At 42.6% G+C, this 60,948-nt stretch overlaps 2 protein-coding genes across 3 annotated transcripts; one reads left to right on the top strand and one right to left on the bottom strand.

Moving 5' to 3' along the window:
* Positions 1 to 1,141: 1,141 nt before the first annotated feature.
* On the top strand, positions 1,142 to 12,916 carry LOC309529986 (uncharacterized protein; the record flags this gene model as incomplete). Of its 2 annotated transcripts, none has more annotated exons than XM_082218430.1 (7): positions 1,142 to 1,347; positions 2,648 to 2,831; positions 5,593 to 8,895; positions 9,868 to 10,059; positions 10,808 to 10,947; positions 11,596 to 11,713; positions 12,306 to 12,916. In XM_082218430.1, 7 exons carry the CDS (start codon positions 1,142 to 1,144, stop codon positions 12,498 to 12,500), a joined length of 4,338 nt encoding a protein of 1,445 aa, XP_082074556.1. In that variant the 3' UTR covers positions 12,501 to 12,916. The 2 variants fall into 2 exon arrangements, with proteins under 2 accessions (XP_082074556.1, XP_082074555.1); XM_082218429.1 differs by having other exon boundaries at positions 10,775 to 10,947.
* Positions 12,917 to 13,033: 117 nt separating this feature from the next.
* ZC3H6 (zinc finger CCCH-type containing 6) lies at positions 13,034 to 35,787 on the bottom strand. The gene is made up of 12 exons (XM_082218431.1): positions 35,040 to 35,787; positions 28,579 to 28,762; positions 27,697 to 27,819; positions 24,840 to 25,077; positions 24,372 to 24,484; positions 23,350 to 23,466; positions 22,259 to 22,370; positions 21,239 to 21,348; positions 19,593 to 19,846; positions 18,345 to 18,814; positions 17,071 to 17,313; positions 13,034 to 15,377 (listed from the first exon to the last, which is right to left on the bottom strand). Exons 1-12 carry the CDS (start codon positions 35,129 to 35,131, stop codon positions 13,900 to 13,902), a joined length of 3,534 nt encoding a protein of 1,177 aa, XP_082074557.1. The 5' UTR covers positions 35,132 to 35,787; the 3' UTR covers positions 13,034 to 13,899.
* Between the last annotated feature and the right edge of the window lie 25,161 nt (positions 35,788 to 60,948).

Below are 60,948 nucleotides of genomic sequence, written 5' to 3'. Positions count from 1 at the left end.
CGGGGGTGCTTTCGAACTGCTAGGTGGGCAGGCGCTGGGACCGAGCAGCGGGAGCGCACCCCGCCGCGGGGATTCGAACCGCCGACCTTTCGATCGGCAAGCCCTAGGCGCTGAGGCTTTAGCCGGTATTGTTAGGTACTACTAAAAGGTAATGTTGATATGGTAAGTTTATTAAAACAGGAGTAACATACCATATCAGCATTGTGTTGCTCATCAGAGTCTGGCAGAAATATGTATAGCGTCAGAAGAGAGAGTTGGGAGGGTTTTCAGCTGAGTGTTTCAGCTGCAGCTGAGATATTCCTGCAATGCAGTTGGACCTTGGGGATCTGAAGCAGAATTAGTAGTTCTTCTGCCTGCTAACCAATGTGATCTGTTTCTGTATTGGTAAATAAGCTGTGATTACAAAGATGTAGTTACAGATAGGTAGCCGTGTTGGTCTGCCATAGTCAAAATAAAAAAATTCCTTCCAGTAGCACCTTAAAGACCAACTAAGTTAGTTCTTGGTATGAGCTTTCGTGTGCATGCACACTTCTTCAGATACTGGAAGGAATTTTTTTATTACAAAGATATAGTAAGTCCTCAGTGCTCTTTCATGACACGGAAACAGGAAGTACATATGCCCACCTCTGGAATTTCAAATTTAATTTATTTATTTATTAAATTTTATTATATTTTCCACAATTATAACAAAAACCACAAAGCAGAATGACACACAAAAACAGAAAAAAAGAAAAATACATCAAAATAGGTCAATGAACGAAAAAAGAAAAAAGGAACAATAAACAGATAAACAATAACAACAAATTTAATTCTTTACAAATCCAACCTTTTAAACATCTTGGTTGACTTCCTCTAGTGCCTCCCTTCTGAGTTTCCTTGTGGTTGAAAGTAACAGCTTTCCAATCTCATTCTTAAACTAAAACAATTTCCAATTATAATCCATCTTATTAACTTTTCTTAATATTCTAGATCCCATTTATTTAATTATAACTTAGTTTAATCCTAGGCCTATTTGTTTCTTTCAAATTTATTTGGGGGATGGGGCGAGCACTTTAGTAACTATACTGTATTAACACCCCTTCGTTTACATTGCAGAACTGACTTAGGTAACAGTGGTTTTCCTATTTCCAGAACCGAAGCAATGGAACCTTTTTCTCTGTATGACATCACTGCTGTTGTTTACACCAAATCCACCGAGAGAATTATTTCACCCATGGTTGCTGAACTTTACCACTTAATTATAGCAGTACAATGGGGAGAAGTGAATCGTGAAGGTTTGGCTGGTTTGCAGGAGGCAGCGGAGGAATTAGCCAAAGCTACTGGACAGCTTTCCTCTACTGCAAGGAGGTAATATTTATTTTTTAAAAGTAAAATGGTTCAGTTTGAAATCTGGGCTCAAACCAACCAACTAGCCATCCAAATTCCCCCGTATATTAAGTCAGGGACTGGGCTTGCCAAGTTGTCCTGCAGGGCCATCAACAGATGGGTAGAAAGAATAGGATTTTGAGAGGCCCAAGACCACCAGTGGCTCCAGTCTCTTAACGTTCATTGAAAACAAACAAACAAACAAAAAGTCAGTTGGCCATTTCTGAAGAAAGTTAGCATGCAAATTGTGGAGGTAGCTCTCATGATTCAGCACTCATCAGGCATTGCTAAGGACACCTAATCCACCACTGTTGTTAAGCCATCAGAGGAAGCAATGCTGGCTCCAGTGCTATTTTTCTAGAAAAAGAGTTATTGAGCTGAGTCCAATATGGCCTAGGACCCTCGTACCTACGGGACCGCCTCTCCTGGTATGCCCCATGGAGGACCTTACAGTCTGCAAATAATAATGTTAAGTTGTGGGTGAACATATCAGACGACACAGCGATTCTTCAAACAGCTCTTGTTAATTCACAGGCCAGAACAGAACTGAACTGAAGGGTTCAGCCACCCTGGTTATATAGAGCTCCAGTACAATGCAACTGTAACAACTTTCTGTAACTATCCAATCACTGAATGTCACTTTCAATCCCTGATTTGCATATGTGGACCTGAGTGAAAACTATCTACAGTATCCCCCTGCTGGCCCAGGGTGAGAACTTCAGTACATAACAAATAACATATTGGAGGTCCCAGGCCTCAAGGAGGTTAGACTGGCCTCCACCAGAGTCAAGGCCTTTTCGGCTGTGGCCCCGACCTGGTGGAATGCTCTGCCACAAGAGACCAGGGCCCTGCGGGATCTGATATCTTTCCGCAGGGCCTGCAAGATGGAGCTGTTCCACCAGGCCTTTGGTCGGGGTCCAGTTTGATTCCCCCTCTCTCCTTATAAGAACTTGAATGAAAGTGCCCCCCCCTTTTCTCACAGGCTCATATATGATCAGTACAAACAGTTAGACTGGTGAGCATTTAAGGTCCCCAACCCTAATCTGCAGGTTGCCATCTGACTGGATTTCACTTTGATTCTGATTTGATTTTAGGATGTATTTTAATTGATTGCCTGGTTTTATGTATTTGATGTTAGCCACTCTGAGCCCTGTTTTGGCTGGGGAGGGCGGAGTAGAAATAATAATAATAATAATAATAATAATAATAATAATAATAATGGTTGTTGTTGTTGTTGTTGTTGTTGTTGTTGTTACTATTATTATATTCTGCCTGATTCTAGGCTGGCTGAAGAATCTGATGATGAGGTGCTAAAGCGGGAAATGGCACCCGCAGCGGAATCTCTCCTGATCTCTGGAGAAAACATCCTCCTGGTTGCTCAGAAGCTTTTTATTCAACCTGATGCCAAGAACTGCCTAGAGGAATTGGCTGCATCTGCAAAAAGGATCCTCGTGGAAACCATAAAAGTACGACAAACGTATTTCCAGTGTGTTTAAACACAAACGGGCTCGCTCACGAGTGTTTCAGGGATGTCTTCTTCGACAGTTAATTGTGACAAACTGCTGGCTGCAACCTCAGGCTTCTTCTATATGGCGTCGTCATACCCTAGGCCTTCTTCCTGAGTCAGTGGGGAGTTGGGGGCAGGCCTTGCAGTATCACCCTGTTGGGCGCAGGGTGCCGTAACTGGTGGACCATGCTGCTCATCAGGGAGGAACAAAGCTTGTAGCGTTTACATACATGCCCAGACTTCATTGCACTGTGAATTTGTATTTATATTACTAGAGACTGCAGCAGACCCTCCAAGTGTCCCTGTTTTCCAGGGACCGTCCCTGTTTCCCAGAATCTGATTTGATCCCAGAATGTCTCACTTTTCCTTAGGACGTCCCTATTTTCATCAGAGAAATGTTGGAGGGTATGGAGTTATCCGACCCCCGAGCCAAGGAGATCATTAACTATACAGTGGTGCCCCGCAAGACGAATGCCTCGCAAGACGGAAAACTCGCTAGACGAAAGAGTTTTCCGTTTTGGAGGTGCTTCGCAAAACGAATCTCCTATGGGCTTGCTTCGCAAGACGAGAATGTCTTGCGAGTTCCTGCTGGTTTTTTCCCCCTCCCCCCCTTTTTCTAAGCCGCTAAGCCGCTTATCAGCTGATCCAATCAGCAGATAAGCCGCTTAAAGCCTCTAAAAGCCTCTAATAGCGCTAATAGTGCTAATCCGCTAATCCTTCAATGGGCTTGCTTCGCAAGACGAAAAAAAAACGCTAGACGAAGAGAATCATAGAACGGATTCTTTTCGTCTTGCAAGGCACCACTGTACAACCTTTAGAAGACATCTGAAGGCAGCCCTGTGCGGTAGTACCTCGGGTTACATATGCTTCAGGTTACATACATACACTTCAGGTTACAGACTCCTCTAACCCAGAAATAGTACCTAGGGTTAAGAACTTTGCTTCAGGATGAGAACAGAAATCGTGCTCTGGCGGCGCGGCAGCAGCGGGAGGCCCCATTAGCTAATGTGGTGCTTCAGGTTAAGAACAGTTTCAGGTTAAGAACGGACCTCTGGAATGAATTAAGTACTTAACCCGAGGTACCACTGTATAGGGAAGCTTTTAAATGTTTGATTATGTTGGAAGCTGCCTAGAGTGGCTGGGGCAACCCCATCAGATCGGCAGGGTATATATACAATAAAATTATTGTTATTATTTTTATGGAGTAGGACGTCCCTATTTTCATCGGAGAAATGTTGGAAGGTATGCTACAGTCATTCATGTTGCTCATGATGGGCAGGCGAGTAGTGGCGGCAGTGACCGGGGGAGCATGGCAAGGCCTGCCTACCTGCTTGCTCACGTCACCTGTTGTTGTCACACTGAGGCTCACCTCGCCACCTAGTGGTGGCCATGCAAACTACAGCATGACGACTTTTTTCTTGCAATAATATTATATAGGTAATATATGAAAATGAAAGCCCATCTTTGGAACATTAGGAGAGCGTAGGGGAATCTTTTTCAACCCAGGGGGCCACATTCCCTTCTGAGCAACCTTCTGGGCACCACCACATGCTGGTGGTGGGCGGGGCCAGATGCAAAAATGGGTGGAGCAATGGATGTAATTTTTCCCTTTGTACAGCAGCTAGTTTCTGCACCCACTCGCACACCCCTCTCATTTCTTTATCCAGGCAAGCAAGAGGCATTGTCTGAGTTTAAGGACACATTCTAGCTGGGCCAAAGCACTCAAGGTACTAAGCAGGAACAATGAGACATGTGGCCTGGGTAGAAAGAGGAGCTTGGAGGGTTGCATTCAGCTTCTGGGCTTGAGGTTCCCCATTCCTGCATTTAGGATAATGACACTATTGTTGTAGTTTAGTCGTTTAGTCATGTCCGACTCTTCGTGACCCCATGGACCAGAGCACACCAGGCTCTCCTGTCTTCCACTGCCTCCCGCAGTTTGGTCAAACTCATGCTGCTAGCTTCGAGAACACTGTCCAACCATCTCGTCCTCTGTCATTCCCGTCTCCTTGTGCCCGCCATCTTTCCCAGCATCAGGGTCTTTTCCAGGGAGTCTTCTCTTCTCATGAGGTGGCCAAAGTACTGGAGCCTCAGCTTCAGGATCTGTCCTTCCAGTGAGCACTCAGGGCTGATTTCCTTCAGAATGGGTAGGTTTGATCTTCTTGCAGTCTATGGGACTCTCAAGAGTCTCCTCCAGCACCATAATACAAAAGCATGACGCTATAATGACATTATAATAGTTGCCAAATACAGTGGTACCTCGGGATAAGTACTTAATTCGTTCTGGAGGTCCATTCTTAACCTGAAACTGTTCTTAACCTGAAGCACCACTTTAGCTAATGGGGCCTCCTGCTGCTGCCGCGCCACCGGAGCATGATTTCTGTTCCTATTCTGAAGCAAAGTTCTTAACCTGAAGCACTATTTCTGGGTTAGCAGAGTCTGTAACCTGAAGCGTATGTAACCCGAGGTACCACTGTAGATTATTGCAACTATGCTGACATTTTAAAATCTATTTTTATTTTTATTTTAATCCTGACCTTCATAAAATGAGATGACAGCGCAGGAAAGCTGCTAATATACCTGTGCTTTTAACATTATAACTAGTATTTATATGTATATCGACATTCTCAAAATGCAGGTGGTGTTTAATCTCCCTCACCCAAAATGATTATTCCAATGCAATTAAAAAATAATAATACATACGTTCTTAATTAATTTACTAGGTCCTCCAAGCAGAAGATGATGCCCTGGTTAGGAAGATAATTCAAGCTGGCCACTGGCTTTTCAACTGCCTCCTTGTACTGGAACCTGCTGAAGACGTATCCACAATGCTGGTCACTTTCCGCAGCTTTTCGGAGGCTTTGTTGCTGCTGACCAAACTGACAGAAAGACTTCTTTGGGATCTGAAAGAATCTTGTCGGAAGCACTTGGCTCAAACCCTACAGCTCCTTAAGAACTGCATTCCGATGCTGTACACAGCAAAACTCAGCAGCTTAAAGCATCCTGGTGATGAGCAAGTGGAAGTCTCGAAAAGCTATATTTTTGGCTTGGCAAGAAGCACGGTGAAGGAATTGATCTCCCAGCTGAGGAACAAGGGAACAAAGAAACTACATGAAAGAACTGGGCTCTTTCCTCACCATTTGCACAATGTTTTGAGCCTCCTGTCCAGACCTCAGTCCAACGAGGGTGAGATAAGCTTCCTTGTAGAATCGCTAGTATTCTACAGCATGCTGTTAGCTGACTCATCAAGAGAATCTGTGAAGCTCAGTCTGGTCCAGCACTGCCATCGCCTCCTGAAGTTCAGAAAGATGATTGCCACAAATGAGGGCACATTGGAGGGTTTCCCAGTGGAAAACCAGAGAGGGGGTAGTATAGAAGAGAAATGTTCTGCCATGAGAGCAGAGATGGAGAATCTTGATCAAGCAGTACGTACTGCTGTTCTCTATCAGGTTCTGGACAATTTTGTGGAGACCAAAGGACCCATGAAGAGGTTGGTGGAAGCTGCCATGCAACCATGTTCTCCTGCTGAAAATGGAGGATTCCTAAGAAAACTGAAGCCTCTCACTACTGAATTCTTCAACCATTCCAACCAGATGCTCAAAGCGACAAATTTTGTTCTAGTCACCTGCACCGAAAGGAAAACCATTCAAAGCATTGAAGGCTGTGTAGACCATCTGAGTAGACTTCTTGCCACTGTGCCTGCCCTCCTCAGTGAAATGAGCCACCCTCCAGGTCGTAAGGGTGCACCCGAAAAATTGCACTTCCTGTGTCAGACGTGGTTGAGCACAACCGAAAGCCTGCTGATGTGTTTGGACAAAGTAATTGATCTGCGTGAATTCCTCAAATTATGTCTGCAGGACATGATGGAGCACAAAGCAAGGAGTGAAAAGGCCTTAGAGGAGCAGCAGTCTGGAGAGTTTTCTCAGCACGCATCCAGTCTTTCCAAAAGAGCTGTGCAAGTTGTTGAGTTTATTAGCAGACATCTGGACAGAGCCAGAGATCCCATTTTCCGGAATGGACTGCTGGTTCTAATTAAGCAACTGGAAAATGCCATACCGCAGGTGAAGGTTGCTGCAGATCAGTGTCTGGCAAGAATGGCTAGTCTGCAAGCCAAAGATGAATATTCAAAGAGGGCAAAAGATTTGATGGAGGCTGCTTGCAGTGTCAGACTGGGACTGGATGAGTGCAATCAGCCAGATATTCTCAGCCCACTTCGGGTGGGTGTTCGAAGCGGCATTATTTTCAAAGATGTTCCAGATTGTTTCACTCCCCAGGACCTTATAGAGCTTGATACACAAAGCACCACAAAGCAAAGTAGTTCAAACAATTCAGAATTACTTGAAGAGCTCTCAGGCAGGTCTATCCCTGTCTACAGTTCTTCCTCCCCAAATCCTAGTGGCAGTGATTTATTTTCTGAAGGTGCAAGTGGAAAGATTGATATGCACACTCTGATCAGCGAGATCCTAGCAGCTACAAAGACACACAATGTCACAAGTCTGAACAGTGCTTGCTCTGACTTATTGGAGCTTTCCAGTTGTTGGGTGGATGCTGCTAAAGAGGCCTTGCAGGTTTCTAAGCTGCCTGTGTCAGAGGAACTGTTGCAATACAGAGAAATAGTGACATTAATCCCTTGTCTTATTAGCTCAGCCAGAGAGGTAGACGCAAACTCTATTCCTTGCACAGAGACACTTCAGCAAACAGCAGTTTTGCTCTCAGAGAGAATTGATGCAGTTAAGCAAGGTCTGACCGTTGTTGCGAGTTCCTGGTACAGCCTAGCTAGGCAGTTAATTTGCGTTCGATCCTCTCCCGAATTTTCTGACAATGCTAAAGTGTTAGGCGAGATCACGGAGATTTTACAGGCTGTTGTTCAGCTGGCCGGCCAAGCCACTCGTCTAGAACACGACGAGGGGCTCCCTGAGCTTCCCGGACTTCACGAAACTTTTCTGCGAGTTCAAGCTAAATTCATTTGTGTGCAAGCCAGGACAAAACTCTTGCTTGAAAAGGCACTGGCTGTTAATCAGCCCCGCTCCAGCAACAAAGCTGAGCTGGAGACAATGGATGCTCATTGCCTCTTGTGGTCTGTCACCATCCAAGCATTCCTAAACTCTGTAGACCAGTTTATAGGAAGAGACGTATTGTCCTTAACTGAGTTGCGAGCCAAAACAAAGCACCCGCCTTGGTTGCAGAGCAGCCTGGCAGCAGTATCAGAAAGTTCCCTTCGGATACAGGAAGCAAGCAGGCTGTCGCTTCTGTCATGTGCTGAACACAGCGCTAAGCATGAGGTTACAGCACTAAAGGAGCAGATGAAAATACTGACATACTCCCTGCTTGGAGTTGCCGATGTTCTGACTGCCTCCCCGCTGCCTGCCCCCAATTTGTTAGTTCGCTTTGAGCTTCTCCAAAGGGAACTTGCCATAACAGCCAAAGTCCTTCTGCTTCAGATGAGTGCGATCAATGGAGAATACTTGAGTTGCATCCGAAACATCATCAGCCGAACCCAGCCTGTGCCACGTGGCAGTGAAGGAGACAGGGGCGAAATAGACAAGGAGGCCTTTGAGAAAAATGCGGATGAGCTCCGGGCAAATGTCCAGATGGTCAAAAAGACCGTCGGTGATGCTCTGGAGAGCCTTTCTTCTGAGGAACTGAGAGGGAACTTACTCTCCACAGCAGACCACCTTCTGCTCCTCACTGATGAAGTGATCAGAAGAGCTGGGGAACTCCAAAGCCAGCTAGACAAGGAGCATCTTCTCAGAGACAGTGTTTTATACGAGTGGTCTGCTACAGCGGCTTATCTTGTGAAACAGCTTCAGTCCACAAAGGGTGCAAGTGAAGCGGCTGTGGAACACGTGAGGAGGTGCTTGCAAAACAAGGAGGGGCAGATGCCTTCCAGCCAATCTGTCTGTCAGCTGCAACTCCCCTTACAGAAAGAACTGGGTAGTGCAAAGGAACAGAGTCCTGGGACACCAAAGCACAAAGCCACTAAGACTGGGCAAGGCCTGTTGCTTGCTAGGGACGTTACCAAAACGGTAAGATGGTTCGTATCTCCGATAGCTCTTTAGCAGTTATTGAGCTTTGCTTTGCCAGCAATACCACTGCTTTCTCATGAGTTGCATCAGGATACGGTGAGAGGAGCAGAACTGCTCCAACTTATTGCAAGATCTTTTCTGAAAAATCCATTCTTTTAGCCTCACCAGTATCCCTTATGGGAAGTGGGTTTTGGAGCAAACAAATATGGGTTTTGTGTTTGAGGGCTCAGAAGCCATCTCCACCTTTCCCTCAGCTATTTACTAGCCCTTCAGTCTATCGTGCTTCTCTTCTGTGACGTGTGTTTTGTGAATCCAACTACATCCACAGGCCACATGTCCCCCCCCTTGGGATAATGTACCCTTCCCCAGCTCCAGATTGCTGCCTGGCTGGCCATGCTGGCTGAGGCTGATGGATTAACATACAAAACATCTGGAGGCACCAGGTTGGGAGGGGGCTGGCTTAGGGAGACAAATATGCAGAACTGGCCAAGCGTTTGCTTGGTAAAAAATAACCCCCACACCGCTACTTCTCCCAATAGCAGAAGAATAAACTTGCTGCTGGGGTCTGAAGAGAAACAGGTCATCCCCCCCCCCCAAACCACAAAAGAACCTTGTTGCAGCAAATCACAAATATTATTATGCCTTCTGGGCCCATATCCAAGTACAGGCCCCTCTTTACTTGTATGGCACTGAAGATGACTTTAAAAGTTGAAACACAGAATTGTTACCCTCAGAATACAGTTGTTTTGTACAGTGAATTATATTCATACCTTGTATCTCATTGATGTGTGGCTACATACTCTCGTTTGTTAATACCAGTGTTTATATATCCTTGGGTATCTGGCTGTCCTATATATGATATAGAAATGTATTTAATTTATTGAGTACCTGGATTTTCTTCTTTGCATTTTATCAGGAGGACATGCTGTATATTCTCTAGGCTGGAATTTCCTCTTTTGCTTTCTCCATCAGCCCCGGGAAGATCCGCAAAGTGGTTTTGAGCCCAGTCAGTCTGAATGCAGCTTGAGAGTCAGCCCTGCTGCCTCGCCGGGGGACTCTGAGAAGTTGGGGCACGACGGCTGTCCAATTGCACAAGTCACCCAGCAGATGACAACTCAGATGTCCTACATGGCCAAGTTTCTAAAAAGGAAGGGGCCAATCGCGGTACTTCCACATTAATGTTTTTTCTTTTGGGAAAGAAGACCAGGGCAAAAGCTCAGAAGGTCACCATATTGCTCCTTCTCAACAGACTCTGCCCTTTCTCATTTCTCTACAGTGCTGCCTCTGTTATTCTGCTGTGCAAACCCCTGGAGAAACTTCACCTATTAAATAAATATGCCAAGCTGGCTTTCAGGGTGCTCATCTGTGCCTTTTTGTTTTGCTTTCCTTTGCTGTCTTCTGGCTGGTTATGCCTTTCAGATGCCTGTTTCACTCTGGACAACATTGTCCTTAACCTCAGCTGAAATGTTTAAACAGTCCACATTCCCTTTCCACATAGAAAACTATTCTATCAGGAAGAATGCTCCAACCTAGCCCTTCTCCTTAACCTGCTGCCTTTCTAGATGTGGTGTGGGAAGGTTTGGGGCATCCAGATGTTGCTGAACTACAACTCCCACCAGCCCTAGACATTGGCCATGCTTGCTAGAGCCAATGGGAGTTGTAGTTCAGCAACATTCGGAGGACCAAGGGTTCCCTGCTCCCGTTTCCAGATGCAGGGAGCTTTTTATAATGATATTATTCCTCAGCTGCAGGTTATAGACACTGTCTCTTAAGGCCTATTCTGAGTTCTTTGGATAAAGGGTAGAGTGTGAATGTTTTAGTGGATATCAGGGCTGATTTTGTGTTGTGGGGTTTTCTTTTGGAACTGCTTCCCATTTAGACCAAGGAACAACTCATTTCCTGCGCCGCACAGATCATTTCTGGAGGGGAAACCCTGGTAAAGTTTGCAGGCATCATTGCAAAGAACTGTCTAGACGAAAGATGTGCGACCGAACTGCTGTATGCCATGGAGCAAACCAAGACCATTAGCTACCAGCTTAGCATCGTTTCCAGGTAACTGGCTTTCAGAACATGCTCTCTGATTCTTTCCATAGGATAACATGCTTTGCATTTTATCCTTGGCACAATTTATTGCTAGGGGAGAGATTGATTGCATATCTCTGTGTAGGGCTGAGGAACCTGTGACCCTCCAGATATTCATAGCCTCCAAATCTCATTAGCTGCCTGCCCCTCTGGGGAGCTGGGATGATGATGGTCTGGACTGGAGGGCAAAAGGTTCCAAGCCCCATTCTAGTGGATGAGGGAGGGAGTTGCAGCAGTGAACATACTTACTGTGAGTTTGTTCTTGTAAACTGGATTGGTTGAGCACTTCAGTGCTGGCTTTTCAGCACTAGTACCCAGGAAAGGTGAATCACCTTTCTTTAGTCGATTTAAAAGTTTTGTTTTTTTAAATCACCCTTGATCCTTATGTTTACTGGGATGGTTGGCAATGGATGATATGAACTAGCCTTATTGGGGTAGAATTACAACAATATTACATAAATAAAAGAGTAATCAACAGAACACCCCAAAATCATCCCTAGAGGGTTTAGATCAGGAAAACAATGCATGATTAGGGCTCAACACCTCTTCCTCCAGCCATAGAAGCCCCATGTCACACCTTAGGTGCACTGCATAATGCTTTCTCTCTGCACTTCCAAGGGTAAACGCATCAACAGGTAAAAGCAGATCATCTGCCGAGCACCTTGTGAGCAATGCACAGAACCTAATCCAGGCGACTCTTCAGATGTTAAAGGCTGCAGAAGTGGCTTGCGTCAAAGTAAGTAACCTTTTATTTACATACAAAGCAGGGGGTTGGGGGTCCTTACATTAAAAAGACTATGTGGGAAAGGGGAGCGAAACTCTTCCCTCGTCTTACCTCACTACACTTTGTTGCTTCAAGGCAGGAGTAGCTAGAGTCTAGACCTTTTCGGTTCACATGGACTACATTCACCCTTGGGCCAGTCATTTTAAACTGGTTTATATGAACCCATGGTTTCAAGTTGGCTTTAGCCACCAAGTCAAATTAACCACATTTTGTCAGTTGTGGCAATGCAACTAGCTTGTGGTTAAGCAAAAGTGGAAGCTTCTGGACCCCTCACAGCTGTGCCAGATGAGAGAGGAGTGAAGAGTGTGTGAACTCAAGGTTTGCTTTGGCTTTTCACATCGCACTGAACTAAGTGTTTTGATCTTGGGATGTGACATACTCAGGAAAGTGAGCATTTTCTCACTCATCTCTTGTCAACCACCCTGAGATTGTGAATTGTTTTGCTTGCATCTGCTTAGCATAATTCTAAAGCCCCTGTTTTTCCTGAATGTATAAGTTTCACTTTCAAACAGCATTACTCTTTCCTTGCTTCGCTTTTCTGCAGGGTTTGCGTCAACCGGCCCCTAATTCAGAAGAAGCCAATGTAGCTGCATTTTGCAGCAGGTGGAGGAAAAGTCTGTGGTGGCACAGGGCCAAGGAAGCTTTAAATTCAGACAGAGATGAACTGGGACTTCGCAAAAAGGGATCGTGGACCGAACCCACATTCACATCCATGACCCAAGAATTATCAGCTCCTTAGTCAGAACTGCTCTAAATCTAAATGCTTTGCTGTTTCTGCCCAGAAGCAGGTTACTGACATTGGTTATGCTCCAACTTGTGGAAAGAGACATCACACTCACGAATAATTTAGTCTGCCCATTATAGTTGCTGTGGACGTAGTGCCCAAGTTCAATGCACAAATGCACTCACCGCTATGGTCACAATTATTCACATGCTTAGCTGTTTCCTATCCTCAAAGTTGCAACTCTGCCCTTGCCTTTCAATATGCCTATCTTGTTTGTTTCAGATGGCTTCAACTTCACTACCATTCACCCCCCCCCCCATGTCAGGTAGCAGAAAGAATACCAAAGTTGGGAGACATGGGTTCAAACCGCTGCTTGGCCATGACTCTCACTATATCTCAGGCTAACGTACCACACAGGGTTATTGTGGGTAGGAGGAAATGACCAGGCAGTCCAACAAGTATATACACCTTGGGAGGGAAGGGGGAGAAAGTAGATAAAATCTACAATGCAGATTTCCCAGCCTTTTAGCAGTCCATGAAAAGTCAAGAGATTTTCACTCTTTTTTAATTTGTTAAAAATGTCAGACACATGAGTATATGTTACTGTCATTACATATCAATACAAAAAAGCAATACAAATTAAGCAGTTGAATACAAAAATACATTGAATACATGAACACCACAATGTGCCAGCACTAAATGAGAATAATGTATACATGAAAAAAGTAAATACATTTTTTACACATACAACTTATGAATTTTCTACTTAGAAATGTTTTAGCAGTGTCCTTTGCAATTTCTTCTATATACAGCATAGAATAAAATACTTTAAAAATGCTTCAGTTCCTCAATATGTAATACAGTATCTTTTAGGCTATGAGTATCAATTCATGAATAAAAAATGATGCTGTGTCAACGCTCAGAAAAGATCAATTCTTTTTGAATTTTACTTAGCAAGTTGGACTTGATAGATCAGATAATTGTCATTTTAAATAGTGTCTCTCACAGTAATGTACATTATATTGCTTGAACCTATACAATCTTACAAAAGTGGCAAACATTCTCTAAATGTTGATTTTGAAAAGACACATTACACATATACAAGTCTTCAAATTGAATCCTTAATGATTATTTACAATGAAAGTGCTTATTTCAGATCTAACATGATATACCTATTTTTATTTTTAAAAAACAGATCAATGATTAATCTCCCTGAAATGTGAAAATTATATAGAAAATACCAACTTGGCAAACACTATAGCATACTGTGTTACGGCATGTGGTTCTGAAAATAGCAGCCCAAATGTGTTTCTGGTTATAATTTAAAAATAAATAAAGCATAGAGGTAAATCAGTTACAAAACCGCAGAAACCTGCATTATTCACAATGGTAAAAAGTCTTCATAAACACACAGCTAACAAAAAGGTGAAGCCGTTGGGTCAAAAGTCTTGAAAACATCTTTCAGTGATTTGTCATCGGATTCCCCATTTGGATCACTCTCTGACGTTTGACTGATTTGCCCAGGCTGCCTTACAGGCCTCTGATCACTGTACTGTGGTCTGATTAACCCTGACAAAGCCTGGATGGGAAGGTTGTGTACTGCTGGAGCAGCACTGGAGTGTTTAGCCTGAGATTTACTGCCCACTTTATCTGGAATGGCTTCTCCAGATGTTTCCAGGCATTTTTCTATGTGCAGGGATGTTTTTTGAGGCAACTGTTCTTCTGAGAGCGTAGCTTCATTTTGGCCAGCATTTTTCAAAATACCCTTTTTCAGGTTCTCTCCATTCTCCCCTGAATTAACTGGAGAGGGGTCTGATGGAGTGTGATTTCTTGGATCATACAAGCTAATGCCACTTAATAAGGAGCTAGGGGTGCCCAGTTTAGCAGTGGCAGATGATAGCTTAGGTGCATATGGGGGTAACGCATCCGAATCAGAATGAAAGGCTGCAGCTTCTGAGGACTGTGATGTACCGGTGCTGGATTTGGCTAACCTGGGGTCAGTCTTTGGAGGCAAAAAGTCCTTCACTACTGCATGGTGAGAGTCTGTACTGGATGGCCTGTGGAGCCTGGGATCAATTATTTTCTGCAAGCGAGGGTCTCCCAATTTGCTTGTGCTACCAGGATGAGAATCTGTAGAGTGGTCCAAAGAGACACTTCTGTTTGCTAAATGTGTACTATTTTTTGCTTTTGCTGCTAATCTTGGGTCAGATGGTATTGTACTTGGGATGGGATCACTTTTGATATTCCGTAATTGATTAAATCGTTGGTCAGCTATAAGCGGAGGAAGGGGTAAGTTGATTGAAGATACTGGGTCTGGTTTCGGCAAAGGTACTGGGAGTAAGTCTTCAGGAGCCCATACAATATGCTTAGCAAAGTTGGGTTTGCTCAGAACAATGTCCATTTTAATATGGCTGAATTGCCTAAGCTGAGATCTTGGATCCCGTAGTGTTACTCCAGGCAGAGGTTCCAATGGTATTAAGAAAGCTCTCTCTCTCAGCTCCCGTTCTCCATCCTCTTCTTCCTCCTCTAATCCTTTTTGCATAGTCTTGACACCAGGGTTTGCTCCACTAGCAGATGAACTAGCATGACTGCTTTCGCTGCTCTTTAAAATTCTAGGATCTCGTGCAAGTCTTGGGTCCAAGGTTCCTGACTCTGATGGTTTTCTAGCATTTGATCTTGAAGCTGATCTTAGCCTGGGATCAACAGCTTGGCTTCCTTGACCTCGCTCTTTAGCAAGTCTTGGGTCAGTAGGCATAATACGAAGCTGTTGGTCTGCTGCCTGCTGCTGCTGTTTTCTTAATGTCTCACTTTGTTTCTTTAAGGTCTTTAATATTGATTTAACACTGCTTCCTTCTTCCTCTTCACTACTGGAGTACCAGTTTACATTATCATCTAGAAAAAGACAAGACACCATACAAATTTCAGTAGCCATAGTATATATTTTCTCTCCTAAGATAAACAAAACAGAATCTCCCAAATAGTATTGGGAATTCTTTTTAATAAAACCAGATTATGTAAAAGAAAGGAATTCTAATTTCCTATTAGGATGACAAATATGGTAGTAAGTGAGTGGGGAAAATTATTTAACCATAGTCTGTTGCCATCTCTTAGCTTATGTCAGTGATATTTATTTTATTTATTAAATATGTATATTGCCCTTCATCTGAAGATCATAGGTTCACAACATAAAAATGCAAAATGAGAACACAAAATACATAATAAAAATAAAAACAAGAACAAAAACAAAGCAATAACCTTCCTCCCACAAACACCTTTAAAGGGATATAGAATGTTAATTAGCCAAAAGCCTGTTTAAAGATAAACATTTTTGCCTGGTACCTAAAGATATGCAATGAAGGCACCAGGCAAGCCTCTCTGGGGAAAGCATTCCATAAACTGCAGAAAAGCCAATGCAGAAAAGGCCCATTCTCATGTTGCCACCCTCTGGACCTCTTATGGAGGCGGCACACAAAGGACCTCAGATGATGATTGAAGGGTCTGGTTCGGTTCATATAGGGAGAGGCTGTCCTTGAGGTATTGTGGTCCTGAGCCAGTCCATAGAATCATAGAATTATGAAGTTGGAAAGTAGCACAAGGGTCAACCAACCCCTGCAATGCAGGAATCTTTTGCCCAACATGAGGCTTGAACCTGAGATTAACAGTCTCATGAGCCACTGATTTGAGCTATGCTTCTCACTTAATGCTTTATCAAAGCCAGCACTTTGAATATGCTCAAACCCTCTTGCCCCAGTGAGGAATCTGGCCACCAAATTCTGCACCAGCTGAAGTTTCTGAATCATCTTCATATAACACATTGCAGTAATCTAACTCTAGTCACTCAACTTTCAGATCTAAGTTTAGCTTAGTGCTACACTGCTTGGATGAGAATAAAGTCTGGATACTGGGACAGAATAATCTAGCTCAGACATGTTACTGGGAGAGGGAAACCACTGCCTCCTTCTATAGCAGCTTCAAGAAGAAATGTCTGTATGACTAAACTTATAATTCACCTCTCCATATCACTCTCAGTTCCATTTTACAGAGCTCTGCTAAGGATTGAATGAACCTTCATTTCTTTGTTCTCATGAACTTCTGCCATTTCTGTCAATATGTACCTTTTCCTTTTATACCAACTATTTACATAATCAATTTTCTTCTCGGCTGCTGAAACTGGAACAAGAATTTCATTTAGCAGTTATAGGTTTTGCAGAATATAGGCACCTCCTTCTGCAGAGGGCCTACAATATGTTGTAAGCAGCCCAGAGTGGCTGGGGAAAGGCAGCCAGATGGGTAGGGTATAAATAATAAAATTATTATGATGATGATGAAGAAGAAGCAACTCTGTTACTGTGAGTTTTGCAGGCGGGTGGATAAACTAACTCATCTCCATAATGGAATCAGCCCCAGTACCCCTTCCTTGGATCAAACTGGATTCTTCAATGTGTGAAAGTAACTTTAGTAAAAGTTGCAAGGAAAATAAACACCAGTAGGAAGTAAACTAAACTCTTCACTAACATTTGGAAACAGCAAATGCACACAACTATGTTACAACATGTTATTTTAAAAGTGTAGAATGTGACAATACCTTCTTCTCTACTCAGGGATCTCTGACACTGATTGCTCATTTGCTCTCCATCGTCTTGTTGTTTTTGACTAAGCCTTACAAAAAGGGCTTTCTGCATTGCAGGAAGAAAATCTGGTACATTAATAGCTGAACTGTGGCCTGCTGCTGTAGCACAGTCTGACTCGTACTCATTGCCACTGTTATGTGAATCTGAAGACATGTGGTGAGGCTGTTGATCTGCAAATTCTCCTTGCCACGCACCATCTACATTGACAGTATTACAAACAATTAGTATTTATCCTCAACATAAGTTAAACAGAAATTACAAAGAAATGTTAAGTACTATTTGATGAGATCTCTATAAAAGCCATCAAGGTGGCACATGAAGGGGTGGGGCTGTACATATAAGAGGCTTAATTCTAGGGGGCAGTGGATAGGTTTACTTTCTCACATGCAAACGGGCTTCATCTCTCACCATCCTCAACGCAGCTGAGTGTGCAAATGCCCTCTAGCAAGCATGGAGTTACCAAGCCTTCCTCCCAATGCTTAAGCTGCAAGGTGGGCAGGGACTGCTAGCTGTGTGGTGTTCTTGCCACCTCCCTAGTTCCAAAGCTGGGAGGAAGTCAGGGGCAGGGGTGTCCCTTGGGAGCTGTGTGGCCACATCATCAACCTCTATCCCAAACTGCTCTTATCTGCTCTAGAGCAGGAAAGCCCAGAGCGGGAGGAAGAAGAGGGTTGGTCAGTGGTGCTCAGCATGTCTTCAAGTAGCAGCACCATTCCACTGGCCTTTCCCTATGAAGTAGCATCCAAGCCACCACATGTCCCTCTAGGTATGGCCAGAATGCTTATTTGTTTTAGATGCTGCTGCTAGAAGGCACCTCAAGCACTTAGGAAAGGCCAGGGGGAAGATTGTCAGGTGAAGAGATGGAGACTACTGGAGACTTGTGCACTGAGTAGTTGCTTATGGGGAAAAATTAGAAGCATCCTGGAGGGTGGGAAGGCATAATTTATCTTTCACATCTGATCTAGGGTGTCCTGAGTCCCCCATACAAGAATTCAAGAAGAGGGTGTGTGCAGAGTATACAGAAGCATACCGCACTTTCAAAACTCTGTGTTCTCCCCTCCTACACACACATGCCCCCCCCCATAATGAGTATTTTGGGAATACTTTTATAAATCTTGAATGAGAAGGGCCCAAGACTAGGTGATTTTGAGTTATAATACAGCTCCTATTCTCACGAGACACAATTGTTTAGTTCTAACTAAGGACATAATATTTATACATTAAAACTTACCACCAGTGTTATTGGTTGTCTGAAAATTATGTACAGCCTGATGCGAATAGTAATTATCATAGAAATTGGCTGGATTCTGAAGGGACTCGTAACAAGTATTTGGCAGCCGTTCACCGGGGATTTGCTGATATGGTGGACCAGGTAGGCAATGATTGTCTCTGGGCATGTTTGCCATATGTTCTTGAGCAACTGCACAGCCGTATGATGAACCAGGTGGCGTCAAAGGTGGCCCACCCTGCTGTCCATGCATTGGTCCACCGGCTTGACCCTGTGGTCCTAGGTAACCTGGAGGAACTGGCTGCAAAGGTGGACTCTGCGGCCCTCCTAGACCTATGCAAGGATGCCCAGGAGAACCTGGGAGCCCTGCTGGTCCATTATGTCCTGGGCTCGATTCTGTATTATACATATGTGGATCATTTCCTTCAAACTCTGGTCCTGGCGGTGATGTGCTGTTATAGAATGCTGGTGGACTGCAAGACAGAACGTTAGGTCAATACCACTTTTATATAAGCATAAGCGATAAGCAAGTTATGAGGAGCATAGTGGTCAAGAGTCTGAAAATGGCTACATGCTCTATTTTATGAAAATTAGTTTGCTTTCTCTTAGAAGGGAACACTACCATTCAGTTTGGTTTTTTCACCAGACCATAAACAGGTGACCTTTGGATTATTGCAAGGAGCATGACTGAAGTCTTCAAATACTTGAGTGCCTAATAAAAAGATGAAAAGCAACTGTTCTCCTTATAAGGAGTTCTTCTTATAGAAGGTAAGCATATGAAATACAAACAAGCAAGATTTGAGACATTCCTTAATACATATATTTTAAATGAGACTGACTGGACAACCAGTAGTTTTCATTTTTCTGAAAAGGATGTCAACAATATGCAATTAGTTTTTAAATATAGGCAAAATTTTAGATCAAAATAGGTAGGCAATAATTAAATGAATTTTTCATTAAGGTGTTAATTCAATCAGACATACTAGATCTAAGCAAGGTTATAAATACAGTTTTAGCTCCTTTCTCCTAAAAAATTTAATGCAGCCTTCTACCGGTATGTGTGAAACTACTTGCCACCAGCTGAGAGAGGCAAACTATGCCTGCCACCACTGTTATATTCTAGGGTCATTGTGCTTGTAACTCTCTCTCTTTTTAACCAGTCCTGTAAGATTACTATAATGCCATCATTTTCCTGAACTTCCTTATTGCCTCATTAAAACCATGCACAACTTTTATACTTCTAATACCTACGTTTTCCCAATCTTGTGGGCTAAATCCACAGTAGGCTTCACAACTATCTCAAAGAGAGATGGGATTTTCTTGAATTCACCAGAGGGATCCTGAAAGTTTTCTGCATCTTCCTCAGTAAATGAATACGGCTCTGGTGGGGTTGGCAAAAGCCCAACTCCTGGAGGAGGCTTAGGAAGAGGAACTATGCCTCGTTTCCGAAGTTCCTCCACTTCCTTTTCATCATCGTTTTGTGGCTCCTCTTCAGTATTCAGTACCTAAAACATACACAAATTATACTCAGAGTTATAAAAGTTTCTGTTGCATAATATTCTGGTTGCTGCTATACAACTCCCTAACTGGGATTCTATCTGATCTGATCCTGAAGGATCAGGGCAGGTTACAAATCTTCGAAATAGAAAAGTCAAAGCATTCATGGAATTCAAACAAGATTAAAATAACTCACATACTATACCCCAATTAATCTCAAACACCATTTTGAAGTGCAGCTCCTAAAAAAAGCCACCTATAAAGACCTAACCAAGTTTTCAGAACATTATGTTCTAACATTTAGATCAATCAGAGTAAAGTCCACCATCCAAACTTTTGGCTTCACATCTGCTCACTGCTATGAATGTTCAACTCTTTAGTACGCTGATCTGAACTGAACTGGATGGTGGATTCTCCCTCAATAGCAACAACTATTTCAACTAGTTTCAATTAGACCATGACTAAGAAATTAAATGTTGACTTTGGGGAGAATCTTTTCTAACACTGTCAATAGACAACAAGCCCATCCCAGAACCCTTGGATCCTATGATTTCATGGATAGTGTGCAGTGATGTGCACCTTGCAATTTCTGTAAGACTACACTACACCAGTATGAACAGTTAGGAGATTCAAAGAATAATACCTGAAGAGGAAAACTAAAGGGAAAAGGTGACAATGGGTTAAAAGAAAGCAGAAAGTTTAAATCAGATGTAACATTTTTACTTCAGTGGGGCTAACATAAAAATGCTCCGACCAAACATGCTTTTCCTCTTTGGGTTCTACCACTAAGGGGGAAAAGTTCAGTCCTGCCAGAAACTGATTGTCCACTTTGCTAACTAGCTGCTACCCATTAAGTGAACAAGAAACCTCTCCCAAAATTTCTGGAGCTTTGCCATTTATCCCCTCCCTCCCCATTTTAAGCGGAGGGTGAAAACAAATGGGTAATGCATAAATGCGTAAGCAGTGCTATAAAAAATAAACTGATGGTGAAACAAAGGAGGGGCAAGATCAAATGCTAAGATGGCATTTAGTTTAATGGCATGCACATTTGTGATGTGCAAGCCTTGCAAAGCTGAGGGGCGCCAGATTCACCCTTCAGCTAAGGATCTTGCTGTAAGCTCCCTTTTTATATGATGTTTGTCTTCATCATGAGATGCTGGTAAAATCTATGAAGCCTAGAATAGCTTTTTCTACATGAAAATATACTACGTTGACAGATGACACTGTACATCATGTGCAACTGAAATATCGATAAACATGACTGGACTCCTTGGAAAATCAATTTGAAACTGGGTCACCACAGACTTTTCTTAGTTTTGGAAAACAGCTTTTTTGAAATATCAGTTTCATATTAAAGTATGATGTGGTGTATTCTGTTGATACAAAGGAGTATTACTCACCTTATCAAGGAGTTCTTTCGACTCTTTAGTTAGTGGATCATGAGAAAACTTGCACTTGTCACCGTGGTAGCACTTAGCTCCTGTATGATAGAACTTGCAAGGGAACTCATGTGAGCCTGTATTAAGGATTCTAACAAGTATAACACTTTGAGAGTGGGCTTATTGGGCTCCCTAAAGGGAACTCCTCATGACTGTTAATGGAACAGGATGGATCATGATCAGCTAATGTTTTGGATTCAGATTTTCTGCCTTCTATAAATGTACTCACCTGCTTACCAGCAGAAAACACCTCTTTCCCATTTGGCAAAATTGCTGCTTGTGGAAGCCCTTTCTCTCCAGTCCTCCATGGGGGTAAAGAGATGTAGCTTCTCCATGAGAAGTTAGGCTTTTACAAACAGCTCTGGCAGTACCTCATTGCTGTTTCCAGCAAAAACCCAACAGGAAGAGAGAATTGACCCTCTCCTTTCTTGCCCATTTTGTTGAGGAAAAATGGAGCAGCCTCTTTGCCTTTCTATTAGGCTTTTGTAGGAGGTGGTGGAAGTGGCAGCAGGTTGCTGCTGAAGCTTTCTGCAAAAGTCCAATTTGTAGAAGACAAATCATCTCTCCTTTCTCCCTAGATCCTCCACCCCTCCAGAAAGGAAAGGAGAAATAGTTTCTCTCCCATCCTGTGTGGCTTTTGAACATAGCACAGGAGTAAGGAAAGGGGAAAATTAGTGGGCATCACAAATAATAGGCATGACTTGTAAGCAGAGTCAAAATTTTGGACTCCTGCTCTTTAATTGTAAGCACTGCATTTTTGATGTTTTAACAACAAAGTATAAACAATATATTAAGTATAACGCTTACTGTGACATATCAAAGACTATGAACTCCCATCATTTATCACTTTGAAAATATAATTTACATTATATATTTGAGGTCATATTTATATGTATATGTAGACACACACACACACACACACACACACACACACACACTATTAAACAAAATATCTTTAGGATATTATTTGTAAAAGGATATTATGCATGTAAATGCAGTTCTCTCCTTTGGAACAATAACCCTGTATATAAAACTTGCAGATTTCCTTTTTCTTCTCTATTTCAGCATCATGATCAAATTTACACTGGTCTCCCTGTGTACATAAAAGAGGTTATTAGCTCCAAATGTGGAATTATTGTATTTCAAGTTGAATTTTCAATGATAGTATGAGAAAGTCTGATCAAACATAGTTCGCTGCTTTTCCTCCCCCCCCCCCCCAGTGGTGTTGGAGGAAGTTATTTGTAAGGCAAACCAATCATTAAAAAAGCAGAACATGAAACTATACCTGCACTGACACTAAACAGATGGCAGTTGTTCAGAATTGTATTTATTTCAGTCATTTCTATAACACTTTTCAGGACCATAGACCTTTCCCAAAGCGGCTTACAGTAGAAAACCAAAGCAAAATAATAAAACAACACAGCTACCTAAACAATTAAGATCAATACAATATTGATCTTAAATTAAAAAACAAACAAAAACAAGCAGCAGATGAAAATAGCACGGCTAGACCTCTCACTCCCAGCACAGCATGCTAGCCACCCTAAATTAACCAAAAGCTGATTGGAAAAGAAAAATATTTAGGGCTTCTTTGAAATAAATCAAGGAGGGAGCCGAATGCAGTTCTTGGGGAGGTCATTTCTAAAAGCAAGTGAAACCACTGGAAAAGCCCTATCACACTTGCCTGCCAGAATGCATTGATAGTTTTTGAATTTTCTCATACAACTGACTGTTTAAGCTGCTCTGTTCACAGTGATGCAACTCTGTGCAATAATTTACATAGCTCACTAGAAGATATACTATATACTGTACAATCAAGCTTTTCTATTTCAATAAAAGGAGATCATGGCTGCCATTTAAATATTACACACTTCTAACATTAAATATAAAAGCCTGCACAAGAAATAAAATGACTGAACAAAATACACCCATATTTTAAATTTAAATATATTTTTAGTACTTTAAAAATACTTAGCAGTTGGGGTGGGGGCTGATAAATGTGTTGAGCAAACTGGAATAAAACCCACACATTCCCCCTACCCTTTCTAGAAAGAGTACAATTGTATATTCACCTTAATGCATCGTGCCTCTAGGAAATATTTACAGATTTGTTTTCCTTTGTGTTCCACAGTATGCTGATTTATGAATGCCTGACTCATAGTTGGCCATTTCTTAACAGGCTTTATTTCCTGTAAAAACAAGCACCCTGTTTTAATGCATCGTTACCTAAAGTGTCATTGAAGATCCAACATTACAGTACTCAAAATGATAAACTAAAATGATTTAGTCAAGCTTCTCAAAAAACATAGGGCCAAACAAACAGGTATGGTCACTGACATTCTAGTTATGGTAAATGCTAGGCATAGTGTTGAACATAGACGTTTTGCTTATGAGGAAACAAAACTATGAAGAACATGTCATTCTTTGTCTTTAGTGGTGGTGATGGAAGGTGATGGGACTGACAATTCATTCACTGTTTCCCCAAGCTGTACACATTTTACTATTACTGACTTCACTAGCCCTAGTTCTCTGTATCATTTTAATTTTGCCAATGTTGCTACCTGCCAACTACTAATATTTATCTTAGTCACATTATTTTTCCAAACTGCAAAATTGTTACTACGCCTTCCTCCAGCTTAGCATTACCAGAAGTTCATTTCATAGTGCATGTGTCCTTAGGCTGCAATACTGAAGCTACATGATGCAGAGCATAGCTGTCAACGTTTCCCTTTTTAAAGGGAAATTCCCTTATTCCAAATAGGATTCCTCACAAGAAAAGGGAAAAGTTGACAGCTATGACGCAGAGTAATAACTGAAGGGCTGCTTATTCTAAATTAAATACTGTATTTATTTGAGTCTAATGCACCATCGAATCTAATGCGCACCTCAGTTTTCAAAACCTTGAAACCAAAAAAAGTATTTGCTGACGAATTTAAGTGTGCCATTGAATCTAATGCGCACCTTAATTTTTGCAACGTAATTTCAGCCAAAAAAGGAGAGCATTAGATTCAATACGGTATTCTGAATTATCCACAGCAAACTAAACAGAAATCCCAAGTTTCAACGTAACTTAACCCACTTCCATTCCACTTACCTCTTCAGGACCTTTATTTATCCCTCTTCCCCTTCCACGGTCTTTGCGTTTCATTTTCTTCTGCATGCCACGCCCTCGGCCAATACCGTAACTATTGCTTGTCTGTGTAGCACCTATAAACAAAAACATCCAACGCATTTCAGCATAAAGAGTCTGACCTGAAAGAAGAACGTACATACATACATACATACATACATACATACCACCTGTACTTTTCTGCAGAGTGAAGAGGTCACCTAAGGAATACATGCCAGGTCAGAACTATTGTGTTTTTAAAGGTCATTTCTAAAATTATAAAATAGCACTTTAACACTAGCTTCCAAAACAGTGAACTTGGCCCCAAAAAGTTTCATTCCAGGCCATTCAATGGATAATGCTTGTTCTGAACACAATTTCACTGTAAATGCTGTAATTATGCATAGGTGGGTTTCTAACACAAACTAAGCTAGCATTAGACCAATCCCTTACCTTTCTGAATCCCTTTCATTCCTTGCTTTTTCATAGATTCTTTTGAAATTGGAGCATCTAAATCAGCATTTGAAGTTTCTTTAGCTTGTCTATACTGTTTTAATTGGTCAGCAAAATCCTCTTTTTCATCCTCATTGTAGACAAAATCATCACTGTAATTATCATAATCTTTGTTTTTTGATTTTTTAGTATGTTGTGACTTCTGTGAAGGGGTATATTTTCCTGAAATATGCCCATGCTGGACAAAAGAGAATGATAATTAGAAAACCATTAGGATATGACCTCTCACTATTTTCTCTACAAAGAAAACATAACATTTTATTGGTGTTCATGTGTTGTACTTTTCTATCCTGAATTAGGGTTGTTATTTGCAAGTCATTAAATGTGTAGTGCAGTTGCAAATTGAAAACACGCAAAGATGCCTATAGTGCTTGATTATCCATAGATAGATGGAGAGTTGGTGGGATGAAGACAGATCTGTTCACTTGGCTATGGGTGCTGTGTCTCCAAACTGTAGTAGAGCTTTCTGTCCCCTCAAACCATTGTTCCAGGGAAAGCAACAAATAGTGATCCTGAAAGACTCCCTGGTGAAGTGGGTAGATAATATAAATGGCTCACTAAGTTTCTATTTCTTCCAAATCTGTATTTCACACAAGAGTGGCCAAAGTAGAAATAACTGTTTTTAGCAGAGACTTTGGCACTACCAATTTGCTAAGCCAAGTGTGTATATGCAAATACTGGAGATGGGTGAAAGGAGAAGCAGAATTAACAGCTTCTCCTCCCCCACAGCAGCTCACACACTCTTTTTACAGGTGTTATTCTATAAATAGTTCATTTTGTGGCAAAAGACACATGACTTTATTGAACAAGTTATTTGTATCATTCTGTTGCAACGAGCAATAATAAATAAATAACCATTCCAAGGACATCATTTTCTCATGCTTTAGAGTTCAAGTTGTAACAAACACCACAGATGCATGGGCAGAATCAAGACTACCCTGCCAAAAAAGGACACACACAATTAAGTGTGTGCCAAGTCAACACAAATTCAGCTCCCCGCAAAAGTGAAATTCTGCAGTAAGTCAAAATTATGCAAATTAACATTTTTAGTATTCAATTTTAGTAGAGTAATTGGAGCACAAAGGAATGGTTTTTTGCAAGATCAACTGTCCTCATTGCTTGCAGAGAAATTTATGAAAACATGCTGAAACATAAGCATATAATACAGTAAGCATTAATTATTTCTCCAATGAGAACTACTAGATTCAAGTGAAAAAATTCTTACTTATTTTCTGTAGCATGAAGATATTGCAACCCATTTTCTGGCAGTAAGAGTGAAGCAATTCTTATGCCAGTTCCACCCTTTTTCTAGATGTAGTACATCCAATTTGATGACTTCCAGCATTGTGAATAAATTTATGATTAGTAACGCTATGCTAGTAGCAAATTTTGCAGGGTTGAGGAACCAGTGGCCCTACAGTTATGGTAAACTACCATCTTTGATCACCACTCCCTGTGCTGGCTGGGGCTGATAGGAGTTGGTTCCCTGCTCTATGTCTGGAATATTTATCTCCTTTTTCTGCGTTTCACCTTATGAATTTTCAATTTGAATTGGTTGCAAGCCATATCAAAAACATTTCATGTGATATAAATGATGTTTTGAAGTTAGGCTTCATTCTGCCAGCACCTTTAATTTTAATAATTTTTGATATATTATTTTGGAAGTGTGAAATAAGGATGCAGAGTTCACTTATGTATTGTCTCTCTCAACATGATCTTTGGAATGTGTTGATTGTTTTAATGTTTTGTCTATAATAATAATAATAAAAATAATCAAATAAATAAATAAATATCCATATAAGGCTGTGCTACCTTAAACTTCAGATAGTATGAAATTACTACTGATTTTATAAGTCAAGCAGTAATAAAATTGTTTGCGGTTCTGAATGGACATTTATCTTCTCCCAGAACAACTGTTAGACTGGTCAAGAGAAAGCATATGCTCCTTCATTCGGGAAGACATGAAGCCAAGAAAAACCCAACAAAGTCCTGTTTTATTCAAATACAGTCATACCTCGGGTTGCGAACGTGATCCGTGCAGGAGGCACGTTCGCAAACCGCAGTGCTGTGTCTGCGCACGCACGTGACGCTATTCAGCACTTCTGTGAATGACGTCATTTTGAGCTTCTGTGCATGCGCCAAAACCCGGAAGTAACCCATTCCAGTACTTCCAGGTTTGGTGCGGTCCACATCCCAGAAACGTGCAACCCGCAGTGTTCGCAACCTGAGGTGACTGTAATGGAAGGAGGTTTTGGATGGAAAGCAAGAGCCCTCATAGGGCGAGATCATTTTTACTTCTGGGAGAGATTTACTTCAACAGAGTCACTCATATGTCCTCTTTCCATATGAATCTAGAGGATGCTTTTGTAACAGAGAACAGAGTGATACTACTCCCCTGTAAGGAATGCCCGTTACTGATCCTTTGAAGAATACTGAAACACTGCACAAAACTCCTACAATGAAAATCTCAATGGCAGTCAAGGCAAAGACACATGCTACTTTAATAATTTCCGGTTCCATTTCTTTGAATAAATATGGCAGAGGCAAAAAAGAAACCCAAGGCCCCAGTAAAATTCAAAGTGACACAAATTACTTTTGAAGCTATTGAGAAGGCTTTCATACTCCACCAGAAAAGAGGGAGGATAAAAATTGCTTCATTCTGACTGGAAACTTTACTAACAAGTAACTAGGGAAACTGTTGCCCTCTGTTGCCCCCATATCACCAAAAAATGGTAACAAGCCAGGAAATCAGCATGATATATAACTTTGGATGGAATGAACATTTTGGAAGCTGTACCTGAATGAATGAAGACTCATAATCTCTGTAGAAACCAGACCCTTTCTTATGGGATCTTTCTGTTCGTTCGGCATCAGAATCAATGCTATAGTCAGAACTGTCATTGCTAGAGGGGGAATTATGCTGAAAAACAAGAATGATTTCATTTGTATAATGCAGGCATATGAACTATATATATTGTATTTAAAATGCTACAGTAAAGTCAATTGGAAGAGAAGCAGATTGTGGGGAAGTGGCATACAATTCAAATCCCCACGAGAGCTAATTTATTACCAATAATAATTAAGGTAGCTTGTACTTTAGATGTATGCACTAGAGCAGCTTATGAGCCTCAAGCACAGGCAAACATTGCAATGCATTATTTGGCACACTTCTCAGGTCACATGTGGTGGGAGGAATGTTGGACACAGCAAATAATGATTTAGTAGGCCAGTACTCTTGGGCACATTATAATCTGTACATAACCAGTTGGTGCTCACTTGCTACAGGGCCTTACTGGTGGTGGTTCCCATTTGCAGAGTACCCTCCCTGGTGAGGTGTGCCTTGCTCTCTCATTATTGACTTTCAGGAGAAACTTTAAAATATTTTTGTTTATCCAGGCATTTGATGACTGTAGATAATGGTCATGGCAACTGTAAAATTAAAAACTGTGACACTATGTGATTGTTTTAAAATTTTCTTAAATTGTTTTAGTGTTTTAAATGGTTTTTATTCTATTTAAATTGTACTGTTTAAATATTTTCAATGTTTGCCACTCTAGACATGGCAAACAGAATACAAATTTAATAAATAAACAATATTTCTTAACTTATTTTAACACTACTTTGAGTAAAGGAAAAATAATTACTAGAGTTGCAAAGAATATTGACTAATAATTCTAACCTTGTGTTTATCTCGTCTTCTCCTTTTTGATTTTTTCTTATCTTTTTCTTTTTTGCGTTTCTTGCGGGATTTTCTGTGGGTTTTTTCATTTTTCTGTTTATCTTCAACCTTTGCATCTTGCTCTTCCTTATCCTCTTCAAATCCAGCATCATCTATTTCACCATCTTCGAGTTCACCATCCTCTCTGTTTTATAAAGTCACAATAGTTTAGATTCAATATGAATTAGATTTTTTTTTATAAGGGATTTTAGTTGACAGTAATAGTACAATCATCTCCCATGCTTATTTGTCCAACAACCACAACAATTACATAACATTTACACACGCTCACTCTATAGTAGTATCTAATATTGTTTGCATTTTAAGAAACAGCAGCATGCAAGGATTACATAGCTTCAGTTTCCTACCTTAAAATTATAGGCAGTTTAATGAATACTAAAATCACTTTTGATTTTGAAGTTCCCAAAGCTTACCACTATGAAATGCATAAAAACATAACCTAAAAACTATTAATACACTAATAAATAAACCAAGACATGAAAAGCTGACAAAACCAATAAAGCAGCTAAATCTATTACAAAGCAATTAAAAAACATTAATTAATTGCCCAGGTGAATATAGTAGTTCTGAACTAAATGATGCTAGTGTAGATGCCTCCTTCAGTTGCTTAGTGAAGTGAGGCCTCATCCTGACTCACTTATGAAGGGCCCCTGGAAAAGAGGGTTCTATTGCATATCTTAACTATCAGGCAGGTTCATATGGGAACACTGTTTGGTATTGATTTACTATGATAACACTGATCACATGTGACAGCAATGTTATTTAGTTTGGTTGTGAAAGTATATGATATACAATTTAAAATAATAACATATACAATTTGTTAGGAAGAATAATCTTAACTGCACTTAATACAGAGCATGGAAATCTATTTTCTAAGTCCTGTACTTCTAGCCTTGCACAAATAATTATTTTCTGGTTAATTTACTTTACAGGGTTATTGCAAGTGTAAATGAATTTCATAATTGAAATGCACTTTGTACTATAGAAATAATGAACTATGCAAGAACAGTGGTGTTATGTTAAGTGGTGTAGGGCATCAGTTAAAAAGGAAGGCTCTCTTAATAAAGTACTGAAGTTAAACTCTTCTCAAAATAGGCTACTTGTGCTTGAAGGAAAACTAAAACAAAACACATCTCACAAATTTAGTATGATCTCTTATTTTATTTTTTAAAAAAATAAATAACCTTAAGGTTTTTTTAAAAACCTTCAGGTTAACAGCTGCTGATCAGTGAGGTGTAGGAGGGATGGATTTAACACTGGATTAAGGTGTATGTGACTTTGCTTAATATTATTATTAACTGAATTTATATACCGCCCTATGCCTGGAGGTCTCAGGGCGGTTTACAGAACAAAATCAGAATATAAAACCACTACAGTATATAATCAAAATAAAAACAACAGCCCAATAACACCCCAACCCCCCCCCCATTTTAAAAGGGCATAGGATGAATCCCAGTTGCTGGAAGCCACAGGAAGGGAGAAAGTACCCTTGTGCACGGATCCTGCTTTTAGGGTCTCCCATGGGGACATCTGGCTGGACACTGTGAAAGCTAAGGAGGCTGGGTGGGGTGGGCCACTGGCCCGGCCCTGCAGGAGGCTCTTCTTATGTACCAGAATGCCTCACAGCATGCACAGGGTGAGATTCCTCTGCCATAGTGAATAACAGCATGATTGCAATTTGCCTCTGGGTAGACTTGTCAATGTTTGATAAAAGAAATCAAAGCATTTATTTCAGGCTCTGGTAAAATCTACAAAGACCAAGTACATATATGCCCAGAAAAAATAATGAACACAGAAATCAGTACATTGGTTGGGGTAGAGAGAACTAAATTATCACTGTATCAAAGGCCTCTGATCAAGTTTATTCAAACAGCAGATGAAGTGGCTAATTTGTTTCTGGACAGTACCACCTCAAGCTGCTATTGTTCAGCTTTCTCATGAAATGTTACTTGAAAAAACTTTGTCTACATTTCAACAATTGGGAAATGCTGACTAGGTATGCTGCAAAAGCCAACTACAACTCTTGGGGATACAATTCTTTTGGGCATCTTGTACTGCCACAGCTTGCCATGGCAGATAGTTAAAAAGTACTTGAGAGATGTAGGGATGCGGGTGGCGCTGTGGGTTAAATCACAAAGCCTAGGATTTGCTGATCAGAAGGTTGGCAGTTCGAATCCTCATGATGGGGTGAGCTCCCAGTGCTCTGTCCCAGCTCCTGCCAACCTAGCAGTTTGAAAGCACGTCAAAGTGCAAGTAGATAAATAGGTACCGCTCCGGCGGGAAGGTAAACGGCGTTTCAGTGTGCTGCTCTGGTTCGCCAGAAGCGGCTAAGTCATGCTGGCCACACGACCTGAAAGCTGTACGCCCGCTCCCTCGGCCAATCAAGCGAGATGAGCGACGCAACCCCAGAGTCGGCCATGACTGGACCTAATGGTCAGGGGTCCCTTTACCTTTTACTTGAGAGATGTACCGTAGTTGCTCAACAGTGCATGTCTTAACACTGACACCCCCCCCCCAATCATCTAAGTACACACACACAACTTGATAATCTTGAGCTCAGTGGAAAAAAACAAAATTAAATTCAACAAAGGCAGTGTATTGTATTAGACATAAACAAAGACTATACACATAAGGATAACTAGCTAAGGAACTGCTTAGAAAACAGAAAGTCTCCTCCTTTGGAGGGTTTCAGCATTTGGATACCAGGGGTGGTCTCAATGCTGAAGGTTTAAATTAGATGATTTGTGTGGCATCTACTTATATATGCAATGTGCCATAATCGTATCTTTAGTTTAATACAGTGGTACCTCTGGTTATGTACTTAATTTGTTCCGGAGGTTCGTTCTTAACCTGAAACTGTTCTTAACCTAAACCATCACTTTAGCTAATGGGGCCTCCCGCTGCTGCCACGCCACTGCAGCGCGATTTCTGTTCTCATCTTGAAGCAAAGTTCTCAACCCAAGGTACTATTTCTGGGTTAGCGGAGTCTGTAACCTGATGCGTATGTAACCCAAGGTACCACTGTAATCAAATGTTTATCAAAGTTAGTCTCCAGAATGTGGGTTGGTGTAAGTTTGTAACTATTAACATTCCACCATCTTAGTTATGCAGAAACTGCATTTGAAATATGCACTTTTGCCATATACAGTGGTAGCTTGGTTTAAGGACAGCTTAATTTATGATCAACTTGGATTAAGAATGCTGCAAGCCTGGAAGTAGGTGTTTTGGTTTGTGAACTTTGCCTTGGAAGCAGAACATGTTTCGCTTCCTGTTGAGTGTGTTCCATTTGTAAATTGAGTCCCCTGCTGCTATGGGAAAGCACACCTTGGTTTAAGAACGCTTTGGTTTAAGAACGGACTTTCAGAACGGATTAAGTTCGTAAACCAAGGTACCACTGTACATGCCTTTAGTTTTAAAACATATCTGAAGGGCCAAACTAGTTTAGCATGAACAGCATCATGATACATTTTGATCCTCCAGTAACAGTAAACCTTAAACTCTTATTCTGAGAAAAAGGATTCGATTTTTTAAAAACCTCTCCAAAATTTATCTAATTGTTCTTTTTCTAAACTGACCTATTTAGAAGTGGGAGCTTTTAATATGGTTTTCATTCTTGCAACTGAGATGCAAGAATTTACTTGCTTCCCTGTTAACTAAACTCCACAGATCTACAAATCTAGTATATTCAAGTTAAAATTTAATGTGAGATGAAAAAGATAAGCCTTTAAATATGCAGTTAAAATGTGTTCATTAATGCAAGGGGGGGGGGGAACAAAACGAGAAAACAGCTCTATTAGTATTTTCTTAATATGAAGCAAGGGTATTCATCATGGTGCTCTCTATATGTTTGGACAACAACTATCTCCAGCCAGCATGGTCAATGATCAGGGATTATGGCAGTTGTATTCCAAAGCATTCAGAAGACACCATGTTGGCTACCACTGATGTGATCAATGCTTATAAATTAGATTAATCTAGCTATAAACAGAAAGAAATCTGGCTCTTGTATACAGTAGAATCTAATTCTGTCCAACAGTGCTGTGGTAAGTTATAGTGAAAAGAGAAAACTAGACGAAAGAGTTTTCCGTTTTGGAGGTGCTTTGTAAAACGAATCTCCTATGGGCTTGCTTCGCAAGACGAAAATGTCTTGCGAGTTCCTGCGGGGTTCCCCCCCCCTTTTCTAAGCCGATAAGCTGCTTATCAGCTGATCCGATAAGCCGCTAAAAGCCGCTAATCCGTCAATGGGCTTGCTTCGCAAGACGAAAAAACCGCTAGACAAAGAGAATCACAGAACAGATTCTTTTCGTCTTGCGAGGCACCACTGTATAAGGTTTAACTCTGATATAGATTAAGAATAGTACTACTGGTGTACAATAACAAGTTCATAGGCACCAAGTGTTCCCATTTAACTATTTATTATTTATTCTGGCAAATTTTAAGGCTCCAACACTCAACATTTCAAACACCCTCCTTTTCTGTCTGCTGCACAGTCAGTTACACTCAGTGCAATAAGTGGGGCAGTAAAATGGGCAGTTGGCCCTCCAAGGACTAGGATGGAAACAGCTGCTAAACATTTGCAGAGTTCTTTGCCCCAGATGTCTTATGTCAAAACAAAATAAAATATATCTTCAATTCAAAAGTAGCAGCCCTATCTCTATTTGCTTTAAAGTATGGCACGAAAGAACTAAGGAAAATGAATTCCCATTGTATTTTAAATTTCTCCATGTAGACTTTCCCTTGTTTTGAAACTTAACTGTTTCTGAGATTCTGCAGAAAGAGTATCTGCTACTGCTGCAAAACAAGGAATCACAACTCCTGTGTTTCTTGTTTTTCCAATAACAATTCAGGGAATCCCAATATTAAAGTTATTTACCTATAAAAAGGTCTAATTTATTATTGGGAGTTAGAAACATAAAAAACATTCAGAGATTTGATAGGCTAGCAGGGGAATTAGCTCATTAGAAGCTGCAATTTCTGCAAAGCTATACAAGTTTACAGGCTTTGGCTGTGCTTAAACTACTTAGTACAATTCCAATGTATCTCAGAAGATTTGCTAGTCAATAGATTTGAGGGTCACCTGCTTTTCTGACATACTTTTTGTTTTTAAATGTCTACGAAAACACATTGCATTACGTAGTAATCTTTGATTTCCCTTTATTAGTTCCCCTTTCAAAAGAGTAGTATCTCTTAAGAACTCCTAGGATGATTAGCTCCAGGTCTATTAATAATTCAGTAATGTGCAAGCATTTCCTTTAACTAATATTTGCTGGACAACTCATGCTGCATTTATGACTATGTTAAAAGTAACAATACTGCACCAGGTAGTATCCTTTGCAGTACAAACTGTTTCATTAACATTTTAAACTGCTACAGCTATGAAGGACTGCTGATATGTAGATCTGAGATACAAGGCCCAGTCCGATTCACTGTAGCTCTGTCCAAGTCATTTTAATTGCCATTTGTCTCTGTATCCTGGCTTATAAAAGATGAAAGCCGTATACAACCTACAATGCTACTACATGAATTAGGGGTTATGTTATGTTTTTTTTTACCACTTTGATAAACCAGTATTGTACATGGTTGTTGGGGAATGTGGACCATGGGTAGGCTTGCTGTTATGGGGAATACAATTACAAACCGTGTTCTAAGGAACAAGATTTGAATACATGTTGGTGAATGACAGATCAATAATTTCAGAGAGGTTCCCCCTTTTTTTAACCAACTGAGAAGAGCCAGATCTTATGAAAACAAGAGGCTGGAGAAAACAGAGCAAGGCACAAGACCTCAACCAGGGGAAAAAAAAACCTCTGGTGTCTTGGCTCAAAGGGATTGAAAGGAGGAAAAGATAAAATCCAACAGAACTTCACCTGCACAAAAAGAGATCCAGTTAAATGTGTAAGGTGTAAACACTTACATATAGCTCCATGTATGAAGGGGGGAGGGGAAAGAAACACACTCTTTGATTTCAAATGGCAGTAAGGGATATACGGGAGGATAAGAACAACAGTGACATTATACAGACACCCAATGTAAAGTGCATTTTATGAAAAGATGGGATTTTAAAAAAAGATAATGAAATGTGAGGGGGGGGGAATGCATGCAAAATGCACCTTGAAGAGACAAAAAAAAAAAAAAACCCTCCTCAAAAGACATCCTTGTTCCTGTATTAAGAACACCCCCCCTCCCTCAGGCTGAAGGTGACTCCCCTCCCCAGTACAATGTTACATACATTTTAAATTTTAAAAAAAACCCACCTAGGTACATTTAAGACAATATCATTATCATTATCATCATCATTACCACGACCATCATCTCACATTCTTAGTTATTATCACCATTGAGAAGCGGAGAGAAAGAAAAAAGAGAGAGAGAGAGAGAGAGAGAGAAGAACGTTACTCGACCTTTCGTCCCCTGCATGTTGCCTGTCAGAGTCGGGCATGTTTTGGTCAAGAACTGGGTTTGGGGGCTTGGAGAACAGGCTTTCAAAGGCCATTGTGCTGGCTCTGGCTGTGTGTGCAGGGAGGAGGAGGAAGGAGGAGGAGGAGGAGGAGGAGGAAGGCAGGACACTGCTGCCCGTGGTGGGGCGTTGGGAGAGGAAAGAGGAGGGAGGAGGAGACACTAGGCACACACACAACACACACACACAAATATACGCAGAAGCGGCGGCGGCGGCCGGAGGAGGACCGCGTGGGCCCCCCCCCACCACCTCAGCAAGAAGCAGCGAAGATTTCCACTCACGGTTTTTTACTGAGTGACGGGAAGGGTGGGCACGGGGACACACGCAAACACACGCGCGCGCGCGCGGCCCCCAGAAAAGGGCGCTTTTAACGGTCGCTCTGGCCACAAATTTCAAAAAAATAAAATTAAAATAAAGGGGGGGGGGTTTAACAACAGGCAACACACACGCGCCACAGGAAGAGGAGGGAGTGGTGGGTCGGTCGGTGAGGGCGGAGGGGACGGGGAAGAGGTGCCGTTGGCCGCAAAGGAGGAGGAGAAGGAGGAGGAGGAGGCTGGTCTGGTTATGTCTTCCTTACAAACATGGCGCCCGGTCGCTTTGCCACAGAGAAAAGAGCGAGACGGGGAAGAGAGCGCGTGGGAAGAGAAATGGCGCGCGGCGGAACGGGGCGGTGGGGAGGGGAGCGGGTGGGGGAGGAGGTGGGTCGCGCTCACAAAATGGCGCCGAGCAGAGGAGGAGGAGCAGGAGGTGGCGGCGGGAAAGGGGAGGGGAGGGGGGAAGGGCCAGCGGAGCTTCTCTGTTGGCGCCTCACGGGTCGCCTGCGATCGAGGCGAGGGCCTGGCCGCGCGCTCGGCTGCGCCCCGCCGCTGTCGTCATCGCCTCGATTTAGGGGGGGGCTTCCCTTCTCAGCATTGGCCCGCGAGGGTAGACGGGGAGGCGTCCATTGGGCGGGCTTGCTGCCTATCCAGGGCGCGTTCGAAATGCAAAAGAGCGGAAAGCCCCCCTCTCTTGCGTGCGCGTCGCGCAACCGCTCCTGTTTTTTATAAAACGGGCGCGCGTCCGCTTCTCTTGCCGTCTCCTGCTTGCCTAAGCACAGAGATAGCGGGCGGGGGGGGGGCGGCTCTCTCTCTTCTATAACGTGTGTATTAGGTGTACCGCTTGATTGAGCGGCTAATAAATCGCCTCATTTATTTCACTGGGATCGAGGGTGGCATTCAGCCAAGTTTTACTCAAGAGTACACGCACTGAAATTAACGAGCATGACTCAGATTCATTAATTTCAATACGTCTGAGTAAAACTTGGCTGCCAACCTTGCTCCCCTAAAAATCTCTAAATATTGGCTCGTTGTCAATCTTTTAAAAATTATTTTAGACATGGCCAAATACCTCCGTAGATGTGCTTTAAATGGATGGCATAGATCTTTCCAGTGCATATACAGCCTCCAGCTGAATTCAGAGACATTCGCTTTCCAGATCCCAGTTGGGAATGGCTGTTAAGGGAAAGGACCTGCAGAAAACTTTAGATTAGAATATCACTTCCTCAAGACTTGAAGCAAAGGTTCTGAGCCGGAAGCTCAGCAGAAAGCCACTTGAAGGATTGTGCATGAACATTATGCAAATATATGCAGCACGGAGGAGGTTCTGCAGCTACAAGTTTTAAAATGTATGCAATACATTTATTTTCAATTTTTTCTTAGTCACAAATATATTCTTTCTTTGGCGATCACTCGTAAGATTGCCTTCCATGAATATGGTCTTAACAGCATGTCTGTAGTCACAAATATATTACCATATAGTCACAATATGCTTAGCAGACTTGCTTTCTCATGTACCACCTGCCATGCACGACCAGTTACATTGCCCTTTTGACTATCTGAATTCCTAACAGAAAAGTTTATCCTGAATGTTTCTAAACAGCACAAGCTAAGTCTGTGTGAATTAACTTTAATAAAACATCCTGTTATACGGTTGCTACTTTGCTTGTAAATACATGTCATTTTCTGGTTTTTACTAATAAAGTGAAAACAATAAAACCAAGGAACATAAAATCAATTGTATGTCTTTTGCTGTCTTTTAAGCTGTTGTCACCCACAAGGGGTCCTTGAGAGGAGGAAGGGTTGAAATAACTTATATATTTTAAGGTAAAGATAAAGGGACCCCTGACCATTAGGTCCAGTCGTGGCCGACTCTGGGGTTGTGGCGCTTATCTCGCTTTATTGGCCGAGGGAGCCAGCGTACAGCTTCCGGGTCATGTGGCCAGCATGACTAAACCGCTTCTGGCGAACCAGAGCAGCGCACGGAAACGCCGTTTACCTTCCCGCTGGAGCGGTACCTATTTATCTACTTCCACTTTGATGTGCTTTCGAACTGCTAGGTTGGCAGGAGCCGGGACCGAGCAACGGGAGCTCACCCCGTTGCGGGGATTCGAACTGCCGACCTTCTGATTGGCAAGTCCTAGGCTCTGTGGTTTAACCCACAGTGCCATCCGCGTATGTTGCCCTAAATACACTGTAGCCTTTAACACACACACACACACACACACACACACACACACACACACACACACCAGCAAACCTTTTCTAAGAGTTCTTTCAGACAGGTATTTCTTGTGGTTTTGATTTTCTTCATGCATTTTTTTTTGCAACGTTCAGAAAACATCATTAGCATCAAAATGGCAGCTCATATCCTTTCCCCTTTTAAATCTGAATTTACCCATTCCATTTAAAATTCGATGTTAAAAAAACACACCTGCTGCCAACTGTTCTTTTGTGATATTCAAACAACCTTTTAGTAATAATACATTCCTGTCTGGATTAAGCATCTTAACTCTTCAAATATAGGACATAACCTTTCCCCCACCCCACACTCTTCCCATACCCAGAAAGAAGGTGGGACGCTATCTTATAATTTTAGGCACCAAGAGCTCTTGAGTTGGCCTTGAGCGAGAGACTCAAGACACAACAATCCTAGATAAGTTTATCTGAAGGCGAGGCAGCTATCTCTCCTTTCCCTTACTTGTTCTGAATAGACCCGCCTGTTCTTCCATGCCATCTCTTATGCCTGGAATTTTTATGAGAGTACTTAGGGTAATGCAACTCTGCTCCTTTCTTTTTCTCTCCTTCCCTCCTTTCAAACCTTACTTTTCCGGTGATTCCTTCACCCTCACTGTTAGGTGATTGAAACAAAATTTTAAAAATTCCTTCCAGTAGCACCTTAGAGACCAACTAAGTTAGTTATTGGTATGAACATATCCAAGGGTGGAATTCAAGTACAAGCTGCTAAATTAAAGCTGACTTGGAGTTGTTTTACAACTAACCCACTTTCCCCAAAGATCAGACTTTTTGCAATCAGAAAAGTAACTGGAAAATGCACTGGAAAGCGTGGAATAACTTTTGCTTTGGCCCAAAGTGGTCTAACCTCCCCACAAACAAATCAGAGGCAATTCTCATGAAGTAGCCAGTGTTGTTTAATGTCCCTGCAAGAAAAACAGGATGGATGCTCAAATAAACACACCACCTGGAAGCACCCTATGTGACATTTTGTGGCAGGTTCTGCTAATTGCTATGAACTATCATAATTGGAGGGTGCTGTGGTCTAAACCAGGGATGCGGGTGGTGCTGTGGGTTAAACCACAGAACCTAGGACTTGCCGATCAGAAGGTCGGCGGTTCGAATCCCCGTGACGGGGTGAGATCCCATTGCTCGGTCCCTGCTCCTGCCAATCTAGCAGTTCGAAAGCATGTCAAAGTGCAAGTAGATAAATAGGTACCACTCCGGCGCGAAGGTAAACGACATTTCCATGTGCTGCTCTGGCTCGCCAGAAGCGGCTGGTCACATGACCCGGAAGCTGTACGCCGGCTCCCTCGACCAATAAAGCAAGATGAGCGCCGCAACCCCAGAGTCAGTCACGACTGGACCTAATGGTCAGGGTGGTACAAACCACTGAGCCTCTTGGGTTTGCTGATCAGAAGGTTAGCGGTTTGAATCCCCGTAATGGGGTGAGCTCCTGCTGCCCGGTCCCTGCTCCTGCCAACCTAGCAGTTCGAAAGCATGCCAAAAAGTGCAAGTAGATTAATAGGTACCACTCCAGGAGGAAGGTAAACGGTGTTTCCATGCACTGCTCTGGTTTCGGTGTTCTGTTGCGCCAGTAGCGGCTTAGTCATGCTGGCCACATGACCTGGAAAAACTGTTTGCAGACAAACGCCAGCTCCCTCAGCCAGTAAAGCGAGATGAGCGCCACAACCCCAGAGTCATCTGCAACTGGACTTAACTGTCCGGGGTCCTTTACCTTTATCATAATTGGAGTTTGTTATTTTCTCCTTATCCACCAGGTGGCATATAGGAGCTATATATTACCTATCTTTTCTTTATTGTTGGTGACTAGGAATGGGTGAATGTCAATTTTGGTTTCTCTGAGTCTCATTTTTCCAGTCTTAAATTCAGCCCTTCACATTTCTACATTCGTTTGTGATTTTTGTTTTAAGCCCTTATGAAAATTCTACTGAGACGTTCTCTTAATATACATACTTTTTTTTTGCCAGCAATTTTGCCTCATATGCACGTTTTTGCAAAACAGTTTCCCCTAGTACAGTGGTGCCCCGCAAGACGAATGCCTCGCAAGACAGAAAACTCGCTAGACGAAAGGGTTTTCCGTTTTTGAGCTGCTTCGCAAGATGAATTTCCCTATGGGCTTGCTTTGCAAGATGAAAATGTCTTGCAAGTTGGTTTCCTTTTTCTTAACACCGTTAATACAGTTGCGACTTGACTTCGAGGAGCAACTCATAGAACGCAGTGTACATAGTAGCCTTTTTTTTAGGTTTTTAAAGACTTTGGTGATTTTTGAAGCTTTTCCAAAACTTCTTTTGCAGCCATTTGGTAAGTTAAGCTTTTAAAACTTTTTTGGGGGGTTTTGGATTTTGGGTTGGGGTGTTTGGAATTCAAGGACTTCGTGTTGGGAAGGGGTTTGCAAGAATCTGGAAGCTTGTGTGTTTTTTCCTGCATTTTTATGATTTTCTGTGACAATTGGGCCACTCTGCTGTTTTTATAAAAAATTCTGGATTTGAATTTCTCTGTGCTTCGGCATCGCTCTGGCTCCCGTTCTGGGGGCTGGGGGCTGGGGAAGCTCGGGCTTCCCCCGCCGCAGCCCCGCGCCTGGGGAGGGAATAAAAAAAAATCCTTTATCCCCCCCCCCCAATCTAGGTGCGTCCTATGGGCCGGTGCATCCTATAGGGCGAAAAATACAGTAACCTTTAAGTATGAACTGAACTGAATTTTCCCCATGTCCCTTGTGGTGGCAGCCTTTTGAATGTGAGCAATCCAACCTATACAGACACAGAAACACACAGAGGGAGAGTTGTGGTTCTTTTTTTAATCAAATGAAGGGCAAGAGAAAGATTCAATGAATAAATTTGTAGCATAAGTATGACAAGTGTAATGGTCACCTTTGTGGCAGGCACGTATTTTATTTTCTAATAGCAAAGGCACACACAAAGAGAAAGAATAGCAGAGCTGGAGGTAGAGATGAACGAATCTGTCAATTTCAGTTTCTCTCACTTAATTTTTTAACCGTGTCTTCAGTTCTCCACATTTCCAAACCAGTTTGAAATTTTAAAAAATAAAAGTCATTCTGTAAATTCACCAGCATTTACACACACATTTCTCCTGATATATATGTTCATGTATGCATTTTTTATCTTATATGCATGCTTTTGCAAAATTGTCTCCCCTAGAATTATGCATTTTTGTATGCTCTTTTCACCAATATATGTGTTTAGGCCAGCATACCTAAATATTTTTGGTACACATTAGTTGACTGGAGAATTGCTTTGTAAAATGCAGAGAAGTGTGAATTTCACAGGATAACTGTGTTTCGGTCCCCATACAGTGGTACCTCGGGTTAAGTACTTAATTCGTTCCGGAGGTCCGTACTTAACCTGAAACTGTTCTTAACCTGAAGCACCACTTTAGCTAATGGGGCCTCCTGCTGCTGCTGTGCCGCCGCCGTGCGATTTCTGTTCTCATCCTGAAGCAAAGTTCTTAACCTGAAGCACTATTTCTGGGTTAGCGGAGTCTGTAACCTGAAGCGTATGTAACCCGAGGTACCACTGTATTGTTTAAGAAAGTCAAAATTATGTGGGCTCACTTTTAAATGGGAACTGAATTGAAATTCACCCCCATCCCAGTGGCAGAAGACCTTGTAGGCCATTGAGCAAGGTCTCTTACTCAAAGCAGAAAGCTGATGGTCACATGCAAATGATGAGGAAAGAAAGCTTTCCTTGGAACCTTCCACTGCATCTGAAGTGCTGAATTGTTTTTACAATTAAGGTCTTTGGTTAATATGATGTTTGCACTGATAAGCATTGTAAACTGCTCTGGTTCAGGAGGAGACGCTGCTGGGCCACCGTGCATTTGGCCTCTTCGAACGATTGGCAGCAAACACTTTTAAAACACATGCAAAATGTTTTCTAAAAGTTCAGTCCTTTTGGACCAAAATTCTGACTGGGGTGCTAAGTGGACTTGGACCTGTGACAGAACGCTAAGTAATTTCATCATGAAATGACTCATTCCATGTTTTTTGTTCACAGGCAAAAGCTGATCTGACCTCGCAGCAGCAATGTAGCTTGGCAGCCCTACCATTGTGGGCCAGGGCAACTCCCAACACCGGCAGAAGGAAATAAAAAGGTTGTTTGTGTCCATGTTGGGAAATTCATATTGGTTCTGCAGTTTTGCTGCAGTGCAATGGAACGTAAGACCCCTAGGCTGCATTTCACAGCTTATTTACTCGAAGTCCTATTAAAATGAAGCTGTGGCATAGCTGTCAACCGTCCCTTATTTGGCGGGAAACTCCCTTATCCCAGCACTGTGTCCCGCTGCTGTCCCTTATTGATGAGGTCCTTTAAATTTCCCAGGTTTCATGCTCGCCTGGCTCGGGAGGGAAGCAGCAGCTCGGGGTCCTCCGCCACGCGAGAGAGAGTGTGCACGAGCTGCCGCGTCTCCATCTCTCCCTTTTCCCCCTCAGGGGTGCGTCGTGAGGAGACGGGTGGTGGCGGGCGGGTGAGCAGCCCCTCTCTTGTGAGACGTCCTCCACGCTGCCAGGGGAAGCCGGAGGCGGCAGCGGCAGCAGCAGCTGAGGAGGCAGCCTGAGGGAGGAGGAAGAGGAGGGGATGGGGAGGGAAACAGAAGGGCAGCACTTAAGCGGCCGTGGTGGCGCTGCAACCGCCTCATGCTGGGCTCGCGGGCAGTGTGGGCGAGAGTCTCCCTCCCTCCACCTTGGGCGGGGAAGGGCCGATGGAACTCCTCATGCCAGGACGACGACAGCCCTGATGTGCTGCTTAGCATACCCTCCAACCAGTGCAGCATCTTAATGTAGTGATTTCCCCCTCTGCATCTGTTAAGTTGTGGGCGAACATAGCAGACGACACAGTGATTCTTCAAACAGCTCTTCTTTATTCCAATATCAGAACAGAACTAAACTGAGGAGCTCAGTCAGCCTGCTTATATAGAGCTCCAGAACAATGTAACTGTTGCCATTTTCTAAAACTATCCAATCACAGAACGTCACTTTTCGATCCTTCATTTGCATAACTATCTACAGTATCCCCCTGCTGGCCCAGGGTGAGAACTTCAGTACATAACACCATCTCTTTCATAACTCTATTTTTAGAAATCATTTGTCCATCCATAGTTCAAATTTTTACTACAAGTTTTCTGTCAATCCTACCAATGTATGTAACTCTTTACAATAGCTTTTCAACTAAATTATAAACTTTCCCCATTCTTTATTAAAGAGGTCCTCTTCTTGGTTTCTAATTCTGCCTGTAAGCTTTGCCATCTCAACGTCGTTCATCAGTTTTGTCTGCCACTCTTCTTTGGTGGGAGTTGTAGACCCTTACTGCAACTTCTTTATATGGGCAAAGAAGAGTTGTTGTGCTCGTTTGACCTGACACTCCTGTGCAGATCCTGTTTTCTCAAATAAAGGGTTAACTCCACTTACTTTGTGTGATTTACTGCTGGCTCGCTCGCTCCTGACACCTATGTGTGTGTTTATAGAAACAGTGTGCAGTTCAGAGAGATCTTTGAAAGCCTGAACTTTTTGCCGTAAGGAAAGTGTTGGGGAAACACACTGAAAAGTGTGGGATAACATTTGCTTTGACACGCCATCTAACCTCCCTGTGAACAAATTAGGATGCATGCTCACTAAATAGTCGGAATCATCTAATATCTCTGCAAACAGGGTGTAAAGGTAAAAAAAAAAGGTAAAGGACCACTGGATGGTTAAGTCTAGTCAAAGGCGACTATGGGGTTGTGGTGCTCATCTTGCTTCAAGCCGAGGGAGTTGGTGTTTGTCCATAGACAGCTTTCTGGGTCATGTGGCCAGCATGACTAAACCGCTTCTGGCGCAACGGAACACTGTGACGGAAACCAGAGCACATAGAAACCAGAGCACATAGAAACCAGAGCACATGCTGTTTACCTTCCCGCCGTAGTGGTACCTATTTATCTACTGGTATGATTTCAAACTGGTAGGTTGGCAGGAGCTGGGACAGAGCAACAGGAGCTCACCCGTCCCGGGGATTCGAACCGCTGACCTTCTGTTCAGCAAGCTCAGTGGTTTAGACCACAGCAAGAGGTAAGTCCCATTGGACTCAATGGAGATTACTTTTTAGTAGTTACGTATACAATTGCACTGTAAATCACCTTGGTCCAAATCCATTGCTGTAATCACTAAACTGACTCTGGGCCTTATATTTTGATGTATCTTGAAAGAAGATGTATGCACCTGATTGTTTTTGAAATGTAAACTTTTCTGAGCAGGAACAACTTTGCTCATGTTGATGATGTTCCATACATCCCAAAAATACTCCACAGGAATGTATTCTGCATGTCTGCCCTCCGTTTTTCCACGGCATTCGCAATTTGAACCGAGGTTTAGTTTATGTAATAATCTAAACCTTGGTTCAAATGACGAGGGCAATGGAAAAACTGAAGGGAAGCATGCAAACTACATCTTTCCATTAAAATACTGCATTTTGTCTGTCTAACCTGTCTAGCTACCTAAACAACATCCATATTTGTAGCAGGGGTAATTGCGGACTATTGCTAATGTTACGGCTAAACAGTTGCTTCTCAGTAAGAATCAAGTTGTAGGCAAATTAATTTCAGGGACGGAAACTGTAGATGCCTTGCCACTTTGAAGGGCTTACATTTAAACACTTTCCCTAAATCCAAGAAGCAAGAACACATTCCAAAACACTTATTAATCCCACTGCTGACTTTAATGAAACTTTGAAGCATAATATTTTTATTTGTTATGGTTGCTAAGTATGTTGCTAAGTTATACACTCAGAAGCCTGGCTCCTGTGATGTTTGTGTAATCTGACCGTGTATACTGTACTGAGGGATTTCTTTAGTCGAACGGGCCAAATTTAGTTGTACTTCAAAGCTACAAAAAAGTGCCATTTATTCGCCTCCCATGTGCTATTTTTTCCTTGACAACACAAATACATGTAATTATAGGTAAACAAATGTTTGTTGGAGGGGCTTGGTCTTTACATCATCTTCTGTTAATTTTGTACAGTATTTGTTTTACACCTGTAAGAGGAAAAAGTTTGACTGTAGAATATACTGTTAGAGATTTATCCAATAAACTAACAAAATTTTGTTGTTGTTGTTTAGTTGTTTAGTCGTGTCCGACTCCTCGTGACCCCATGGACCAGAGCACGCCAAGCACTCCTGTCTTCCACTGCCTCCCGCAGTTTGGCCAAACTCCTGCTGGTAGCTTCGAGAACACTGTCCAACCATCTCGTCCTCTGTCGTCCCCTTCTCCTTGTGCCCTCCATCTTTCCCAACATCAGGGTCTTTTCCAGGGAGTCTTCTCTTCTCATGAGGTGGCCAAAGTATTGGAGCCTCAGCTTCAGGATCTGACCTTCCAGTGAGCACTCAGGGCTGATTTCCTTAAGAATGGAGAGGTTTGATCTTCTTGCAGACCATGGGACTCTCAAGAGTCTCCTCCAGCACCATAATTCAAAAGCATCAATTCTTTAGCGATCAGCTTTCTTTATGGTCCAGCTCTCACTTCCATACATCACTATTGGGAAAACCATAGCTTTTACTATACGGACCTTTATTGGCAAGGTGATGCCTCTGCTTTTTAAGATGCTGTCTAGGTTTGTCATTGCTTTTCTCCCAAGAAGCAGGCGTCTTTTACTTTCATGATACAAATGAAATATTTATTGGGTAACACAGTGCATGGAGGTTTCCTCTCTTGACTTTCTTAAATGATACTCACTTTGAGATGATTATTTTCCGTATAAATAACACCAAGGTTGCAGGTTCAATCCCTGTATAAGACTGCTGCATATTCCTGCATTGGAGAGATTATCCTCAGGATCCCTTCCAACACTACAATTCTATGATTCTATAAAGCAGCTAACAAATGTACCGTATTTTTCCATCTATAAGATGCCCCCATGTATAAGACACCCCCCTATTTTTGGGGACTCCAATTTAAGAAAATAGGGGGAAATACTACTATCCGTGTATAAGACGAGCCCAGATCTTGAACAGTATTTTAGAGTAAAAAAAACATAGTCTTATACATGGAAAATTACAGTAATTAATAAAAACACCATTCTTCCTTTTTATGTGCATGAGAAGACTAAAAATACACTGGAATTTCAACTTGAGTTGAATAGGAATGACAGTATGGTAAATTCAGAATAGCTTTCCTTCTGCAGATTTTGTTGGACTCTACCTCCAGTAAGTCTCAGGCAGCACAGTACTATGCAGGACCAAGAATAAATGATTTTAAAACCTTTTAATTAATTAATGGCTCAGTTTTCCATGGTCAGTGTATGTCTTGTTATCATAAACTTTCCTTAAATAATGTAACTGCTATTTAAACAAGCCATGCTCAGCCAATCCCAAGTTTCCCTGACTTTATTTCCTACATGAGTAGAGTGATGTTAACAGATTTGATCCAGCCGTAGTTCAGTAATTTTTAAACACCATTGATTTCAGTGGGGGACAGTTAGTCTGCAATCCTATACTCATGTACCTGGGAGCAAGACTCATTGAACTGAGGCTTAATTCTAAAAATGCATGTTTGGACATGAATATGTGCATTGCCTCAAAGCAGTTTCCTGCAAAGCAACATCTAATATAGCACATTTTTGCATGTTATTTTTTGCTAGTATATGCATTTTTAGGCACACTTTGTCCCAGTTTATGCATTTCTGTACATTTTGCTTGGCTAGAGAACCACACTGCAAATATGGAGGCGCGTGAGTTTCAAAGAATAGAAGTTTCGGTTCACATATTGTTTTGCAAAGTGAGAATTGGGTAGCTTCACCTTTTAAAAAAAAGATGCACCTCTTTACTCTGGCTTTTGGTGCTTGAGATCCAGCTTAATTATGTGATTATAAATTGTTTTAAGCTGGTTTTAATTGCTGCAATGCACTCTGGGACCTTAGGGAAAAGGGCAGGTAATAAATTGAAATTAATAATAACCATACTAACGAATGCAAACTGAATCTATTTTCTCCCTGATTCTACTGGTAGCTCTCCTAGCAATTTGCAATAGATTGGCAAGGGTTTATGACTTCCAGTTGTCTAACAATGACCCTGTTCCTGCCTATAATCCTCGGTCTACAGAGCTTGGACTGTTAGAAATGTCATTTAATGTTCGTTCCACATCTGTTAGGAATCCTGCTTTACATGTGGCAGTGTTGCAGGAACCCCCCCCCAATCATTCAGTTTGTACAAACACGACACACACACACACACACACACACACACACACACACACACACCCCCCGTTTCTGTTATAAATTCATAGTAAATCAACCATACATCAGATTTACACCGGTCCACTTTTATTTTACTCCATGAAGGAAGGACTATCAAAGGGGGATGGTTTGATATAGGATGGCCATAATCCCTTAACCGTACCAGCACATACACAGGAGTCCTGCCCAGTTGGCATGACAATCTTGATGGTCCCAGACAGAAGACCATCAAGGTCACAAAGGACTTGCATATGGGAGTGGATTCAACATGGACTGGAACAAAGGATAATGATCAGATCTTCCCTCTGGGGGCAGGAAACTGCCAGCTCCCCTTTGTCCTCTGGAAATGACTAATGGGGAGGGGGAAAGGAGGAACCAGCCAGGTGACATGATACTGAGGTTACCTCCACAACTCCTCCCTCAACCCCTCCTTTTTGTGATGTGTCAATGATGTAGTCATGATGTAGTTGTGATGTAGTTCTAGGGGTGTAGTTTGGGGGATTAGTAACAAATAAAAGTTGGGGTCTTCTTTTGTTCTGGGCTTCCATTTTGTTTCACCTGGTGGCAGATGGGAGTCCTATCGTGGCAGTCTTCAATAAAGACCAAGCCTACTGGCTGCTGTTTTGCTCTGTTATTCCTGGCTGGTGTCCTTGTTTTTTTGTCGGATTTCTCCGTTAACAGCAGCATCTATGTTTTGGAAGTCCCCACCTAGTAACATGAGACAGGCATGCTCTTTATACTGTTTTAGACTCATTTTTAATTTAAAAAAAATAGATACATAATTTAGTATTTGCTTTAAAATGTTGCTTATTTTCTCTGTGTATTATTTCCCCTCTCTGCATATTATTGATCATTATTTTATATTGTGATACATACACCGCACAGAGTTCTTTTTAAAAGTGTTGTGTGTATAGGTAAAGGTAAAGGGACCCCTGACCATTAGGTCCAGTTGCAGACGACTCTGGGGTTGTGGCGCTCATCTCGCTTTATTGGCCAAGGGAGCCGGTGTACAGCTTCTGGGTCAAGTGGCCACCATGACTACGCCACTTCTGGCGAACCGGAGCAGCGCACAGAAACACCGTTTACCTTCCCGCTGGAGCGGTACCTATTTATCTGCTTGCACTTTGACGTGCTTTCGAACTGCTAAGTTGGCAGGAACAGGGACTGAGCAATGGGAGCTCACTCCATCGTGGGGATTCAAACCGCCGACCTTCTGATCGGCAAGCACTAGGCTCTGTGGTTTAGACCACAGCGCCACCCACGTCCCTGTGTATATACATACATACATACATACATACATACATACATACATAATAAAGTATATTTATGTGTGTGTGTGTATATATACATAATAAAGTAAACAACTTTTATTAGGCCAATGGAGTGAAAAAAGCTAAGCAGGAATGCAACATACATAGGGTCATATGCTGCCTTATACTGAGTCAGATCATTGGTCCATCTAGCACTGTACAGTATTGTTGACATAGCATTTGCAGCCCTACCTGGAGATGCTGGGTATTGAATCCAATACATCCTGCCTGCAAAGAAGATGCTTTGTCACTGAGATACAGCCCTTGCCTATAGCAAAGGTGCGTGGGAAGCTGCCTTGTACAGAATCAGGGCACTGGACCATCTACAGTAGCTTTGGATTGTTTATGTCGCTGGCAGTGGCTCTCCAGGGTTATGGAAGTCAATGGAGAGAAGGGGGACATGTATTCAGATTAACTGGAGCAGTTGGATGGGAATCATCTAGTGGGCTTTTCAAACAACCTAGGGGATCATCCAAGTCTTGCTGATGCAAGTCTCTGTAGTACCTGAGGAAGGCAGGGAGGCAACCTGCACCAGAACTGGAGACAGTATTCCTGGTGTGGTCTGCCCAAGGCAGAATAGAGTGAAACTATTACTTCCCTTGATCTGGACGCTATGCTTCTGTTGTTGCAGCCCATATTAGCTAGACTCAGCGTGGCTCATGATAGGGCCAGCCCTCCATCTGAACAATTTTTGAAATTACAGTGGTACCTCTGGTTAAGAACTTAATTTGTTCCGGAGATCCATTCTTAACCTGAAACTGTTCTTAACCTGAGGTACCACTTCAGCTAATGGGGCCTCCCGCTGCTGGAGCACGATTTCTGTTCTCATCCTGAAGCAAAGTTCTTAACCTGAGGTACTATTTCTAGGTTAGCGGAGTCTGTAACCTGAAGTGTCTGTAACCTGAAGCATCTGCAACCCGAGGTACCACTGTACCTTTTTGGGGACCAATATACTAAAAACTGATATAGAAAAAATAGGGGTGCTTGGCTTTTGCTGCCCAAGTCCCCAAGGGACTGAGCCCCCTAAGTCCATGATCGGTCAGAGATGAATGGATGGAGGCAGGATGCAGTGAAAGCAAGGCAGATCTTTATTTTTCTGTTGCATCTGAGTTCCCTCCCCTCCTTGCAAGGAGGCAAGAGCAGTGGCGTCGCAAGGGGTGGGGTGGGGGGGTTTGCCCCGGGTGCCATGTCTGGAGGGATGACAAGAAGGCACCCCACGGGGAGCAGCCATCGCACCGCTGTAGCCACATGTGAATAATCCCTCCGCCGGCACCACTGGGAGCAGAGGATCCTGCCACTGTCTGTACGGTGCTCGGGCAGCTATGTACAACACATGCGCAGTGTCACATGCATGCGCTGTACGTAGCAAAGCTGCACATGCGTCATATGTAGCGACAACACACATGTGCTGTATGTAGCAATGCCGCAAATGTGTCATATGTAGCGATGCCACGCATGCACTGTACGTAGCAATGCCACACATGCGTCATACGTAGCAGGGCAACGCATGCGCAGCCAGCGGTTTGCCCCGCCCCTGTTGTCGGTTAACCTTCGTTTGCCCCTGGGTAAGAGAGAGACAGAAACAAGAAGAAACATCTTTTTTAAGGGTTTGCATTTTGGCGTGGAGAAGAAGCACATCTCCTCTACAAACAGAAATTATATCACACAAAAGGTGGGGTTATCATAACAAACACACGTGCAGAATCCCAGCTCTTGACACTGCTGTTATTTTATCAACACTCTCTGTAGCCTTCGGCAGCAACATAGATGATCACGGGATTATTAGGTAATAATATGGCACTGACAGGCCTTAAACCAAAGGTGATCTTGCAGACTTGAGGAAAAAAAACGAGTATTTCCTACGAAGAAAGAAATCCTTCCAGGAAACAACATCGTCCGACAATGGATTCCATATGTACAAATAAAAACCTGAAGGTTAGCATGGGATTGTGCAGAATCCAAAACTGCTCTCAGCTGCCACAGGAGCATATTCTCTGCGGTCAGCCGTGTGACTTCAACGAGCTTGACACTAATGACTTTTCAGTGTTTCTTGGAGATCACCCACACTTGAGGGCTTAAGGACTGTTCCGAAGCCAGCTGAACTCAAGGCAACATTTCCATCTAATGGTAGATCGTGTCCTAGTAGTGTAAACTTTATTAAGGCACTGGGATCAGATTATCAGAATATCCAGGGACTCGCAGTCACCACTCGCTAGCGAATGAGCCTCTCTGCTTGCCGTTATGTAATGCTGTGTGCGTTTCACTTTGGCTGGTAAGCTCCGTTTTTATGTAACTCATCCCAGATCAGCTGATTTCCTTCAGAGTCCTAGAGCTAATTCTGCACCAGTATAAGTGGATAGAAGAATTTGGTTGAAATTAACCTATCCATGCAAGGTTTTTGTTGTTGTTGTTTAGTCATTTAGTCGTGTCCGACTCTTCGTGACCCCATGGACCAGAGCACGCCAGGCACTCCTGTCTTCCACGGCCTCCCGCAGTTTGGTCAAACTCATGTGGGTAGCTTTGAGAACACTGTCCAACCATCTTGTCCTCTGTCGTCCCCTTCTCCTTGTGCCCTCAATCTTTCCCAACATCAGGGTCTTTTCCAGAGAGTCTTCTCATGAGGTGGCCAAAGTATTGGAGTCTCGGCTTCAGGATCTGTCCTTCTAGTGAGCACTCAGTACAGGCAACTACTCATTTATATACTGGAATGTAACCTATGGTACAAAGGTAAGTGTCAGATCCATTGTCCCAGCCATGTTTGCCTCTGGCCTCACGCACCACTAGCATGGAGACCCCCGACTGAAAAAGGTTCTTCTCCTCTGATTTATTTCATCCAGTTCAGTTTTCTACAGTGCCAATTATTTTATATAAGCTCAGGTTTATCAGGACTCCCATCACCTGAAAACTGCATGTGCCATGCTATTTGGCTTAGATTGACCAAAGATTGATTGGGAAGAAGAAGAAGCCCAGTTTCCAGCTGCTTGCTAGCACACATATGGAAGTCATTCGTACCAAAGCCTCATCTTTGGAAGACACAGATGAGCCCCTGCTAAAACTGAGTGCTAGAGGAATTATATAATGGATCCATCACCAAGCAGACCTTCTCAGGGTATGATTTATGCCTTTGCATTTTTCCAGGAGTTATTTTTGTTTTCATTTCCTAAACGCTCGCACAAGTAGTGTTTCCTCTCTAAGGGCTATTGCTTTATTTGCGACTGCCTTTCTTACGCACAGATGGAACGATGCATTAGGGTTTTGCTTTTTGATAAAAAGAGATTGGACAACATGCAAAGCTGAGTAGACCACCGGTCTCCAAAGTGCTTTGCTGGCATCAACTTCTGGTAGTGCTTTAAAGTATTAATTAGGGTGGGTTTTTCCTAGGTGAGGGTCATCACTAATTCCTTGCAGGCAATTTGTACCCCCTATGGATTGTGCTTCAGCTGTAGGGAGGCAGCATTTCATCAGCATTTTCGATAATATTTTGAAAAATATGGTGTGTAGGTTTCCCCCCCGTCAGCTACCTCACCCTGACAAATTCATGGAGAATAAGGCTCCCAATGGCTACTAGCCGTGATGGCTATGCTCTGCCTACATGGTCAGAGACATTCTTGCTTTCGAATACCAGTTGCCTGAAACCACGGGAAGAGAGAATGCTCTTGAGTGTGAATCCCGCTTGCGGGTTTCCTCCAGGCATCTGGGTGGCCACAGTGAGAACAGAACGCTGGACTGGGTGGGCTACTGGCCTCACCCGGCAGGCTGTTCTCATGTCATTATTGTTGTTGTGATTACAGTCATACCTCATGTTACGTTTGCTTCATGTTACGTTCTTTCAGGTTACGTCCCGTGGTGACCCGGAAGTACCGGAAAGGTACTTCCGGGTTTTGCCGCTTGCACATGCGCACAAGCGCTAAATTGCATTTCGCGCATGCGCACAACCGCCAAATCTCACCGCATACCTGTGCAGATATGGCGCTTTAGGTTGCACTCTTTTCATGTTGCGAACAGGCCTCTGGAATGGATCCTGTTCGCAACCCGAGGTACCGCATGACCGAGGGTTTCTCCAAGTATTCATGGCAGCTAGCGGATAGTGTCGGTGCCGCACTACTAAGCATATTTTCCATTGCACCTGAATATTTTTTTCCTACGTTTGTTCTACATCACAGGCTCTCTTACCCATCAAACCATGACTGTTCACAATGTGTTCAATGTGTGGTGTGAATGTGGCTCCAATTGTAGCAGAAGGCCTCTGAAAGGTTAACTCACTACTTTTATAGCTTCCTTGCTTCCTTAGGAGCCACTTCCCAGGGGCCGAGGTCTCTTTGCCCCCCACTCAATAAAATATTTGAGAGGTGATATATACTCAGAGTCGCAAAGTGATTTCATGCTCTTTATTCAGCTCATAGTGGTGAGGAGGAATGAATGAAAGTCCCCTCAAAGTATCTGCTTTATATACATTATTTACACAATGGGCTGCACATGATTGGCTAATTCTGGAATTCTACTGTAAGCCAATCAGGTTGTGGATTCACTTATATCTGGAGCATGATTGGGTGGTTCCTGCCAACCAATCATACTGCTGCATTGTTCTAGGACCAATCAGACTGCTGCAATTTGGATCCTATTGTTCTAGGACCAATCAGACTGCTTCAGTTTGGATCCTATTCAACTCAGTACATAACAAGAGGGCTGCTCCCCCAATATTTTATTCAAGGTGGAACCCTTCCTTCCTTCCTTCCTTCCTTCCTTCCTTCCTTCCTTCCTTCCTTCCTTCCTTCCTTCCTTCCTTGTAATCAACAGTAGTAAATAAGATAATCTATTATTGCCCACACCAAGTTATCCACTTTACCATTACTGGAATCTGGGAATCCTGGGCTACTGGGCTTGCATTCTTTTAGAGATTTTTTTTAAAAAAGAAACTAAAATAAACAACCTTGAAGGATTTGGACTGAAACCAAGCTGATGTTGCTCATCTGAGATTTCTTTCCCCTCCCTTTGCCTGTGTAGTGTTTTTACTGGATCGTTAGCTGAGCCCACAACGGAAACCCTCGGAGGGGAACAAGACTGTTTCACAGTTCACTCTGCAGAAGCCAGCTATGTGTCCCAGCGTGATTGGGTGTTTGGTTTTCTTTAACCCAATTTCCCGGCGCAGGTTTTACAAGAGATCTTAGGCTGTAATCCTGTATACCAGGTGCAGAGAGCTTTTTTCAAGCTGAGGGCCACATTCAGTTCTGGAATGGGCTCCCTCGGGGTGGCTAGGGGCTCTCCTTCCTTGGAGGTTTATAAGCAGAGGTTGGATGGACACCTGTCATGGATGCTTTAGCTGAGACTCCTGCATTGCAGGGGGTCGGGCTAGATGACCCTCGGGGTCCCTTCCTATTCTACAGTTCTATGATTCTACAATTCTATTTCCACAACAAGTAAACTGCTTTCAGGGGATGCCCATAGGAAACGCACACACACTCACTGCTTGCACAAAAAGCTTGATTCTGCGGAACTGCCTGGAGCCAAATAAAAGATGATAGAAATCAACAGCCTTGCAGTTATTGAAGCAATCAACCTCTGCCAGTTCTCGCTGTTATTCAAATGTCTGCATTTAGGAAGTACAGCGATAAAGATTTCTCTATTTATTTATTTGTTTTGCTTCAGGCAAACATGTTCCCTGCTCTTTCTTGGAATAATTACTCTGTGGAGTACATCAATAAAAGGAAAAGCAGGTTGAAGCAGCAGTGGGTGCCTGATGGGCCAAGGCCACAGGGCCTGGCGAAAGGTTCAGCTGTGCCTCGTTTGTTGCTCTCGGATGTTCAAGCCAAAAAAAAGGGGGGCAGGCCTTTCATGCATGCATGCAAAGCAGCCTGTAATATCAACATCTGATGAAGGGATGTGATCTCAAATGCCACAAACCAAATTGCAGTGTCAAATAAGAGGCAATATTCAAGCTTTCATATGGAAAATGGAAGCTGCCTTTTACCTGTTTCACCTGTTTGCTCAAGCATTCCCAGTACAATGGTTTTGCACAGCTACAGGTGAGAGAGAAATGTGGTTCAGGTTGCATCTATTGTTGTTAGTCGTGACCCCATGGACCAGAGCACGCCAGGCACTCCTGTCTTCCACTGCCTCACGCAGTTTGGTCTAACTCATGCTGGTAGCTTCGAGAACACTGTCCAACCATCTCGTCCTCTGTTGTCCCCTTCTCCTTGTGCCCTCAATCTTTCCCAACATCTGTTGATATAGCAGAGTCCTTTTGCACAACGGAATGATGAATAGTACGTGCCACATGCTTTAAGTTGCTTTATTTTCAGTTCATTGTAGAGAATTTACAAACATGCATCTTGCCTCTGCTGGAGCAGAGAAGCAACTCGTCCTTCTCCTCGGAATAACGAACACCGAGAGAACAGAGAGAAAAACCGGAAACCAGTGTACGTCACATCCAGCTTCCCTTTCCCGTGGGAAAACCCAACAGTACTCTGACTGTGGAATGTAAACATTGTCCTGTGACAAGCACTTTGCTGCACAGTGAAGAGAGCAGAAACCAACATCCTCCCCCTTTCCGTGAACATCACTGGGCAGCGTGTTCGTACAATATCAGTACAAACCCAACTTCTGTACATAGGTACAGTGTTGATCCCTTGATACAATCTTGGACAATACATCAGCAGGAATTTCATTACCTGGCATATAGGACACCGTTACGAGTCCCTTCTGAATATATTCCCTAGCATGTTGCACCTTCAATTGCAAGTGCTTCGTGCTTTGCTTACAACCTTCCGAATTCAGCAAAGCCAAACATGCTTTGTTGTCCTGGTAAACCTGGATTGGACATTTGACAGGAATTTTCATGTCTTTGCACAATTGTAACAACCATTCACAATCCTTAAGTGAATAAGACAGTGCATTCAGTTCAGCTTCACAAGTACTTAAGCTAATTGTTGTTTGCTTCTTGCATGACCAATCAAATAGACCCTGATTGTACATGTAGCAAACTCCAGACGTACTTTTCCTGTCTGTAGTGTCACTTCCAAAACTTGCATCTGCAAAAATCTCAAGACCACCAGACTTCTGATTGTTAAATCTCAGTCTGTAATGCATAGTGCCTTTCAAATAGCGTGCTATGCGTTTCAGAGCTTTCCAATCCTTAACAGTAGGATTGTTAACTTGTCTGCTTAGCAAATTACAGCTAACAGCAATGTCAGGTCTTGAACATCTGGCAATGAAGTTTAGCTTGCCTAGCACACTTCTGTACAGTGTAGTGTCAGAAAATGCTTCTTCAGTGTCTTCTACCTGATAACCTGTTGTCATCGGTGTGTCTACAGGGTTAGCATCCATCAGGTTTAGTTTGCTTAACACATCAGCAATTTTCCGTGACTGGTGTACTAGAATGTTACCACTTTGATCTTTCTCTATTTCCAGAGATAGGTAATTGTTTACCTCACCAAGATCTTTCATGTCAAAGTGCTCTTTCAGTTGAGCTAGGGCATTATTGTACATTGTGACATCTTTCCAAAAGAATAAAATATCATCAACATAAAACAAACAATACAGCTTCTTTTGCCCCTCCTCTTTGACAAACACACATGGATCAGCTTTCCCTTGCTTAAAACCTAGAGAAAACAATGCTTCAGTGAGTTTTGTGTTCCAACACCGTGCACTTTGTTTGAGACCATAAAGGGACTTCTTCAGAGCACAAACAAATCCCTGTTTTACCTGTACGCCATCAGGTGGATGCATATAAAGTGATTCACCTAGAGATCCGTACAAAAACGCTGTATTTACATCATGGTGACTAATGTGTAGATTCTCCTCTGCAGCTAGCTTGAGCATAAGCCTAATGCTCTCATATCTCACCGTGGGTGAGTAGGTCTCGTGATAGTCTTCACCTGGTACCTGTGCAAAACCTCTGGCTACCAATCTGGCTTTGTGTCTGACTATTTTGCCATTTTGATCAGTCTTCGCTTTGAAGACCCATTTGCTTCCAAGCAGTTTCATTCCTGGAACTACTGGAACTAGCTCCCAAGTTTTGTTCTTTTCTAAGGAATCAAGCTCAGCCTTCATAGCATTTAACCATGGCTCAGCTTCCTTAGAATCCAAATCCTGGATTTCTTGGAAACTTGAAGGTTCAAATACCTTCTTGGAGCTTTTAACAGCTGCTACTGCTGTCTTAGCATATTCATCAGCAAATCTCTTTGGAGGTCTGCCTTTTGTGGCTCTTTGTGACCTGCGAATCAGCCTTTGGTCTTCAACACTCTCCTCTTCCTTCTTAGGAGAAAAGTGACCTATTGTGAACAATGGTTCTTCCAATTCCTGATCAGAGCTTTCAGAGGGTCGCATAGAGGCTTTCGCACTCTTGAAATCCTCTGAAGTATCCGATTCAGTTTCAGACTCAGAATCAGAACCTTCATCAGTGGGTGTGGGTTGTTGTTGCTTATCCTCAGTCTCATCACTGTCATCAGGATAACATTGGAAAATTCCCACGTTCTCCCCCCACTTGGCATTGTACTCAACACTTCTTGTGAGCCTAATTGTCTTAGAGTCAGACATCATTATTCTGTAAGAACCTTTCTGATAACCTAGAAAGATACCATGCAATCCACGTTTGCCTAATTTGGAGCTTTGTGGTGAATGAATCCACATGTCTGAACCAAAAATTCTCATGTGTTTGATGTATGGTTTCTTGCCAAACATCTTCTCATAGGGGGTACAACCAATCGCTGAAGATAACCTGCGATTGTAACTGTAAAGAAAACATGAGAGAGCTTCGGCCCAATAACTCTCTGGAAGATTTGCATCATGCAGCAAGGTTTTTAACCCTTGAAGCAATGTTTGATTTGCCCTTTCGCAAAGCCCATTCTGCCATGGCGAGCGAGGACTGGACAAATCGTGTTGAATTCCTTTCTCAGTCAGAAAAGCTTCAAACTGCTGAGAAGTGAATTCTCCCCCGCGATCTGTGAAAAGAATTTTTATCTTCTTACCATGCACATTTTCCAACCAAGCACAGAATTCCTTGAACCTTGGAAAAGCCTCTGATTTCTGCTTGAGATTGTACACATAAATATACCTAGAAAATGCATCAATGAGAACCATGAAGAACCTATTGCCACCTAAAGAGGGCGATAGTGGACCAACTAAATCAGCATGAACAATCTGGTATGGTTCTGTAGCTTGCCTACTAGACACCTTACCTTTCGCTGCCATTTTCACCTTGTTTGCTGCGCATGCCTTGCACTTCATGTGGTACCTGCAGGGTTTAATAGTCATACCTTCAACCAAGGCAGGCATTTTTGATACTGCCTCAAAATGTAAATGACCAAATTTTCGATGAAAATCATGAATACATTCTGCGTGCAAACTTTTGTTAGAACCTGCAATGCAACAAGTATCATTCTGCACAACATCATCATAATACAAAACAAACAAGCGATCAACACATTCAGCATGCAATACATAATCGTCTTTCTTTGTGATGGTGCATTTCTTGTTCTTGAAGGTTACGTCAATGTTCCGTTCATTCAGCTGCATCACACTGAGAAGATTGTGTGTGGCATCTGGAACATAAAGTACATCATGTATCTCTAAGTCCAAACTGTGAAGAACAACAGTTCCGTAGCCTTGACTGGGAATCGTGTGATCATCCGCCTGGTGAATCGCACCTTCCTGCGGTGTAAAAGACACGAACAGTCTCTTGTCGTTGCACATGTGGTGGGTAGCTGCTGAATCAACAACGAAGAAAGATCTAGACGCCTTCTGGACCTTTGCAACCTTTGGAGTGAAGCGTGAGACCATTGCCTTGTGCTGCGTTGTCCTGGACACCGGACCTTTGCCTTTGCTTTGGCCTTTTCCACGCGATGAACTTCCGCTGCGCTGCTCTGTCTTGGCCCTGGGATATTTGCATTCCCTCTTCATATGGCCTAGACGTCCACACGAGTAGCATTTCACTGCCTTCAAAGCTTTGGCGCCCTCTGGTGGTTCCACTGCACTCTGGGATGACGTCTGTGAAGACTCCCCTTTACCCATGCAGCTAGCACCCCGGCGATCTGCTTCATTCTGGATCACGGCAGTAACATAGGCTACTGTGAGCTGAGCAGTTGGTTGAACAGCAATCTGAGTGGCAACGGACTCCCAACTTGGACCCAAAGAATGTAGTATCATGAAGGAATACACAGCCTCTGGAAAGTTGAGTCCTCTCTGTTGCAACTCATGTCTCAGATTCTGCATCTCCATCAGATGTGTACGCACATCTCCACCTTCAGCAAGAGCCAAGCCATGCAGCTTGGCATAATAATACATTGAGGAACCAGCTTCTGTCCTCAAGTGAGCCTCTCTTAAAGAGTTCCAAATTTCTTTGGCTGTGGTCTTTCCACGCAACAGACAGAGCTCTTCTGGGGATACTATCAACGTAAGCGTTCCCCGTGCTTTAGAATCCTTAGCATTCCAATCAGCTGTAATTGGAGCTGGGGGGTTGTCTGTAATAACATTAAACAGACCTTCTTTCCGCAGAATTGCCTCTGCATATAACACCCACTCTGTGTAATTATTCTTATTGAGCTTAGGAATCCCAAAATCATTAACCAGCTTTGCGTTTGCCATTTTCTGCTGCTTAAAACAAGCTGCGTCACAGTCCTGCAGCTTCAGCCAAAAGCACTTGTAAAAGTACTTTCGATTTCCCCAGCCATCCAAGCCTATTAGCTTGTGCCTCTAGAGCCTTGCCTATAACACGGCAAAACGGCTTTAAAAGTTCAAAGTCCAGCAATAAAACCATAAACTAGTAGCTGGCAGGCTGCCAGGCTGCTCCGGGGAGCATGAGCACATACCTTCATCAATCAAACTTGACGCGCAGAGCAGATAACGCGATCCGTTCCTCTGTACCTCTGCCGGCATTCCGACTCGAACGCTGGAGTCTTTGATCCTCAGTTTGATTTACGTCTTTCTGGGCCCGGAACCAAAATGTTGATATAGCAGAGTCCGTTTGCACAACGGAATGATGAATAGTACGTGCCACATGCTTTAAGTTGCTTTATTTTCAGTTCATTGTAGAGAATTTACAAACATGCATCTTGCCTCTGCTGGAGCAGAGAAGCAACTCGTCCTTCTCCTCGGAATAACGAACACCGAGAGAACAGAGAGAAAAACCGGAAACCAGTGTACGTCACATCCAGCTTCCCTTTCCCGTGGGAAAACCCAACAGTACTCTGACTGTGGAATGTAAACATTGTCCTGTGACAAGCACTTTGCTGCACAGTGAAGAGAGCAGAAACCAACAACATCAGGTTCTTTTCCAGGGAGTCTTCTCTTCTCATGAGGTGGCCAAAGTATCGGAGCCTCAGCTTCAGGATCTGTCCTTCCAGTGAGCACTCAGGGCTGATTTCCTTAAGGATGGATAGGTTTGATCTTCTTGCAGTCCATGGGACTCTCAAGAGTCTCCTCCAGCACCATAATTCAAAAGCATAAATTCTTTGGTGGTCAGCCTTCTTTATGGTCCAGCTCTCACTTCCATACATCACTACTGGGAAAACCATGGCTTTAACTATACGGACCTTTGTTGGCAAGGTGAAGTCTTTGCTTGCATCTATAGGCTGCATCTATAGGCAAGCTAACCTAATTTCTACTGAAGCACAGCCCAGCATCCTGTTCTCACAGTGGCCAACAAGATGGCAAAGAGGACCCAAGAACAAGGGCACCCTTTTCCCACCCAGAGAACTTCTCTGAATTTTGTAATGCAGCTTTCCAGCCAAGGCACATGCACAAAAATTCAAGCGTTAGAGTGAAGTGAGCATAAATATTCATATATTAAAGAAAAGCACATGCATTTTATTTGGCACTGCTATTTTTCTAGAAAAAGAGTTCAACATAAATGCATCCCTTGTTCTTTTATAACGGCAATGGCCGCCTACCTGAGAGGTGTCAGAACTAAGTTCTGGTGAGTTCTGGCTGAAAAAAGCCTTGATACTAGGTATACTTGCATACACAAAGGTATATGTTACAAAAAAAATCTCACTAAAATGCTGGTGTTTTTAAAAAATCGCAAACTGATGTGGAAATATGGAGTACTGAATGAATTTATTAATCACAGACCAGCCGCAACACACACAATATCGCAGATCATAAAAAATATATATATATATCAGAAATACAAAGGACAATATGAATATAACAAGGATTTAAATATAAAATTACAATTAATTATTACCGTGCTCCCTGTAGTTAACATTTAGGGGTTTGGTCATTATGGGATACCACTTGCTTCCTGCGATTGATTGCTGACACACAGAATTTGGCTACATTTAATGTAGTCTTGGGATTCTTGCCCTCTAGCAGTAGTTTTAAACTATGGAGTTCCGATACTTTCCTGGACTTTTGCAAAACAGGTGTAATAAAAGTCAAACGTATATCCTCATAAAAATGACAACATAATAGTACGTGTGGAGCAGTTTCAACTTCCAACGAGCCACAAGGGCAGACCCGTGTTGTATATGGTTTACCCTCAAATCTGCCCTGAAGTAAGGCAGAAGGGAGAACGTTGAATCTGGCGAGGGTAAAAGACCGTCTGTATTTGGGTACCTGAAGACCTGACAGATAATTAGCTGGAGAGAAACCTCTCCCATGGTCCCTTATTGCTGGGTGTTTGATCATTTCGCTCATGTGGCATTGTAATTCTACGTCCCAGATACGCTGGTGAATTGTAGTCCTAGCTTTCTCGAGTATTGAATTTAGGATTGGAAAAAATGAGAAAGCGAGAGAACTCAAGTTTGACAGATTAACCCATC

The sequence above is a fragment of the Podarcis vaucheri genome, assembly GCF_965113315.1.
Source record: "Podarcis vaucheri genome assembly, chromosome: 3".
Classification (NCBI taxonomy): domain Eukaryota; kingdom Metazoa; phylum Chordata; class Lepidosauria; order Squamata; family Lacertidae; genus Podarcis; species Podarcis vaucheri.
Note: the sequence above shows the minus strand (reverse complement) of the source record. Positions and strands in the feature narration are given on the sequence as shown.

What these genes read in the sequence shown, in the direction of transcription:
- ZC3H6 (XM_082218431.1), bottom strand. Translation starts at nt 35,131, where the DNA reads ATGGCCTTTGAAAGCCTGTTCTCCAAGCCCCCAAACCCAGTTCTTGAC. An exon ending in GACAACCAATAACACTGGTG is followed by an intron (nt 17,314 to 18,344) that starts GTAAGTTTTAAT and finishes CTGTCAATGTAG; the next exon opens with ATGGTGCGTGGCAAGGAGAA. An exon ending in ATCCCTGAGTAGAGAAGAAG is followed by an intron (nt 15,378 to 17,070) that starts GTATTGTCACAT and finishes GTCTTTTTCTAG; the next exon opens with ATGATAATGTAAACTGGTAC.